The 70169-nt window shown below is 41.6% G+C and overlaps 6 protein-coding genes and 3 long non-coding RNA genes across 9 annotated transcripts in view; 2 read left to right on the top strand and 7 right to left on the bottom strand.

Moving 5' to 3' along the window:
* The window catches only part of LOC117761939, a 13983-nt gene extending 13361 nt beyond the window's left edge, over positions 1 to 622 (bottom strand). The window contains exons 1-2 of the mRNA XM_034586323.1: positions 387 to 622; positions 1 to 210 (exon numbers count right to left, since the gene is read on the bottom strand). The exon at positions 1 to 210 is cut by the window's left edge and continues 130 nt beyond it. Coding sequence (XP_034442214.1) covers positions 1 to 210; positions 387 to 567 — 391 coding nt within the window. The 5' untranslated portion in view covers positions 568 to 622. The remainder of the gene's footprint in view (positions 211 to 386) is intronic.
* A 3702-nt stretch (positions 623 to 4324) lies between these two features.
* Positions 4325 to 10930, top strand: LOC117761980 (85/88 kDa calcium-independent phospholipase A2-like). Its single transcript, XM_034586392.1, has 10 exons — positions 4325 to 4433; positions 5163 to 5349; positions 5676 to 5839; positions 5920 to 6070; positions 6947 to 7083; positions 7711 to 7865; positions 8028 to 8079; positions 8472 to 8587; positions 8754 to 8827; positions 10773 to 10930. The coding sequence occupies exons 1-10, from the start codon at positions 4325 to 4327 to the stop codon at positions 10915 to 10917; spliced, it is 1290 nt and encodes a 429-aa protein (XP_034442283.1). The 3' UTR covers positions 10918 to 10930.
* Positions 10931 to 14985: 4055 nt separating this feature from the next.
* On the bottom strand, positions 14986 to 15505 carry LOC117762007. Its single transcript, XR_004613913.1, has 3 exons — positions 15447 to 15505; positions 15128 to 15361; positions 14986 to 15032 (listed from the first exon to the last, which is right to left on the bottom strand). It is a non-coding gene; the product is annotated as an uncharacterized LOC117762007 (long non-coding RNA).
* A 3997-nt stretch (positions 15506 to 19502) lies between these two features.
* Positions 19503 to 20732, bottom strand: LOC117764710 (contactin-5-like). Its single transcript, XM_034590741.1, has 4 exons — positions 20581 to 20732; positions 20067 to 20406; positions 19920 to 19977; positions 19503 to 19568 (listed from the first exon to the last, which is right to left on the bottom strand). Exons 1-4 carry the CDS (start codon positions 20702 to 20704, stop codon positions 19503 to 19505), a joined length of 588 nt encoding a protein of 195 aa, XP_034446632.1. The 5' UTR covers positions 20705 to 20732.
* A 3058-nt stretch (positions 20733 to 23790) lies between these two features.
* LOC117761916 (85/88 kDa calcium-independent phospholipase A2-like) lies at positions 23791 to 31122 on the top strand. Its single transcript, XM_034586267.1, has 11 exons — positions 23791 to 23899; positions 24643 to 24759; positions 25470 to 25560; positions 25889 to 26052; positions 26133 to 26283; positions 27163 to 27299; positions 27901 to 28055; positions 28218 to 28269; positions 28667 to 28782; positions 28949 to 29022; positions 30965 to 31122. Exons 1-11 carry the CDS (start codon positions 23791 to 23793, stop codon positions 31107 to 31109), a joined length of 1311 nt encoding a protein of 436 aa, XP_034442158.1. The 3' UTR covers positions 31110 to 31122.
* Positions 31123 to 35412: 4290 nt separating this feature from the next.
* LOC117764637 lies at positions 35413 to 58957 on the bottom strand. Its single transcript, XM_034590618.1, has 7 exons — positions 58924 to 58957; positions 51952 to 52056; positions 51418 to 51708; positions 51096 to 51329; positions 43940 to 44044; positions 43344 to 43541; positions 35413 to 35762 (listed from the first exon to the last, which is right to left on the bottom strand). Exons 2-7 carry the CDS (start codon positions 52004 to 52006, stop codon positions 35413 to 35415), a joined length of 1233 nt encoding a protein of 410 aa, XP_034446509.1. The 5' UTR covers positions 52007 to 52056; positions 58924 to 58957.
* On the bottom strand, positions 48673 to 49236 carry LOC117762046. Its single transcript, XR_004613925.1, has 2 exons — positions 49189 to 49236; positions 48673 to 48845 (listed from the first exon to the last, which is right to left on the bottom strand). It is a non-coding gene; the product is annotated as an uncharacterized LOC117762046 (long non-coding RNA).
* Positions 50133 to 50934, bottom strand: LOC117762056. Its single transcript, XR_004613927.1, has 3 exons — positions 50896 to 50934; positions 50298 to 50495; positions 50133 to 50184 (listed from the first exon to the last, which is right to left on the bottom strand). It is a non-coding gene; the product is annotated as an uncharacterized LOC117762056 (long non-coding RNA).
* On the bottom strand, positions 55609 to 62772 carry LOC117764569. The gene is made up of 11 exons (XM_034590493.1): positions 62554 to 62772; positions 62108 to 62440; positions 61592 to 61931; positions 61448 to 61502; positions 60937 to 61095; positions 58051 to 58135; positions 57851 to 57883; positions 57253 to 57450; positions 56807 to 57139; positions 56425 to 56630; positions 55609 to 55800 (listed from the first exon to the last, which is right to left on the bottom strand). Exons 2-11 carry the CDS (start codon positions 62286 to 62288, stop codon positions 55609 to 55611), a joined length of 1782 nt encoding a protein of 593 aa, XP_034446384.1. The 5' UTR covers positions 62289 to 62440; positions 62554 to 62772.
* Positions 62773 to 70169: the final 7397 nt, after the last annotated feature.

Genomic DNA, 70169 nt, shown 5'->3' with positions numbered 1-70169 from the left:
TAACCTTGCAGGAGTAGTTTCCTGCATGTTCACTGCTGACGGGGTCTAGAACCAGGTACTTGCTTTGTGTTTTTGTGAGATTCAGAGGTTGATTGTTCAAGTACCAAATGTAGTTCATGTTGTCCGTCAGAGGACAACTGGTTCTGCAGGTCAGCGTGACTCTCTGCCCCTCGGTCACCTCCGCAGAAGGACTAAACTTCACTCTCAGATCTGAAAGATGAGATTGGTCAGTTGATAAAGACGTTCCTGAACAAGTGTCTTCTAAAACAACCCAAATAAGCAAGAAGGGTAAATGGAATTAGTTTGTTGAATTAGTTGCCTTATTATTATCGATAGTAACTCTCTATGGAAAGTATGCAGGTATTTAATCTAAATACTGTACCTACCTGTGACGACCAAAGTCACCCCAGGAACAGCCGACCATTTCCCTGCATTACTTCTTATTCTGAATATGTATTCTGCTGAGTCATTCTTGTTCAGTTCATTGATTGTCAGTATGTGGCTGTTCATCACTCCATGAAATTTAATACGATCTGTATTCGTTATCAGCTCTTCACCAGCCGCCATATCACTTCTCCTATTCTTATACCACGATTTAGACTTCCACTGCTGGTTGAAAGGATCCGAGTATTCACTGGAGATGTTCACTGAGGAACCTTTCAGAGCACAGATCCTCCTGTTGACATAATTCACTCTGGAGCAGTATTTATCCTGAATACCTGAAACAGAGATTTTAAACAAATCATCAAACAGTTTATCTTTCTCCCTTTTACAGGCTCTTGACTCAAATCTTTTATGACTTATAACAGACCACAAACAAGCTCATACTCACAAACTTCATCTGAGAGCAAGTGCTCTACAGCACAGGAGTAAGAGACAGGAGAGGAGCTGGAAACTCGTTGTGGTGCCGGCTCCAATCGTCTGTTTTTGTACCATGTGATGGTTTGAGCTTCCGTCTGTGGACAGCTGGTGTTACAGGCCAGTTTGAAATCCCAACAGTCTTCAGTCTTTTGAACATGTACTTGTACTTCTGTTGGGAGAGAATAAAAAAACAAACTGCTTCTCACCACTTCATCTCTGCAAACGTTAATCGAGATGGGCTAATAACTTGAGTGAGCAAACAGTTACTGGATAATCCCTGCCACATAATGATGAGTGAAAATCCATCCATGCTTTCTTTAGTTAATTTGTACACATACACACACATGTTTACATTCTTGACCAATTCATGCCGAACCTTAACCCAACCAGAATTCATATCTCATGGTCCCTAACCAGGACCTCAGTATGACCGGGCTTCAACATGTAAGGTAACTAACGATCTCTGGTGAAACACTGTAGATCTTTTAAATTGTGAAAACATTATTTAAAGGATTTAGACGTATGGGATTGGGAGTGTGTTTGCATGTAATTATTTGTGAAACTTCACCTCTGGGATATGTGATGGAGCACGGCTCATCTTCTGGTCTCTGCTGACTTGAGCACATTCTGCCTTTAGCATAGGTCACAGTGAAGCAGGCTGATGTGAGAGAAGCTGGACAAAAGAAAAACGACATTCTGTGGTGAACAGTGTTTCACAAGCTTTACAATTCAAGGCAGCAGGATACGGAGCCACATGTTGTCACTCACCCACTGAGACTTCAGGGGCTCTGAGATGCTCGTAGCCTTTGAGAGCACAGGAGTATGTGACTGATTCCTCGCTGCTGATTAGCTCCTGGTACCAAGGAGACGAGTCCTGATAGAGAAACTCTGTGTTCTTGTACCAGATATAGACCACAGGGCTTTCAGTCAGAGGACAACTGCTGCTGCACATCAGGGACACTGTCTTTTCTCCTGTGGCAGGAAACACCTTCACCTGCAGGTCTGAGAGGATGTTGAATAAAACAAGAATTAATGCACTGATGTAATTTTGCAGTAATAAATTAATAATAAATAACTGAACCACTGTACCTGCAACAAGGAGCTGAATGACTCCCCCCTGGCATTTATTTAGTTTGTCATTAACGTCACTACAACAGTAAGTGTTTTTATCACTCTCTCTCAGATCATTGATCGTAATAGTGAAGTTGTTCTCTTCAGATATGTTCACATGTTTTCCGTCTGCAAAGATCTGATCTTGAACCTTCTTGTTGTCCTCCCAGCGAACAGTGAACCATGTCATGCTTGATTTGGGAAGTTGAGCTGAGCAGTGTAGATCCACTGATGAACCTTTTAAGGCACAGATGCTTTTTGCTCGAACCCCTTTAACAGAAAAGCATTTTTATAGTTCTTAACTTCTAGTAGATAAATTGTACATTATTTGTTTTTGTAAATACCGATTTGCTGTAATATATGTGAAGAGCAGAATCTGAGAAAATATTTGAGCGTCATCTTTTTTTCTTCCAATCAATCTACAATTGACTAATATGCTGATAAACATTTAAATTTCTTACGGTTCAGTTCTGATTCACAGTTAGTATTGTAGAAATAAACGGTCATTCATACCTGAGATGTACAGGAACAAACCCATGAACACACATTCAGCTCCTGCCGACAACATGGCCAGTGTTGTCTTCAGCTTCTCAACAGAAAGTATGACTTTTTATGAAAGCTCATCAAAAATAAAAACTTTAAATGGTAAAAATCTATCACAGAGAAAACGAAAGACTGAAGTCAGAATGGTCTGTTTGTCTGTGTGAGACTGTTTGTCAGATCTCAACTTCAAGAGTTCTATGCATTTCCTGTGTTATGTGACTCGCCTACTAACGTGTTAGATTGTGTATCTGTGGCTTCTAGACACTGACAGTAACGTCAGTAAAGCTTTGCCTTGCAGCAATGTTCTCACAACTTAAACACCATGTACATGACGTCATAACCACAAACTCACAAGTTTCATTTGTGAGCAGCAATAGTCTCTTAATAATCATGGAAGTGTTTTGGATGTAACATAATAAACCAAGAGTTCCATCTCCCATTGCCATTTAACAAGTTTCTTAGCTGTTGCTAACATTGAACTAATTTGAAACTAGAATGTTGCTCTGACAGTCCATACCTCCACCAAGGCTAATAAGTATTATGTAATATGTCAAAGCAGCGTTTCCAGTTAATTATCCAGACGGTGGCGGCCACCAGATTGTAGTTTGTTCCACCACATTTTCATAATCAACCAAACCATTTTTACGCTTCTCTTATTATTATAACATGGAATCTCTAGATTGGTGTTTTGCCACATTGCTGCTTTGTATCGTTTTGTGTCGTGCCATTTGCAGCACTATTTGCCATGTGCCTGCACTATCATCCCTAAAGTTTTTACCATCCACGCAGTCAGTCAGACCTCAGTTTCAGTTGCAGTTGTGTGCTTGTTTGCTGTCACTTGGAATTAACCATATACGTATTGAGTTAAGTTTGTGGGAAACTTCCTGTGTGTATTCTTCCTTTGGCCACGTCCCACCCCTCCACAAAATGTCATGGTTGTCAGTTCAGTTGTTTTTGTGTAATCCTGCTAATTTACAAACTAAATCACTGATGATTTATGACGTTTATTCATTGACATTTTTATTGTTGTTTATATTTATATTTAGAAAATCAGAAGGTTTTAAGGTTCTTTGTTTTAGTTTTTTTGAAAAATGAACTTAATTTGAAATTAAAATGTTTTTTACACTTCCTATCTTTCGTTGCTGTAAGAATTATAACATAATATTGACGAACTCTGTTTGAGGGGCCAGCCGAGAATGTTGTCCATGCTAATGCTGATATTTTGCTCAAGGAAATGTTTCCTCTGTGTTTGGGCCTCTCATCTAAATGCAAACGGTATTTTAACTCACTAATATAGAGATTTATACAAACACCTTCCAATAGTGCAGATTTTTGAAGAACCTGGTTTCTGTTTATCCGTGTGTAAAAACAAAACAGAGCATTTTGGAAATGATGATGTCACAGTTTACTTTGCACGTGCCGACTGTTGCTTTGTGTAATGTGCAGACACCAGAAACAACAACAACAATGGCAGCTGTTTACCAGTTTCAGTAGTTGTGTTAGCAGTTCTGGGTCCAGTTACAAGTGTGCAGCTAAATGTAGCAGCACAGCTCCACATTTCAAACATTGACCGGAGCTTGACTTGCCCAATTTTACTTGGAACACATTATTCTTCTCTGGTGTTTGGTGGATTGTTGATCATAGACTTTTTCGCCACCTACTGGCCCAGCAAGCTCGTTTGAGTGTTTGTTGTCTGCAGTAGTTTAGACAAGGCCTTTGTCTCAAGGTTTGTACACAGGATACATCTCACCGGGTGAAAACCACAGACTGTTCTGAAAAGACGACGCATATCCACTTCCTCTGGTTGTAGATGGACCACATGGAGCTGATCAAAGCTCTGATGGTGTTCGGTGACGATGTGGAGATCCACAACGACCTGGGAGAAACCCCCGGACTGATCGCTGCACGCACCAGCAAAGGTAAACGAGGCCGGAGGGACGGGGACGAGGGCTTCGAACTGAGAGGGAGACGAATGAACGATTCTGTGAGAAAGAAGGAGAACAGAAAGGAAGTCTGAGTTTTGACAGTGAAATGCTGTGATGGAACTTACTGAGCCTCGTCTGACTGCCTGGGTTTGATTTCATGAGGTTTTATTTGAAAGCACATGTTCTGCTGTTGATAACACAATCTCTGCATGAACATGATTGTATGTAATGAATAACTTTAATCTTTACAGGTGCAATACAGACATTGTTCTGCCATGTAGTGTGATGAAGATTGTTGTTTCTCACGTGCAGAATTTATATTGCATGCTACAGGACAAGAAACAGTCGAAAGACTCTTAATTGTTTAATGTAATTACAATAATGAGGTAACTGTATATTCATAATTGACATTTTTTTTGTTTATTTTGAGATTATTGCAGGAGCATATTTGTTGTTTACACATTGATATGATTGTGTATGAAACTTTCACCTGATTCTCTGAAGCAGAAATGGTGATGAATAGAATTTGCTGTTATTGATTTTGAAAATGCATGATGATGATGATGTTTGCGAACAGCCTGCTCATGATCTCTCTCTCTCTCTCTCTCTCTCTCTCTCTCTCTCTCTCTCTCTGTCTCTCTTTTCTCTCTTTCTGCTTTTTGTGGGGTTTGCATGATTTAACATATTGACTTGCTTGCGTGTGTGTTTGTGTTAACATGATAGGTCCGAATAGAAAGATACTGCTGGACATGCTGTGTAGTGTAGGGGTCCAGCGTTGCCACCCTCCCTCCCCTGGCAGCCCTCCCCCCGTCACCTTCAAGGCCAAGTCTCAAACCATAGGTAAAACCACCTGTTCCTCACATTTACCTCACGGCTCCGCTGGTCAGGGAGGAGCTGTATCTACTGTGAAGCCTTTTTACATTGTCAATCATTCTTTTTATATTCATTGTATATTTTACAGTTGACATGATTGTTTTCAGCCAGATATTTGATCATTTGCAATCTGGGCGTAGACTGAGGGTGAATCCATATTTAACATTGTGAGATGTTGAGGATTGTAGTTTTTATTAAGATAAAGAGAAGTCCTTGTTTATTTTTTCAGATTTAGTTCTACTTACAATACCAAGTATTAAAAAACCTTAAAGTTTCTACCGATCTTTTTATATTAATGTTGCAGATTTGGAGACGACAAAGCTCTCGGGTGTAAAGAAGTCATTTTGTTCTCCTCTGCTGCAGGATGGACAGTCTGCTGTGTCTGGATGGTGGAGGTATCAAGGGTCTCGTGTTGATCCAGATGTTGATCGCTCTGGAGAAAGAGGCCGGTCGATCAACCAGAGAGCTCTTTGACTGGGTCGCTGGCACGAGCACCGGGGGCATCCTGGCCCTCGCTATAGTCCACGGTTTGTGTTTTTCCCTTTCCACTCCACATTGTTTGTATAAAACTGCATCAAAACAATAATGGCGGTTCTTTTACATGTAGGTAAGTCTATGGAGTACCTGCGCTGCTTGTACTTTAGGATGAAGGAGCAGGTATTTAAGGGATCACGACCTTATGAATCCGCACCGCTGGAGGACTTCCTGAAAAAAGAGTTTGGGGAGAACACCAAGATGACAGACGTCCAATACCCGAGGTAACTGTTCTTATGAATGGGCTCACTACACATTAGTCAAAAAAACTTACAGTGGCAGCGAAAAGGCTCTCACAGGCTAAGTAATAAAATGCTCCAGTGTTAGCTACATGATTGTGTAAAGTACTGCACCACAGGAAAATACGCAAAAATAAAACCAATACTCGTAAAAACTTTCCTCAAAGATTCAGTGTTCAGCCAATTAGTTCCATAAAGAAGGCTGCGTTTCTTTCTTGTGGGGATCTGTGTTTCTTCTTAGTTTCTGCTGCTTGGAGAAATTGAATCAACCATCTTGAAATGCAATTTTTTGTTTTACTGTGCCTTTGAAGGTTTGAGCTGATTTTGGGTGAAACCGACTCTGCTCTGAAACCACAGACTGTAAATAAAGATGCTTCCTGCCACTGTACAAAGATGAGGCCAAAATATCCCAGATAAATGTGCTGCCATCTTGTGATTTTGATGTGATTTGGAGCCAGAGCTTGAGCAGTAGTGATCTCTCGACCAATCGTGAGACCGTCTCAGCTGTCAATCATGATGATTCGCGCGGTTTTTCTGGCGTCAAATTACAAATTAAAACCAAACTGAAAAGAAAAATAATAAAATAGATCAGTGTACTTAGAGCTACATAAAACGACAGACACCATCTTCGGAGAAAAATGATGACTTTATAGTGTGGTCCATGTCCCATCCGCTAACATGGAGGAGGTGGGGTTTATGATCAATACTGCAGCCAAGCTTTACATAGAGTCTACATCTGAAACCACTGAGGAAAGTAAAAAAATGTATTGATGTAAATTGTCTTCTGCGGCTGGCGGCACTTTATCTGTCTCCTCTCTGACAGTTACTCTTTTCTCTTCCCTCTCACTTGTTTGTGTACAGGGTGATGGTGACCAGTGTCCTGGCAGACAGACATCCAGGCGAGCTGCACATCTTCAGGAACTACAACCCTCCCTCCGTCCGCAGAGAGCCCCCATACGCCACCACTGCCACATTCCAACCAATCACCATCCCACAAGGTAATCCAGAATTACCACTTGTGTGCGTTGGCTTTAGACCAGTGCAGAATAATGGAGTGCATTAAAACTACCACTGGATGGCGACAAATCTTACCTTTGGTGACTTTAAATCTCAATAGTAAAAACAAAGTCTCAGTTTGGTTCACTTTAGAAAAATAAAAGAAAAAGCTCTGTGTGAATGTGAGTTTGTGTGTCACTGTGTCCAAGAACAAGTGCACTTGTTGCCGTGTTGTTGTTGCAGGATGGGAGGATGAGGATGTGTTGATAGTAGGATACACAGAGGAGCCGCCCAGAAAGCGTAGGAAGGTGACAGATGAAGGTGTGTGGGTGTGAATGAGAGACGACGAGCATCTTCAAGGAACAGCTTCACAAACAGTCTAATTCTGTCAAAAAGTTTTATTAACTCGTAAATTTAAATACGTTAATGTGTAAACATACGTACTTATGAGGCACAGCAGCAAATAAATACGTTTCAGCGCTTTGTCCTTCTCACCATCGATCAATGTGTTTGTTTATTGTCGAGCAGTTTGAAAAATGAACCATTAAGTCGTTAAGCATCTTTCTCTGAAGTTTGGAGTCTAAAAACTGCCTTTTCGGCTCATTCTCATATTCTTGTCTTTACATCAGAACAACTCGTGTGGCGAGCTGCCCGCTCCAGCGGTGCTGCTCCCACCTACTTCCGACCAATGGGCCGCTTTCTGGATGGAGGGCTGCTGGCCAATAACCCGACACTGGACGCCATGTCAGAAATCCATCAGTACAACAAAGCTGTCAAAGCGGAGGTAGGCACATTGACAGCAGCTTCATATTTGTATTGCTCCCATCCATTAATTGCTCATTCAATCGCTAACCCACGTGGATTTGTTAAGTATATTTGTCTCATTATGTCATTCATCTATCTGTTCCCTCACTTTCTAACTCATCTTAACACTCCTGCCTCTCAGGGCCACAGGGAGGAAATCAAGAAGTTGGGTATAGTCGTCTCCCTTGGGACAGGTAGGCCACTTCATTGTGTCTCATCACAACTAATAATATATTTCATGCTCCGTCTGAACTAAATTCAAAAGTCAAGATCACTTTCTTAATCTGAAAGTGTCAACAACCACTTTGTGCTGGCAGGAGCATGAATGGCATGTCTATCTCATACTATAGCCCTTATTCCTCCTGACCAGTCTATATAAAAGGTACTAAGTTGGACTGGGGGGTGTAGGCATCGTTGTTGTCATGTTGTCTAAAATCCCTCACTGAGGCACAATATCTCAGCGTGTTTGGTTCAGTGTAAACATGCAACAGTTCTACCTAGTTGCACAGAAATCTTCATAGTACAGTGATAATAAATTTAGATCAGTGAATACTTGCATCATAAACGTGCTCCCGTGTGTCTGCAGGTAAACCCCCTCAGGTGGTGGTGAGCTCTGTGGATGTGTTCCGACCCTCCAATCCTCTGGAGCTGGCCAAGAGCTTTGTAGGAGCCAAGGAGCTGGGCAAGATGCTGGTGGACTGTGTGAGTTGAGCTACGGCCGCTGCTTCAGTCTCCAACTCTTTGTTTTGTAGTTAAATAAAAAGCCTGTTGGACTCTTAACCATTGATTTCTACTGTCCCATGAGTCAGAGTTGTGTTTTTCACATCTTTGTAGCCTTTTAATTGTCTCTCTCTCTCTGACTGAACAGTGCACGGACTCTGATGGTTGTGCCGTGGACAGAGCCAGAGCCTGGTGTGAGATGATCGACACCATCTATCACAGGTTTGCTGAAAATGAACTTGCTGTGCTTTGGTTCTTTTTCACCACTAACTCTGCTCTCTGCCCTCGTTCGTTTATTCCATCAAAACATCTTTATCACACCACCTTCTCTGTGGCGCACTTTTCATTCTCTCGTATACCCTGATGCTTCCTATACAGTGTTTTAAATAATAAAGACGTGTAACAGACCGCAGGTTTCTGGTTGACAAAGGGTAAACATTTAGCTGCTATAGCTGACCATGACCAATATTCTGATATTGATCTGATTAAGACAATAGGCTGAATAAGACACTGCCATGTAAACAGCATTTTCTGATTGTCTTAACCTTACTCATACTCGGAATAAGCAAAAATCAAGACATTTGAAGTATTGCGATCCTCATGTAGACATGTTTACCTCTTAATTGCTTGATAACATCCTATTGGAGTTTTCTACTAACTATTTATCTGTCAAAATAATATCTGATTAAACTCAGTAGTTGGAATATTGGTGTTCATGTAAGCGTAGTAATTGGCAGATAAAGTTGTTTGAACAGAAGAGCAGTCAAATGTGAGTGTGTCAGTCCTCTGGAAGCTTGTGTTGTGCAATAATGCATCAAACGTGATACCATGAAATGGTGTGTCTTTCGGCATTCAATAAATTTGGTTATCAAAATAAAATATAAAATAATAATATTTAATTATTAATATTAAATAATAACTTTAATTGATTAAAGTTACCTCGGGGCACCACCCTTCAAAGGAAGGGAAAAGATAGCCAATTTATTGATTAAGTCTCATAAAAGTACTAACTACAAATTTGGAACTCTGATTAACAATTAAATTAATAACTATAACCAAAATTACCATATAGATAGTTAGCTAAGTTGAAGGATATGGAGTTCTTGACAGTGTACAGTTTGGCAAAATTCACTTATGCAACATTAATGAAAAAACATTTGTGAAAGAAAAACATTTATTATGAATATAATAAAGTATAAAAACACAAATTACTAACGGTGTACTTACTAAAAAAAGATAGGTATGTGAGTATGCATGTGTATGTGTCTGTGTGAGTCAGCGTGCTTTCAAAATGGCGGCTGGACACTTTGAAGATAACCCCCCCCCCCCCCCCCCCCCCTATTGGAATGTTTGGGCTCAGAGCTAATTAGGTGAAGAGATATGCGTATATATCACAACCCCACAAATCAAACTTATAAACATCACTAGTAATCCCAGTTGTGTTACCTGTCCGTGGAAAGGGGAAAAAGAGTTGCTGTGCAGTTCGCAGTTTTGTGAAGTCGTCTTGCTGGTTTGTGGCTCCTGCCTTGGTGATTCTGTTGAGCTGTGTAGCTCAGTTGCTGGTTGAAGTTTTCCTGCAGGACATCGCATCGCTGCTAGGAGGTTGGTAGAGCTTGGGTTGCGAGGAGGTTTCCTTGGTGAGATGAGCTGGAAGCTGCACCTTTGAGCTCCTCTCGAAGACTTGGATGGAAAGAGGCTGGAAAGCCTTCTCCCCTTGGAAGGATTGTAGAAAAGAGACAGAAGAAAGTGGGGACAGGCCTTATATTGGCCCGGTGACCTCACAGGTCATGGGGTCCAGAGTGACCAATGGGAGTTGAAACCTGTGTCCCTGGGGGGGGTTTCGCACCTCTGTGTGACGTTGCCGCACCCTGGGAGGCCTTGCTCTGGTTTGCTCCAGACAAAGGGACATGCGGCTTCAGGCTTTTGACTACCATATAGGCCGAACTTTGGTCTCACAAAAACCAGGTCCCAACACTTGTTAATGCAATAATTTCAGAAAATCTATCTGGGATCAGAAATCCTCATATACTGTAAACCATTTATATGGACATTAGTATACAGAGCTATGCATAACTCCTATTATCCTCAGTGGCTCATTTGCAGTTTCATATCAATGTCTGTGAACCTGAAAGTAACTCTTGACAAACCCCTGTGTTAATTTGTGCAGATTGAGCCCCCAGCTGTCACAGGAGGTGATGCTGGATGAGGTGAGTGACGCGGTCCTGGTGGACATGCTGTGGGAAACTCAGATGTATCTATATGAGAAGAGAGATATCCTCCGATCCCTGGCCAATCTGCTCCTGGATAAATGACCGCATGAGAAAATCGCAGGGAGATGGAGGCTGAGAAGACGGGACCACGAGGGCAGAAGAGATGGTGCATATCAGGAGAGGATGAGAGTAACTGGTCAAGGCACGAAGCCATTGGTATGATACAAATACTGAAATCTAATGGAGGAAACAACTGACTTCACATTGCATAATAAACAGCAAGTTATGTAGCATCATGTGACCTTATCACTGACCTTATCATTATCGTGGTTTATCAAGTTTTCTGTTTGTGCACGAAGCAGTGAAGGGCAGAGTGTAGAGTTGGCCTTCCGGAAGTATGTGAATACAGGCTCAACGTATGAGGAAGTGGTATCAACCAAATCAGACAGGATGTACCACATGTCCGCTAACTGTGGTTTTATGATCTTCGCAGTGTTTGGCCTCAAAGAGTCTGAACAGGTTCTAATCCATTTCTGATTGGTTGTGTTTAAACTAAAACACTTGTCACATTCTTCCTTCACATTCTCCATGAGGTGATATGGTGTGTATAATGAAGCACTTCGATGATGTGGGCAATATTAAAAAGTGCTGCTTTATGTGTCTGGGACCCAAATTTAAACCATTTCATATGTCCACAATTCTTTTTCATGCCTTTATAATTTATTCAGACTGACTTTGAACAGGGTATCTAACTTCACAGCAACATATTTTAAATATTTAACTACTATAATGGGACCGGAGACGAGACTTGAATTATCAACTGAGTTGAAAGACAAAGAATGAGACGACTCAATGCAACCTGCAGAACTTTAACTTGAGGCAACAAATGAATTCCTATGTTTTTTGTATGTGGATTAATTACTGAAGTGTATACTGGTATGATAATAAAAATATATTAATATTTACAGATGATGTATCCATGACTGATTTGTTTCTTTAATCCATGTGGTTTGTAGTTTAATTCATTCTGCGTCTTTCTGCCCCTGTATGTTTGATTCATTAATCACTGTGGCCATTAAAGAAGTAAAAGAAGAAATCTGACTTGACTTTATTTAAAGGTACAATCCGTTGTCTATTAATCTGAAGTTTATTTTAATGCAAACAAGTTAAACAACAATATTAAACACTGGTGCTGTAAAAAACTATTCAACAGTTTGGTGCAGTATAAAAACATATTTATTAATTCTGGTGCTGTAAAAAATATTTGGTAAGAATGAAGCCAGAAGAGATGACATAACAAATATTTCATTAGAGATATATATATATATACATGCGTTATATAAATCAAAAATATAGTGTAAATGCAAATGAAATGTAGAAGTATAGACACATTTAGCTTGACATTAGTCACCACAAATAATTAAAAACACAAAAATGTTAGCCTATTAGCTTCAGTCAATAGCATAAGGCTTCACCACAGAAAAATCCTTTGGTGTCAGATTTTTTAGCCGTTAGCTTTCTGTAACTTAACGGCTGATACCCAAATGAGAATTGTTTTAAAACAGAAGCCGAAATTCCTTAAAACAAATTAATTGTTTTGGAAGCAAGTAGTTAAGCTTAGCTAGCTTTAGCCTACGGGGTTGCTAGCATGACTTCACAAAAGTCCCATCTTAGCAAGTAAAGATTTAGCTCTTTAGCTAGCGTAGCTGCATCCAGCTAGTAAATGTGTAAGAAGAACTACTCGACTTGCATCTTTTTTCTGTGCCTTTGACTTCAGTGACATTTAGAGACGACCATTAGCCAACATGGTTAAAGTTAGCAGTCGCTGAAAACAGGCATCAACAAGTCACTTCATGCTGGGTGAGTATTTTTCTCTTTTTCAAAGAACCGTACGTTAGCTTCCTGTAACGCGAGATCTGTTGTTACCCAAGTAAATATGAACATAAACAGTTTATTTTAAAAGTTCTTTATTTGAATCTAATGTTAGAGAAAGAAGTAATATAACTATTATTAGCTATCATCGGCCTAGAGATTAGTTAACATTTTTAGCTAGGAGATTTCTGATCTGGTAAACCAGCCTGTAATGTTAACCTTCACCAACCGTTTATAAGATTTTATTAATTTCTAAGATGGTGTGTAAAATATCTCGCTGGAGAAAGCACGACCGTGGTAAGTGAGGCAGATAATTAAGTTCAACAGTTTAACTGAATGCTGTCATTAGCATTGGCTAATGGGAGATACACTTAAATTTAAGCTAGCGTTACATTTACAGCGTTTATTCATTGATGTTTTTTAAGGTTGTTTATATTCATATTCAGAAAATTAGAAGGTTTGGAATGTTCTTGTTTTAGATTTTTGAAAAATGTACTGATGTAAGTGAAAACATTTGAAATGAAACAACTGTTTACACTTTGTACCTTTCGTTGATGTAAGATAATTTATAACATAATGTGACGAACGCTGTTTGAGGGGCCCCCTGGGAATCTTTGCTTGGGGCCCCAATAGACTTTAGAATCTCCACTGTGTCGGAAACGTGGGTATTTTGTATCATGCAGGATAATCAATAACGCTACAGAACATTTTGTTGTAACCTTGATTAAGTCATGATCCCAACATTTCACAGAAGTAGTAGTATTTCTTTAAGGGTTGTTGATGCACAGTGAAGAGTACCAGTCAGTAATGTAGTTTTAACAGACTGGTCACTGAAACTAAAACTTCCTGCTTCCTAAAACAGGCGGTGACTGTTTGTCAGGGCTCTCAAATGTGCTGTTGAGGCATCAAGAAGCTGGAGATGTGCATCACAGGAAGCTGCACAGCAAACTGATGCCCCTCAACGTACAGTAAGTGCAATGCAGAGATAATGACAGGAACAGTTATCATGTTCCATACATCACCTTGTCCATGCTAATGCTGATATTTTACAAAACGGAAAATGTCCTTGTTTGGTGGATTGTTGATCCTCGACTTTATCGCCACCTACTGGCCCAGCATGCTTGTTTGAGTGTTTGTAGTCTTGTTGCTCTCGTCGTGACAGAGATACCATCAGAGATATTAAGGAAAACAAAATTCGTGTGGAAGGATATTTCTTTTTTTAATGGAGGGGGAAATATCAGATCAAATAGCCCTTTGTTTATGGCGATGTACTAATTTTAGAGGTCCACTAACAGGCCAGTTTGCCTGAAAGTGGAAATAGAAATGCATTTATAGACTGTGTTTACTCAGGTGTTGTTTCAGGTATAAAGCTGACAACAGCATAGGGGCTTTGCTCTTCTTCTTGGGGCTGATGTGGCTGGATTTGTGAGTAGAGAGCATCTCTGTTGGGGAATTGGACGCTGCTATAGAGAATATCATCCTCCTGTATTGGTTGAGCCGAGATGTCGTCGTACACTTGACCAGGGCTTATCTGATGAAGAGACAAGAGAAACATTTTTATTTAATATTTCTCCCTTTTTACAGGCTCTTGACTCAAATCGTTTATGAATTATAACAGAGCACAAACGAGCTCATACTCACAAACTTCATCTGAGAACAAGTGCTCTACAGCACAGGAGTAAGAGTCAGGAAAGGAGCTGGGAACTGATTGTGGTTCCGGCTCCAATTTTCTCTTTTTGTACCATGTGATGGTTTGAGCTTCAGTCTGTGGACAGCTGGTGTTACAGGCCAGTTTGAAATGCCCCCTGACATCAGTCTTTTGAACATGTACTTGTATTTCTGTTGGGAGAGAATAAAAAAAACAAACTGCTTCTCACCACTTCATCTCTGCCACGTTAATCGAGATGGGCTAATAACTTGAGTGACCAAACAGTTACTGGATAATCCCTGCCACATAATGATGAGTGAAAATCCATCCATGCTTTCTTTAGTTAATTTGTACACAGACACACACACACGTTTCCATTCACGACCAATTCATGCCTAACCTTAACCCAACCAGAATTCATATCTCATGGTCCCTAACCAGGACCTCAGTATGACCGGGCTTCAACGTGTAAGGTAACTAACGATCTCTGGTGAAACACTGTAGATCTTTTAAATTGTGAAAACATTATTTAAAGGATTTAGACGTATGGGATTGGGAGTGTGTTTGCATGTAATTATTTGTGAAACTTCACCTCTGGGATATGTGATGGAGCACGGCTCATCTTCTGGTCTCTGCTGATTTGAGCACATTCTGCCTTTAGCATAGGTCACAGTGAAGCAGGCTGATGTGAGAGAAGCTGGACAAAAGAAGAACGACATTCTGTGGTGAACAGTGTTTCACAAGCTTTACAATTCAAGGCACCAGGATACGGAGCCACATGTTGTCACTCACCCACTGAGACTTCAGGGGCTCTGAGATGCTCGTAGCCTTTGAGAGCACAGGAGTATGTGACTGATTCCTCGCTGCTGATCAGCTCCTGGTACCAAGGAGACAAGTCCTTATAGAGAAACTCTGTGTTCTTGTACCAGATATAGACCACAGGGCTTTCAGTCAGAGGACAACTGCTGCTGCACATCAGGGACACTGTCTTTTCTCCTGTGGCAGGAAACACCTTCACCTGCAGGTCTGAGATGATGTTGAATAAATCAAGAATTAATGCACTGATGTTTTTGCAGTGATCAATTAATAATCAATAACTGAACCACTGTACCTGCAACAAGGAGCTGAATGACTCCCCCCTGGCAGTTATTTCGTTTGTCATTAACGTCACTACAACAGTAAGTGTTTTTATCACTCTCTCTCAGATCATTGATCGTAATGGTGAAGTTGCTCTCTTCAGATATGTTCACACGTTTTCCGTCTGCAAAGATCTGATCTTTAACCTTCTTGTTGTCCTCCCAGCGAACAGTGAACCATTTCATGCTTGATTTGGGACGTTGAGCTGAGCAGTGTAGATCCACTGATGAACCTTTTAAGGCACAGATGCTTTTTGCTCCAACCCCTTTAACAGAAAAGCATTTTTATAGTTCTTAACTTCTAGTAGATAAATTGTACATTAATTATTTTTGTAAATACCGATTTGCTGTAATATATGTGAAGAGCAGAATCTGAGAAAATATTTTGAACGTCATCTTTTTTTCTTCCAATCAATCTACAATTGACTAATATGCTGATAAACATTTTAAGTTCTTACGGTTCAGTTACGATTCACAGTTAGTATTGTAGAAATAAACGGTCATTCATACCTGAGATGTACAGGAACAAACCCATGAACACACATTCAGCTCCTGCCGACAACATGGCCAGTGTTGTCTTCAGCTTCTCAACAGGAAGTATGACTTTAAATGAATGGTACAAATCTATCACAGAGAAAAAGACTGAAGTCAGAATGGTCTGTTTGTCTGTGAGACGGTTTATCAGACCTCAACTTGGAAAAAATCGCTTACTCATTATTCTTAATAAAAAAAAAGAGTTCTATGCATTTCCTGTGTTATGTGACTCACCTGCTAACGTGTTAGATTATGTATCTGTGGCTTCTAGAAACTGACAGTAACGTCAGTAAAGCTTTGCCTTGCAGCAATGTTCTCACAACTTAAACACCATGTACATGACGTCATAACCACAAACTCACGAGTTTCATTTGTAAGCAGCAATAGTCTCTTAATAATCATGGAAGTGTTGTTGGGACCTGGTATTTGTGAACTACAGATCGGCCTACATGTTTCATCAAAGCCTGACCACGTGTTTCTTTGTTCGGGAGACAAAGCAGAGCCTCCAGAACTCAGTCTCCCAGGGTGCTTCAACGTCACACAGAGGTGTGAAAACTGACCTTTCAACGACTATTGGTCACTCTGGGCCCCATGACCCATGAGGTCACCAGGCCAATATAAGCCAAGTCCCCTCTCTCTCCGTCCTCTTTCGACTCAACTCCTTCTACTCAACTCTCTGAGAGGAGCTCACCTCTCTTTCTGCTCAACTTCAATGGAGGAGAGGTGCAGCTTTCCAGCTCACCCTGCCAGGGAAACTTCCTCCCTACCCAAGCTCTACCAACCTTCAAGCAGGCCTGCCTGGAGCAGACTGCTAAAACCTTCCAAAAGGCAGCGACGCGAGAGCCTGCTTAAGAACTTCAGCACAAGAGCTGCATCGCACAGCAGAACCACAAACACAGGAGCCACAAACCATCAAGACGACTTCACTGGACTTCGAACAGCATCAACCTTTTTTCCCTTTTCATGGATGGGTAACACAACTGGGCTAAATAATTATTCTAGGCTAAGCAAAGACTGTTTGTTCTATTCCGTGTGATGTTTATAATTTTGATTTGTGTTGCTGTGATATTTTGGTTATAAGTTATTTGAAAGTTAATGTTAGTTATGTTATGCTCTTCACAGTCTTTCTTTGCATGCAACTAGCTACTTTCTCTAACCTGGCACCAAAACACACACACACACACACACACACATCTCTCTGACCCCCGCCACATGTCGTAAACATACCAGAGGTGATGGTTTATTGCCTTCATAGTGGCCAGCCGCCATTTTGAAAGCACGCTCACTCACACAGACACACCTTTATTTAGTAAGTACACCTTTAGTAGTTTGTGTTTTTATACTTTTATTATCTTCATAATAAATGTTTTCTTCAACAAATGTTGTTTTCATTAATGTTGCATAAGTGTGAAATTTGCCAACCTCTACACTGTCAAGAACTCCATATCCTTCAACTTAGCTCACTATCTATATGGTAATTTTGGTTATAGTTATTAATTTAATTGTTAATCAGAGTTCCAAATTTGTAGTTAGTACTTTTATGAGACTTAATCAATAAATTGGCTATCTTTTCCCTTCCTTTGAAGGGTGGTGCCCTGAGGTAACTTTAATCAATTAAAGTTATTATTTAATGTTAATATTCTTAATATTAATACTCAATATTTGTTCTGATAACCACATTTCTTGAATGCCCAAAGGCACACATTGTAATGGTGTCATGTTTAATGAATCATTTGCACAACAGTGTATTGGATGTAACATAATAAACCTAGAGTTCCATCTCCCATTGCCTTTTAACACGTTTCTTAGCTGTTGCTAACATTGAACTAATTTGAAACTAGAATGTTGCTCTGACAGTCCATACCTCCACCAAGGCTAATAAGTATTATGTAATATGTCAAAGCAGCGTTTCCAGTTAATTATCCAGACGGTGGCGGCCACCAGATTGTAGTTTGTTCCACCACATTTTCATCATCAACCAAACCACTTTTACGCTTCTCTTATTATTATAACATGGAATCTCTAGATTGGTGATTTGCCACATTGCTGCATTGTATCGTTTTGTGTCGTGCAATTTGCAGCACTATTTGCCATGTGCTTGCACTATCATCCCTAAAGTTTTTACCATCCACGCAGTCAGTCAGACCTCAGTTTCAGCTGCAGTTGTGTGCTTGTTTGCTGTCACTTGGAATTAACCATATACGTATTGAGTTAAGTTTGTGGGAAACTTCCTGTGTGTATTCTTCCTTTGGCCACGTCCCACCCCTCCACAAAATGTCATGGTTGTCAGTTCAGTGGTTTTTGTGTAATCCTGCTAATTTACAAACTCAAACACTGATGATTTATGGCGTTTATTCATTGACATTTTTATTGTTGTTTCTATTTCTATTTTGAAAATCAGAAGGTTTTAAGGTTCTTTGTTTTATTTTTTTTGAAAAATGAACTTAATTTGAAATTAAAATGTTTTTTACACTTCCTATCTTTCGTTGCTGTAAGAATTATAACATAATGTTGACGAACTCTGTTTGAGGGGCCAGCCGAGAATGTTGTCCATGCTAATGCTGATATTTTGCTCAATGAAATGTTTCCTCTGTGTTTGGGCCTCTCATCTAAATGCAAACGGCATTTTAACTCACTAATATGGAGATTTATACAAACACCTTCCAATAGTGCCGATTTTTGAAGAACCTGGTTTCTGTTTATCAGTGTGTAAAAACAAAACAGCATTTTGGAAATGATGATGTCACAGTTTACTTCACACGTGCCGACTGTTGCTTTGTGTAATGAGCAGACACCAGAAACAACAACAACAGTGGCAGCTGTTTACCAGTTTCAGTAGTTGTGTTAGCAGTTCTTGGTCCAGTTACAAGTGTTCAGCTAAATGTAGCAGCACAGCTCCACATTTCAAACATTGACCGGAGCTTGACTTGCACAATTTTACTTGGAACACATTATTCTTCTCTGGTGTTTGGTGGATTGTTGATCATAGACTTTTTCGCCACCTACTGGCCCAACAAGCTCATTTGAGTGTTTGTTGTCTGCAGTAGTTTAGACAAGGCCTTTGTCTGCAGTGATGTGCTAATTTTAGAGGTCCACTAACAGGCCAGTTTGTCTGAAAGTGGAAATAGAAATGCATTTGTAGACTTGTGGTCAATCATGTTGCAACATAAAAAAACATATTAAATTTTTTTTTTCTCATTTTCGTCATAAGTCTCTTTAATTACATTCAGCATAGCAGGTAACATGTCAAGTAAATGCCATTACAATCAAAGTAGCCTATTAATACAAACATATAAAATAATGAATATGGTCTGAGGCAGCTTTTAATTTTGAGTAGTCACAAAGTCTGAATCACTTGTAATAACAGATGTTTGCTCAGGTGTTGTTTTGGGTGTAAAGCTGACAACAGCATAGGGGCTTTGCTCTTCTTCTTGGGGCTGATGTGGCTGGATTTGTGAGTAGAGAGCATCTCTGTTGTTGGGGAGTTGAACGCTGCTTTAGAGAATATCATCCCCCTCTATTGGTTGAGCTGAGATGTTCTCGTACACTTGACCAGGGCTTATCTGATGAAGAGACAAGAGAAACATTTTTATTTAATATTTCTGTGTATTTAAAATTCTCTGAATGAAATTAAAAGATTCCAAATGGAGGTCAACTGAATGGGAGGGTTCAATATAGCTGCATTTGCCTGGAATAACTTGATGTATATACAATTAAAAACTGAATTGTACTGAGAAAATAAAACATGATTTATGTACAGTATTGTAAAATATAACTTTCATGGAACATATGGGACAATGCATCTCTGTTTCATGAGAACAATGGTTGAAGCTGCTGTTTGGACTCAGTTGAACTCTCTGAATAGATGAGGACGTTTGTCTAATGGAAGAAACTGTTAAGATTCTCTGCTTTACCTCCTCCAAGTTGAAGGAGGTTTCAGTTCTAGGAGACTGGATGGAAGTCATCTTTCTTCTAGAGAGTGAAATGAAGAGGTGAAGCCAGGTTAGTGTGAAAGAGAATGTGAAAGTCATTGATTTGAAGCAGAGCACAGTGATGCTCACCTAATCCACAAGAAGATGGAGGTCGGTATTACAACCAGGAGAACAACAACGATTCTTATGGCTGCTTGAGTCCATTTTCTTCTTCTGTGGACAGTGAGCATCTTTTGAAGAGAGCTCTTTTGGAGCATTTTAACCTTGCAGGAGTAGTTTCCTGCATGTTCACTGCTGACAGGGTCTAGAACCAGGTACTTGCTTTGTGTTTTTGTCAGATTCAGAGGTTGATTGTTCAAGTACCAAATGTAGTTCATGTTGTCCGTCAGAGGACAACTGGTTCTGCAGGTCAGCGTGACTCTCTGCCCCTCGGTCACCTCCTCAGAAGGACTAAACTTCACTCTCAGATCTGAAAGATGAGATTGGTCAGTTGATAAAGACGTTCCTGAACAAGTGTCTTCTAAAACAACCCAAATAACCAAGACGGGTAAATGGAATGAGTTTGTTGAATCAGTTTCCTTATTATTATCGATAGTAACTCTATCGAAAGTATGCAGGTATTTAATCTAAATACTGTACCTACCTGTGACGACCAAAGTCACCCCAGGAACAGCCGGCCATCTCCCTGCATCACTTCCTATTCTGAATATGTATTCTGCTGAGTCATTCTTGTTCAGTTTATTGATAGTCAGGATGTGGCGGTTCATCACTCCATGAAACTTAATACGATCTGTATTCGTTATCAGCTCTTCACCCGCCGCCACATCACTTCTCCTATTCTTATACCACGATTTAGACTTCGACTGCTGGTTGAAAGGATCCGAGTATTCACTGGAGATGTTCACTGAGGAACCTTGCAGAGCACAGATCCTCCTGTTGACATAATTCACTCTGGAGCAGTATTTATCCTGAATACCTGAAACAGAGATTTTAAACAAATCATCAAACAGTTTATCTTTCTCCCTTTTACAGGCTCTTGACTCAAATCTTTTATGAATTACAACAGACCACAAACGGGCTCATACTCACAAACTTCATCTGAGAACAAGTGCTCTACAGCACAGGAGTAAGAGTGAGGAGAGGAGCTGAGAACTGATTGTGGTTCCTGCTCCAATCGTCTGTTTTTGTACCATGTGATGGTTTGAGCTTCCGTCTGTGGACAGCTGGTTTTACAGGCCAGTTTGAAATCCCGCCTGACTTTAGTCTTTTGAACATGTACTTGTACTTCTGTTGGGAGAGAATAAAAAAACAAACTGCTTCTCACCACTTCATCTCTGCCACGTTAATCGAGATGATCTAATAACTTGAGTGAGCAAATAGTTACTGGATAATCCCTGCCACATAATGATGAGTGAAAATCCATCCATGCTTTCTTTAGTTAATTTGTACACATACACACACACATGTTTACATTCTTGACCAATTCATGACGAACCTTAACCCAACCAGAACTCATATCTCATGGTCCCTAACCAGGACCTCAGTATGACCGGGCTTCAACATGTAAGGTAACTAACGATCTCTGGTGAAACACTGTAGATCTTTTAAATTGTGAAAACATTATTTAAAGGATTTAGACGTATGGGATTGGGAGTGTGTTTGCATGTAATTATTTGTGAAACTTCACCTCTGGGATATGTGATGGAGCACGGCTCATCTTCTGGTCTCTGCTGATATGAGCACATTCTGCCTTTAGCATAGGTCACAGTGAAGCAGGCTGATGTGAGAGAAGCTGGACAAAAGAAAAACGACTTTCTGTGGTGAACAGTGTTTCACAAGCTTTACAATTCAAGGCACCAGGATATGGAGCCACATGTTGTCACTCACCCACTGAGACTTCAGGGGCTCTGAGATGCTCGTAGCCTTTGAGAGCACAGGAGTATGTGACTGATTCCTCGCTGCTGATTAGCTCCTGGTACCAAGGAGACGAGTCCTGATAGAGAAACTCTGTGTTCTTGTACCAGATATAGACCACAGGGCTTTCAGTCAGAGGACAACTGCTGCTGCACATCAGGGACACCGTCTTTTCTCCTGTGGTAGGAAACACCTTCACCTGCAGGTCTGAGAGGATGTTGAATAAAACAAGAATTAATGCACTGATGTTATTTTTGCAGTAATAAATTAATAATAAATAACTGAACCACTGTACCTGCAACAAGGAGCTGAATTTCTCCCCCCTGGCAGTTATTTCGTTTGTCATTAACGTCACTACAACAGTAAGTATTTTTATCACTCTCTCTCAGATCATTGATCGTAATAGTGAAGTCGCTCTCTTCAGATATGTTCACATGTTTTCCGTCTGCAAAGATCTGATCTTGAACGTTCTTGTTGCCCTCCCAGCGAACAGTGAACCATGTCATGCTTGATTTGGGAAGTTGAGCTGAGCAGTGTAGATCCACTGATGAACCTTTTAAGGTACAGATGCTGTTTGCTCCAACCCCTTTAACAGAAAAGCATTTTTATAGTTCTTCAATCTACAATTAAGTAATATGCTGATAAACATTAAAATTTCTTATGGTTCAGTTCTGATTCACAGTTAGTATTGTAGAAATAAACGGTCATTCATACCTGAGATGTACAGGAACAAACCCATGAACACACATTCAGCTCCTGCCGACAACATGGCCAGTGTTGTCTTCAGCTTCTCAACAGAAAGTATGACTTTTTGTGAAAGCTCATCAAAAATCTAAACTTTAAATGGTAAAAATCTATCACAGAGAAAATAAAAGACTGAAGTCAGAATCGTCTGTTTGTCTGTGTGAGACGGTTTATCAGATCTCAACTTGTAAGAAATCGCTTCCTCTTAAAAAGAGTTCTACGCATTTCCTGTTTTATGTGACTCGCCTGCTAACGTTCTAGATTGTGTAACTGTGGCTTCTAGACACTGACAGTAACGTCAGTAAAGCTTTGCCTTGCAGCAACGTTCTCACAACTTAAACACCATGTACATGATGTCATAACCACAAACTCACAAGTTTCATTTGAGAGCAGCAATAGTCTCTTAATAATCATGGAAGTGTTTTGGATGTAACATAATAAACCAAGAGTTCCATCTCCCTTTGCCTTTTAACAAGTTTCTTAGGTGTTGCTAACATTAAACTAATTTGAAACTAGAATGTTGCTCTGACAGTCCATACCTCCACCAAGGCTAATAAGTATTATGTAATATGTCAAAGCAGCGTTTCCAGTTAATTATCCAGACGGTGGCGGCCACCAGATTGTAGTTTGTTCCACCACATTTTCATCATCAACCAAACCACTTTTACACTTCTCTTATTATTATAACATGGAATCTCTAGATTGGTGTTTTGCCACATTGCTGAACCTGGTTTCTGTTTATCCGTGTGTGAAAACAAAACAAAGCATTTTGGAAACGATGATGTCACAGTTTACTTCACACGTGCCGACTGTTGCTTTGTGTAATGAGCATACACCAGAAACAACAACAACAATGGCAGCTGTTTACCAGTTTCAGTAGTTGTGTTAGCAGTTCTTGGTCCAGTTACAAGTGTTCAGCTAAATGTAGCAGCACAGCTCCACATTTCAAACATTGACCGGAGCTTGACTTGCCCAATTTTACTTGGAACACATTATTCTTCTCTGGTGTTGGTGGATTGTTGATCATAGACTTTTTCTCCACCTACTGGCCCATCAAGCGCGTTTGAGTGTTTGTTGTCTGCAGTAGTTTAGACAAGGCCTTTGTCTCAAGGTTTGTACACAGGATACATCTCACCGGGTGAAAACCACAGACTGTTCTGAAAAGACAACGCATATCCACTTCCTCTGGTTGTAGATGGACCACATGGAGCTGATCAAAGCTCTGATGGTGTTCGGTGACGATGTGGAGATCCACAACGACCTGGGAGAAACCCCCGGACTGATCGCTGCACGCACCAGCAAAGGTAAACGAGGCCGGAGGGACGGGGACGAGGGCTTCGAACTGAGAGGGAGACGAATGAACGATTCTGTGAGAAAGAAGGAGAACAGAAAGGAAGTCTGAGTTTTGACAGTGAAATGCTGTGATGAAACTTACTGAGCCTCGTCTGACTGCCTGGGTTTGATTTCATGAGGTTTTATTTGAAAGCACATGTTCTGCTGTTGATAACACAATCTCTGCATGGAAATGATTGTATGTAATGTATAACTTTAATCTTTACAGGTGCAATACAGACATTGTTCTGCCATGTAGTGTGATGAAGATTGTTGATTCTCACGTGCAGAATTTATATCTCATGCTACAGGACAAGAAACAGGTCTAAAGACATAAAAGCACAAAGGTTGAACTTAATTGTTTAATGTAATTACAATAATGAGTTAACTGTATAATCATAATTGACATTGACTGTTTATTTTGAGATTATTGCAGGAGCACATTTGTTGTTTACACATTGATATGATTCTGTATGAAACCTCCACCTGATGTTATTGATTTTGAAAATGCATGATGATGATGAAGTTTGCTAACAGCCTGCTCATGCTCTCTCTCTCTCTCTCTCTCTCTCTCTCTCTCTCTCTCTCTCTCTCTCTCTCTCTTCTCTCTCTCTCTTTTCTCTCTTTTCTCTCTTTCTGCTTTTTGTGGGGTTTGCCTGATTTAACATATTGACTTGCTTGCGTGTGTGTCTGTGTGTTTGTGTTAACATGATAGGTCCTAATAGAAAGATACTGCTGGACATGCTGTGTAGTGTAGGGGTCCAGCGTTGCCACCCTCCCTCCCCTGGCAGCCCTCCCCCCGTCACCTTCAAGGCCAAGTCTCAAACCATAGGTAAAACCACCTGTTCCTCACATTTAGCTCACGGCTCCGCTGGTCAGGGAGGAGCTGTATCTACTGTGAAGCCTTTTTACATTATTTTTATATTCATTGTATATTTTACAGTTCAGCTGATTGTTCTCATCCAGTTTAACTTAGTGTAGAATCTTCATCAATCTATAAAATACAATTTGATGGTACAGAACGGATAACCCAACAGTCCCCTCAAAAAGATCCATGAGTTATGATTGAGTTGAGTCATCCTGATAAACAAATCAAAAGGACCGGGACAAAAGATCACCTCCTTGGCGGAGTTAATAAATTACAACTTTAGCCAGATTAAAACATTAGTCACAAGATGTGATATTATTTAGATTTTTTACTTTTATTTATCAGCACGCACCCGCTGCCCAACTCCCAAATGTTTTTATGTGGATCATACTCTGAGAGGAAGTTACGCTGATATTAAAATGATAAGAATTCTAGTATAGTTCAACTATTTCTTACATTCTTTCTAACTTAACCCAATTTGCATAACTCACAAATAAAGCAACATTTATTATACGAAATCTTAAATAGTATTTAACTAAATAGATATTCGTAGTAAAACTCCCATGTGGCTTGTAGAAAACCCAGTTCCCCCTTTAGTCTTCCATGATTTACCAATTAATTACTGGCCCATTGTATTGTCATCACCACCAATAGCTGTTGTGATTGGCTGACAGGGTTTGAGGACATCATGCATGTGGGGGCAACAATCAGTGCGATGAGCAGAGGCCCGTCTGAAGTGGACGGTCGCAGAATGGTGAAAAAGAAGTGAGTATTGTCCACATTTTATCCAAAGGTGATGGGAAGTAATTTTCTGAAATGAGGGTAGACTTATCTCTGATTTATATTTGATCATTTGGAATCTGGGCGTAGACTGAGGGTGAATCCATATTTAACATTGTGAGATGTTGAGAATTGTAGTTTTTATTAAGATAAAGAGAAGTCCTTGTTTATTTTTTCTGATTTACTTCTACTTCCAATACCAAGTATTAAAAAACCTTAAAGTTTCTACCGATCTTTTTATATTAATGTTGCAGATTTGGAGACGACAAAGCTCTCGGGTGTAAAGAAGTCATTTTGTTCTCCTCTGCTGCAGGATGGACAGTCTGCTGTGTCTGGATGGTGGAGGTATCAAGGGTCTCGTGTTGATCCAGATGTTGATCGCTCTGGAGAAAGAGGCCGGTCGATCAACCAGAGAGCTCTTTGACTGGGTCGCTGGCACGAGCACCGGGGGCATCCTGGCCCTCGCTATAGTCCACGGTTTGTGTTTTTCCCTTTCCACTCCACATTGTTTGTATAAAACTGCATCAAAACAATAATGGCGGTTCTTTTACATGTAGGTAAGTCTATGGAGTACCTGCGCTGCTTGTACTTTCGGATGAAGGAGCAGGTATTCAAGGGGTCACGACCTTATGAATCTGCACCGCTGGAGGACTTCCTGAAAAAAGAGTTTGGGGAGAACACCAAGATGACAGACGTCCAATACCCGAGGTAACTGTTCTTATGAATGGGCTCACTACACATTAGTCAAAAAAACTTAAAGTGGCAGCGAAAAGGCTCTCACAGGCTAAGTAATAAAATGCTCCAGTGTTAGCTACATGATTGTGTAAAGTACCACTACTGCACCACAGGAAAATACGCAAAAATGAAACCAATACTCGTAAAAACTTTCCTTAAAGATTCAGTGTTCAGCCAATTAGTTCCATGAAGAAGGCTGCGTTTCTTTCTTGTGGGGATCTGTGTTTCTTCTTAGTTTCTGCTGCTTGGAGAAATTTAATCAACCATCTTGAAATGCAATTTTTTGTTTTACTGTGCCTTTGAATGTTTGAGCTGATTTTGGGTGAAACCGACTCTGTTCTGAAACCACAGACTGTAAATAAAGATGCTTCCTGCCACTGTACAAAGATGAGGCCAAAATATCCCGGATAAATGTGCTGCCATCTTGTGATTTTGATGTGATCTGGAGCCAGAGCTTGAGCACTAGTGATCTCTCGACCAATCGTGAGACCGTCTCAGCTGTCAATCATGATGATTCGCACGTTTTTTCTGGCGTCAAATAACAAATTAAAACCAAACTGAAAAGAAAAATAATAAAATACATCAGTGTACTTAGAGCTACATAAAACGACAGACACCATCTTCAGAGAAAAATTATGACTTTATAGTGTGGTCCATGTCCCATCCGCTAACATGGAGGAGGTGGGGTTTATGATCAATACTGCAGCCAAGCTTTACAGAGTCTACATCTGAAACCACTGAGGAAAGTAAAAAATGTATTGATGTAAATTGTCTTCTGCGACTGGCGGCACTTTATCTGTCTCCTCTCTGACAGTTACTCTTTTCTCTTCCCTCTCACTTGTTTGTGTACAGGGTGATGGTGACCAGTGTCCTGGCAGACAGACATCCAGGCGAGCTGCACATCTTCAGGAACTACAACCCTCCCTCCGTCCGCAGAGAGCCCCCATACGCCACCACTGCCACATTCCAACCAATCACCATCCCACAAGGTAATCCAGAATTACCACTTGTGTGCGTTGGCCTTAGACCAGTGCAGAATAATGGAGTGCATTAAAACTACCACTGGATGGCGACAAATCTTACCTTTAGTGACTTTAAATCTCAATAGTAAAAGCAAAGAAAAAGCTCTGTGTGAATGTGAGTTTGTGTGTCACTGTGTCCAAGAACAAGTGCACTTGTTGCCGTGTTGTTGTTGCAGGATGGGAGGATGAGGATGTGTTGATAGTAGGATACACAGAGGAGCCGCCCAGAAAGCGTAGGAAGGTGACAGATGAAGGTGTGTGGGTGTGAATGAGAGACGACGAGCATCTGCAAGGAACAGCTTCACAAACAGTTTAATTCTGTCTTTAAATTTAAGTTTTATTAACTCCTAAATTGAAATATGTTAATGTTTAAACATACGTACTTATGAGGCACAGCAGCAAAAAAATACGTTTCAGCTCTTTGTCCTTCTCACCATCGATCAATGTGTTTGTTTATTGTCGAGCAGTTTGAAAATTTAACCATTAAGTCGTTAAGCATCTTTCTCTGAAGTTTGGAGTCTAAAAACTGCCTTTTCGGCTCATTCTCATATTCTTGTCTTTACATCAGAACAACTCGTGTGGCGAGCTGCCCGCTCCAGCGGTGCTGCTCCCACCTACTTCCGACCAATGGGCCGCTTTCTGGATGGAGGGCTGCTGGCCAATAACCCGACACTGGACGCCATGTCAGAAATCCATCAGTACAACAAAGCCGTCAAAGCGGAGGTAGGCACATTGACAGCAGCTTCATATTTGTATTGCTCCCATCCATTAATTGCTCATTCAATCGCCAACCCACGTGGATTTCTTAAGTATATTTGTCTCATTATGTCATTCATCTATCTGTTCCCTCACTTTCTAACTCATCTTAACACTCCTGCCTCTCAGGGCCACAGGGAGGAAATCAAGAAGTTGGGTATAGTCGTCTCCCTTGGGACAGGTAGGCCACTTCATTGTGTCTCATCACAACTAATAATATATTTCATGCTCCGTCTGAACTAAATTCAAAAGTCAAGATCACTTTCTTAATCTGAAAGTGTCAACAACCACTTTGTGCTGGCAGGAGCATGAATGGCATGTCTATCTCATACTATAGCCCTTATTCCTCCTGACCAGTCTATATAAAAGGTACTAAGTTGGACTGGGGGGTGTAGGCATCGTTGTTGTCATGTTGTCTAAAATCCCTCACTGAGGCACAATATCTCAGCGTGTTTGGTTCAGTGTAAACATGCAACAGCTCTGTTCTACCTAGTTGCACAGAAATCTTCAAAGTACAGTGATAATAAATTTAGATCAGTGAATACTTGCATCATAAACGTGCTCCCGTGTGTCTGCAGGTAAACCCCCTCAGGTGGTGGTGAGCTCTGTGGATGTGTTCCGACCCTCCAATCCTCTGGAGCTGGCCAAGAGCTTTGTAGGAGCCAAGGAGCTGGGCAAGATGCTGGTGGACTGTGTGAGTTGAGCTACGGCCGCTGCTTCAGTCTCCAACTCTTTGTTTTGAAGTCAAATAAAAAGCCTGTTGGACTCTTAACCATTGATTTCTACTGTCCCATGAGTCAGAGTTGTGTTTTTCACATCTTTGTAGCCTTTTCATTGTCTCTCTCTCTCTGACTGAACAGTGCACAGACTCTGATGGTTGTGCCGTGGACAGAGCCAGAGCCTGGTGTGAGATGATCGACACCATCTATCACAGGTTTGCTGAGAATGAACTTGCTGTGCTTTGGTTCTTTTTCACCAGTAACTCTGCTCTCTGCCCTCGTTCGTTTATTCCATCAAAACATCTTTATCACACCACCTTCTCTGTGGCGCACTTTTCATTCTCTCGTATACTCTGATGCTTCCTATACAGTGTTTTAAATAATAAAGACGTGTAACAGACCGCAGGTTTCTGGTTGACAAAGGGTAAACATTTAGCTGCTATAGCTGACCATGACCAATATTCTGATATTGATCTGATTAAGACAATAGGCTGAATAAGACACTGCCATGTAAACAGCATTTTCTGATTATCTTAACCTTACTCATACTCTGAATAAGCAAAAATCAAGACATTTGAAGTATTGCGATCCTCATGTAGACATGTTTACTTCTTAATTGCTTTATAACATCCTATTGGAGTTTTCTACTAACTATTTATCTGTCAAAATAATATCTGATTAAACTCAGTAGTTGGAATATTGGTGTTCATGTAAGCGTAGTAATTGGCAGATAAAGTTGTTTGAACAGAAGAGCAGTCAAATGTGAGTGTGTCAGTCCTCTGGAAGCTTGTGTTGTGCAATAATGCATCAAACGTGATACCATAAAATGGTGTGCCTTTCGGCATTCAATAAATTTGGTTATCAAAATTAAATATTAAATATTAATATTTAATTATTAATATTAAATAATAACTTTAATTGATTAAAGTTACCTCGGGGCACCACCCTTCAAAGGAAGGGAAAAGATAGCCAATTTATTGATTAAGTCTCGTAAAAGTACTAACTACAAATTTGGAACTCTGATTAACAATTAAATTAATAACTATAACCAAAATTACCATATAGATAGTTAGCTAAGTTGAAGGATATGGAGTTCTTGACAGTGTACAGGTTGGCAAAATTCACTTATGCAACATTAATGAAAAAACATTTGTGAAAGAAAAACATTTATTATGAATATAATAAAGTATAAAAACACAAATTACTAACGGTGTACTTACTAAAAAAAGATAGGTATGTGAGTATGCATGTGTATGTGTCTGTGTGAGTCAGCGTGCTTTCAAAATGGCGGCTGGACACTTTGAAGATAACACCCCCCCCCCCCCTATTGGAATGTTTGGGCTCAGAGCTAATTAGGTGAAGAGATATGCGTATATATCACAACCCCACAAATCAAACTTATAAACATCACTAGTAATCCCAGTTGTGTTACCCGTCCGTGGAAAGGGGAAAAAGAGTTGCTGTGCAGTTCGCAGTTTTGTGAAGTCGTCTTGCTGGTTTGTGGCTCCTGCCTTGGTGATTCTGTTGAGCTGTGTAGCTCAGTTGCTGGTTGAAGTTTTCCTGCAGGACATCGCATCGCTACTAGGAGGTTGGTAGAGCTTGGGTTGCGAGGAGGTTTCCTTGGTGAGATGAGCTGGAAGCTGCACCTTTGAGCTCCTCTCGAAGAGTTGGATGGAAAGAGGCTGGAAAGCCTTCTCCCCTCGGAAGGATTGTAGAAAAGAGACAGAAGAAAGTGGGGACAGGCCTTATATTGGCCCGGTGACCTCACAGGTCATGGGGTCCAGAGTGACCAATGGGAGTTGAAACCTGTGTCCCTGGGGGGGGTTTCGCACCTCTGTGTGACGTTGCCGCACCCTGGGAGGCCTTGCTCTGGTTTGCTCCAGACAAAGGGACATGCGGCTTCAGGCTTTTGACTACCATATAGGCCGAACTTTGGTCTCACAAAAACCAGGTCCCAACACTTGTTAATGCAATAATTTCAGAAAATCTATCTGGGATCAGAAATCCTCATATACTGTAAACCATTTATATGGACATTAGTATACAGAGCTATGCATAACTCCTATTATCCTCAGTGTTTGGCTCATTTGCAGTTTCATATTAATGTCTGTGAACCCGAAAGTAACTCTTTACAAACCCCTGTGTTAATTTGTGCAGATTGAGCCCCCAGCTGTCACAGGAGGTGATGCTGGATGAGGTGAGTGGCGCGATCCTGGTGGACATGCTGTGGGAAACTCAGATGTATCTATATGAGAAGAGAGATATCCTCCGATCCCTGGCCAATCTGCTCCTGGATAAATGACCGCATGAGAAAATCGCAGGGAGATGGAGGCTGAGAAGACGGGACCACGAGGGCAGAAGAGATGGTGCATATCAGGAGAGGATGAGAGTAACTGGTCAAGGCACGAAGCCATTGGTATGATACAAATACTGAAATCTAATGGAGGAAACAACTGACTTCACATTGCATAATAAACAGCAAGTTATGTAGCATCATGTGACCTTATCACTGACCTTATCATTATCGTGGTTTATCAAGTTTTCTGTTTGTGCACGAAGCAGTGAAGGGCAGAGTGTAGAGTTGGCCTTCCGGAAGTATGTGAATACAGGCTCAACGTATGAGGAAGTGGTATCAACCAAATCAGACAGGATGTACCACATGTCCGCTAACTGTGGTTTTATGATCTTCACAGTGTTTGGCCTCAAATAGAGTCTGAACAGGTTCTAATCCATTTCTGATTGGTTGTGTTTAAACTAAAACACTTGTCACATTCTTCCTTCACATTCTCCATGAGGTGATATGGTGTGTATAATAAAGCACTTAGATGATGTGGGCAATATTAAAAAGTGCTGCTTTATGTGTCTGGGACCCAAATTTAAACCATTTCATATGTCCACAATTCTTTTTCATGCCTTTATAATTTATTCATACTGACTGTGAACAGAGTATCTAACTTCACAGCAACATATTTTAAATATTTAACTACTATGATGGGACCGGAGACTAGACTTGAATTATCAACTGAGTTGAAAGACAAAGAATGAGACGACTCAATGCAACCTGCAGAACTTTAACTTGAGGCAACAAATGAATTCCTATGTTTTTTGTATGTGGATTAATTACTGAAGTGTATACTGGTATGATAATAAAAATATATTAATATTTACAGATGATGTATCCATGACTGATTTGTTTCTTTAATCCATGTGGTTTGTAGTTTAATTCATTCTGTGTCTTTCTGCCCCTGTATGTTTGATTCATTAATCACTGTGGCCATTAAAAAAGTAAAAGAAGAAAACTGACTTGACTTTATTTAAAGGTACAATCCGTTGTCTATTAATCTGAAGTTTATTTTAATGCAAACAAGTTAAACAACAATATTAAACACTGGTGCTGTAAAAAACTATTCAACAGTTTGGTGCAGTATAAAAACATATTTATTAATTCTGGTGCTGTAAAAAATATTTGGTAAGAAAGAAGCAAGAAGAGATGACATAACAAATATTTCATTAGAGATATATATATATATATATACATGTGTTATATAAATAAAAAATATAGTGTAAATGCAAATAATGTAGAAGTATAGACACATTTAGCTTGACAGTCACCACAAATAATTAAAAACACAAAAATGTTAGCCTATTAGCTTCAGTCAATAGCATAAGGCTTCACCACAGAAAAATCCTTTGATGTCAGATTTTTTAGCCGTCAGCTTTCTGTAACTTAACGGCTGATACCCAAATGAGAATTGTTTTAAAACAGAAGCCGAAATTCCTTAAAACAAATTAATTATTTAGGAAGCAAGTAGTTAAGCTTAGCTAGCTTTAGCCTACGGGGTTGCTAGCATGACTTCACAAAAGTCCCATCTTAGCAAGAAAAGATTTAGCTCTTTAGCTAGCATAGCTGCATCCAGCTAGTAAATGTGTAAGAAGAACTACTCGACTTGCATCTTTTTTCTGTGCCTTTGACTTCAGTGACATTTAGAGACGACCATTAGCCAACATGGTTAAAGTTAGCAGTCGCTGAAAACAGGCATCAACAAGTCACTTCATGCTGGGTGAGTATTTTTCTCTTTTTCAAAGAACCGTACGTTAGCTTCCTGTAACGCGAGATCTGTTGTTACCCAAGTAAATATGAACATAAACAGTTTATTTTAAAAGTTCTTTATTTGAATCTAATGTTAGAGAAAGAAGTAATATAACTATTATTAGCTATCATCGGCCTAGAGATTAGTTAACATTTTAGCTAGGAGATTTCTGATCAGGTAAACCAGCCTGTAATGTTAACCTTCACCAACCGTTTATAAGATTTTATTAATTTCTAAGATGGTGTGTAAAATATCTCGCTGGAGAAAGCACGACCGTGGTAAGTGAGGCAGATAATTAAGTATAACAGTTTAACTGAATGCTGTCATTAGCATTGGCTAATGGGAGATACACTTAAATTTAAGCTAGCGTTACATTTACAGCGTTTATTCATTGATGTTTTTTAAGGTTGTTTATATTTATATTCAGAAAATTAGAAGGTTTGGAATGTTCTTGTTTTAGTTTTTTAGAAAATGTACTGATGTAAGTGAAAACATTTGAAATGAAACAACTGTTTACACTTTGTACCTTTCGTTGATGTAAGATAATTTATAACATAATGTGACGAACGCTGTTTGAGGGGCCCCCTGGGAATCTTTGCTTGGGGCCCCAATAGACTTTAGAATCTCCACTGTGTGTCGGAAACGTGGGTATTTTGTATCATGCAGGATAATCAATAGCGCTACAGAACATTTTGTTGTAACCTCGATTAAGTCATGATCCCAACATTTCACAGAAGTAGTAGTATTTCTTTAAGGGTTGTTGATGCACAGTGAAGAGTACCAGTCAGTAATGTAGTTTTAACAGACTGGTCACTGAAACTAAAACTTCCTGCTTCCTAAAACAGGCGGTGACTGTTTGTCAGGGCTCTCAAATGTGCTGTTGAGGCATCAAGAAGCTGGAGATGTGCATCACAGGAAGCTGCACAGCAAACTGATGCCCCTCAACGTACAGTAAGTGCAATGCAGAGATAATGACAGGAACAGTTATCATGTTCCATACATCACCTTGTCCATGCTAATGCTGATATTTTACAAAACGGAAAATGTCCTTGTTTGGTGGATTGTTGATCCTCGACTTTATCGCCACCTACTGGCCCAGCATGCTTGTTTGAGTGTTTGTAGTCTTGTTGCTCTCGTCGTGACAGAGATACCATCAGAGATATTAAGGAAAACAAAATTCGTGTGGAAGGAGATTTCTTTTTTTAATGGAGGGGGAAATATCAGATCAAATAGCCCTTTGTTTATGGCGATGTACTAATTTTAGAGGTCCACTAACAGGCCAGTTTGCCTGAAAGTGGAAATAGAAATGCATTTATAGACTGTGTTTACTCAGGTGTTGTTTCAGGTATAAAGCTGACAACAGCATAGGGGCTTTGCTCTTCTTCTTGGGGCTGATGTGACTGGATTTGTGAGTAGAGAGCATCTCTGTTGTTGGGGAGTTGGACGCTGCTATAGAGAATATCATCCTCCTCTATTGGTTGAGCCGAGATGTCGTCGTACACTTGACCAGGGCTTATCTGATGAAGAGACAAGAGAAACATTTTTATTTAATATTTCTGTGTGTTTAAAATTCTCTTAATGAAATTAAAAGATTCCAAATGGAGGTCAAATGAATGGGAGGGTTCAATATAGCTGCATTTGCCTGGAATAACTCTTGATGTATATAAAATTAAAAACTGAATTGTACTGAGAAAATAAAACGTGATTTATGTACAGTATTGTAAAATATAACTTTCATGGAACATATGGGACAATGCATCTCTGTTTCATTAGAACAATGGTTGAAGCTGCTGTTTGGACTCGGTTGAACTCTCTGAATAGATGAGGACGTTTGTCTAATGGAAGAAACTGTTAAAATTCTCTGCTTTACCTCCTCCAAGTTGAAGGAGGTTTCAGTTCTAGGAGACTGGATGGAAGTCATCTTTCTTCTAGAGAGTGAAATGAAGAGGTGAAGCCAGGTTAGTGTGAAAGAGAATGTGAAAGTCATTGCTTTGAAGCAGAGCACAGTGATGCTCACCTAATCCACAAGAAGATGGAGGTGGGTATTATAACCAGGAGAAGAGCAACAATTCCTGTGGCTGCTTGAGTCCCTTTTCTTCTTCTGTGGACAGTGAGCATCTTTTGACGAGAGCTCTTTTGGAGCATTTTAACCTTGCAGGAGTAGTTTCCTGCATGTTCACTGCTGACGGGGTCTAGAACCAGGTACTTGCTTTGTGTTTTGGTCAGATTCAGAGGTTGATTGTTCAAGTACCAAATGTAGTTCATGTTGTCCGTCAGAGGACAACTGGTTCTGCAGGTCAGCGTGACTCTCTGCCCCTCGGTCACCTCCTCAGAAGAACTAAACCTCACTCTCAGATCTGAAAGATGAGATTGGTCAGTTGATAAAGACGTTCCTGAACAAGTGTCTTCTAAAACAACCCAAATAACCAAGACGGGTAAATGGAATTAGTTTGTTGAATTAGTTGTCGTTATTATCGATAGTAACTCTTTATAGAAAGTATGCAGGTATTTAATCTAAATACTGTACCTACCTGTGACGACCAAAGTCACCCCAGGAACAGCCGGCCATCTCCCTGCATCTCTTCCTATTCTGAATATGTATTCTGCTGAGTCATTCTTGTTCAGTTCATTGATTGTCAGGATGTGGCGATTCATCACTCCATGAAACTTAATACGATCTGTACTCTTTATCAGCTCTTCACCAGCCGCCACATCACTTCTCCTATTCTTATACCACAATTTAGACTTCCACTGCTGGTTGTAAGGATCCGAGTATTCACTGGAGATGTTCACTGAGGAACCTTGCAGAGCACAGATCCTCCTGTTGACATAATTCATTCTGAAGCAGTTTAGATCCTGAACACCTGAAACAGAGATTTTAAACAAATCATCAAACAGTTTATCTTTCTCCCTTTTACAGGCTCTTGACTCAAATCTTTTATGAATTATAACAGACCACGAACGGGCTCATACTCACAAACTTCATCTGAGAGCAAGTGCTCTACAGCACAGGAGTAAGAGACAGGAGAGGAGCTGAGAACTGATTGTAGTTCCTGCTCCAATCGTCTGTTTTTGTACCATGTGATTTTTTGAGCTTCCGTCTGTGGACAGCTGGTGTTACAGGCCAGTTTGAAATACCACCTGACTTCAGTCTTTTGAACATGTACTTGTACTTCTGTTGGGAGAGAATAAAAAAACAAACTGCTTCTCACCACTTCATCTCTGCCACGTTAATCGAGATGGGCGAATAACTTGAGTGAGCAAATAGTTACTGGATAATCCCTGCCACATAATGATGAGTGAAAATCCATCCATGCTTTCTTTAGTTAATTTGTACACATACACACACACACTTTTCCATTCTTGACCAATTTATGCCGAACCTTAACCCAACCAGAACTCATATCTCATGGTCCCTAACCAGGACCTCAGTATGACCGGGCTTCAACGTGGAAGGTAACTAACGATCTCTGGTGAAACACTGTAGATCTTTTAAATTGTGAGAACATTATTTAAAGGATTTAGACGTATGGGGTTGGGAGTGTGTTTGCATGTAATTATTTGTGAAACTTCACCTCTGGGATATGTGATGGAGCACGGCTCATCTTCTGGTCTCTGCTGATATGAGCACATTCTGCCTTTAGCATAGGTCACAGTGAAGCAGGCTGATGTGAGAGAAGCTGGACAAAAGAAGAACGACATTCTGTGGTGAACAGTGTTTCACAAGCTTTATAATTCAAGGCACCAGGATACGGAGCCACATGTTGTCACTCACCCACTGAGACTTCAGGGGCTCTGAGATGCTCGTAGCCTTTGAGAGCACAGGAGTATGTGACTGATTCCTCACTGCTGATTAGCTCCTGGTACCAAGGAGACGAGTCCTTATAGAGAAACTCTGTGTTCTTGTACCAGATATAGACCACAGGGCTTTCAGTCAGAGGACAACTGCTGCTGCACATCAGGGACACTGTCTTTTCTCCTGTGGCAGGAAACACCTTCACCTGCAGGTCTGAGAGGATGTTGAATAAAACAAGAATTAATGCACTGATGCTATTTTTGCAGTAATAAATTAATAATAAATAACTGAACCACTGTACCTGCAACAAGGAGCTGAATTTCTCCCCCCTGGCATTTATTTCGTTTGTCATTAACGTCACTACAACAGTAAGTGTTTTTATCACTCTCTCTCAGATCATTGATCGTAATAGTGAAGTTGCTCTCTTCAGATATGTTCACACGTTTTCCATCTGCAAAGATCTGATCTTGAACCTTCTTGTTGCCCTCCCAGCGAACAGTGAACCATTTCATGCTTGATTTGGGACGTTGAGCTGAGCAGTGTAGATCCACTGATGAACCTTTTAAGGCACAGATGCTTTTTGCTCCAACCCCTTTAACAGAAAAGCATTTTTATAGTTCTTAACTTCTAGAAGGTAAATTGTACATTATTTGTTTTTGTAAATACCGATTTGCTGTAATATATGTGAAGAGCAGAATCTGAGAAAATATTTGAGCTTCATCTTTTTTTCTTCAAATCAATCTACAATTGACTAATATGCTGACAAACATTTAAATTTCTCACGGTTCAGTTCTGATTCACAGTTAGTATTGTAGAAATAAACGGTCATTCATACCTGAGATGTACAGGAACAAACCCATGAACACACATTCAGCTCCTGCCGACAACATGGCCAGTGTTGTCTTCAGCTTCTCAACAGAAAGTATGACTTTAAATTAAAGCTCATAAAAAATTGAAACTTTAAATGGTAAAAATCTATCACAGAGAAAATGAAAGACTGAAGTCAGAATGGTCTGTTTGTCTGTGGGAGACTGTTTGTCAGATCTCAACTCGTAAGAAATCGCTTCCTCATTATTCTTAGTTTAAAAAAAGAGTTCTATACATTTCCTGTGTTATGTGACCCGCCTGCTAACGTGTTAGATTGTGTAACTGTCGCTTCTAGGTACTGACAGTAACCTCAGTAAAACTTTGCCTTGCAGCAATGTTCTCACAACATAACCCTTGTGTTGTCCCTGCTTCCCCCGGCTGTTGGCCCCCTCACATAGCCCACCCCATATTAGGACGCACACGTAGGGCAATAGCCAAGTGAGCAGCCCTTGCAGATGTATTTGTTACACCCGCGGCACACGGTATGAGTTTTACAGTCCTTTTTCCTGGGGCATATCTGACACCTCTTCCTCTTACTCGCCCTGAGTGGGGCTGCTGCTAGGGCTATGGAGGAGGCCGGACGCTCGGGTCGAGCGTCGTAGTCAAGAGCTCCCTGTGTGGCGGCAGCGGCTTTTACAGCCTTCACAACCGCGGCGGACGCTTCCGTGCGGGGGATGCACTCCCTTCGTGCGATGAACGGAGTCACGAGAGCCTTTCCCAGCTGCTCTAGGAACACCCTCCGCTTGTTCCGCTTGCCCGGCATCCAGTCTGGGTTGATCTCTCTCCATATCACGAAGGCGTTGTAGGAAGAGACGTCGAGAATGTTGTGGAAGACGACCAGGGGCCAGGGCGCGGTCATCCTCCTGCAGCTGTACGTTCTGATCACCTTGTCTAGGTTGTCCACGCCACCTTTGTTGCGTTTGTAGTCCAGGACGATGACCGGTTTCCCGTCCTCGCGGTCGCTGATGTCGGCCTCAGGGTGCCGTGTTCTCAGGAGCACCACATTCCTGTTTTTCTTTGGGATGTAGGACACCAGAGTGGCGGTGGGCGTGAATGCGAACTTGGATGAGAACACCTCTCTTCCCTTGACCGCGAGCAGCCCGGTCGGGAGCTCGGGCTTGTTCTTCCGAACAGTGCCGACCACGGTGAGCTTCCTCTCCAGGAGCTGCCGCGCGAGTTCGTAGGAGGTGAAGTAATTGTCGCACGTGACATTACGACCGTGCAGTCCCTCCGTTACATCGAGCACTACCTGCAACGCCTGGTTCCGTTCTGGGCGTCCGCCGCTCGGCTTTCCGGTGTACACTTGCATCTTCCAAGCGTAGCTTGATTTCGCATCGCAGGCCACCCACGACTTGATCCCGTATTTCGCCGGCTTGCTGGGCATGTACTGAAGGAATGGACACCGGCCTAGGGAGAAAAACAGGAGGAGAAGAGATGAGAGGAGATGAGATGAGGACGAGGACTAGCAGCCGCTATCTACATAACATAATAACATAACATAACATAACATAACCTAATAATAATATATATTTTTTAAAATGACCCTCCTGATTCGTCATCTCCAGGATGATGTTCTCTACCGTCAGCGTGATGAACAGGCGGAACGTCGAGGCTAGGTCACCGGTGCGGGACGTCGCGTGGATCGTGGGGCCCCGGGGGACCCCGCTTTGAGCCGCAGCAGAGGAGGAGGAGGAGCAGTGGCCCTCCTCTCGGCCGTACGCCCTCAAGGACCATGTTATTTCCCCGTTTCTTGATGGGAAGGTCGCTCTTTCCACGAGTCTGGTGGTGGTGGTGGTGTCGCCGTGGTCTTGTCCTTCTTCTTCTTCTTCTTCCAAGGATGACGAATCTGCAGAAGCATCACCCACTGGGTCGTAGTCTTCGTCGCCGTCGTCGTCTTCGTAGTCACCGTCGTCGTCTTCGTCTCCGTCCTCTCTGTCTTCTTCTCGGTCTGCTTTTCTGTCTGCTTCTCGGTCTGCTTCTCCATCTCCTTGTCCGTCCGCTTCTCGGTCTGGCTCTTTCGCGTCCTCTTCGGGTTCAGAGGATGGTTGCTGGGAGAATAGCTGTTGGAGAACCTGTTCTCTGGTGAAACGCTCCTGACGTGACATCGTGCCATGGTCCGGGAGAGTGGCACACGGAGAATTCTATGTGGGTCTAATGTACCCCCCTAGATTTCAATTGGAATCAGGTGTGGGTCTAAATGACACCACAGAGCACCACAGCGCCCTCTCTGGGGGTCTAAATGACCCCCCAGGAGAATCGAGAATGACAATCCATTGGTCTCAATTACCCCAGGAGAATTGGATAATGACAATCCTTGGGTCACCCTAACCCTAACCCTGACCGGCCAGGGCTTGCGTATGATCACACGCACTCACACACACACACACTCTGGGTCAATTCGACCCAGGAACAACACGAGGGATAAACACCATGTTCATGACGTCATAACCACAAACTCACGAGTTTCATTTGTAAGCAGCAATAGTCTCTTAATAATCATGGAAGTGTTTTGGATGTAACATAATAAACCTAGAGTTCCATCTCCCATTGCCTTTTTAACACGTTTCTTAGCTGTTGCTAACATTAAACTAATTTGAAAGTAGAATGTTGCTCTGACAGTCCATACCTCCACCAAGGCTAATAAGTATTATGTAATATGTCAAAGCAGCGTTTCCAGTTAATTATCCAGACGGTGGCGGCCACCAGATTGTAGTTTGTTCCACCACATTTTCATAATCAACCAAACCACTTTTACGCTTCTCTTATTATTATAACATGGAATCTCTAGATTGGTGTTTTGCCACATTGCTGCTTTCTATCGTTTTGTGTCGTGCAATTTGCAGCACTATTTGCCAAGTGCTTGCATTATCATCCCTAAAGTTTTTACCATCCACGCAGTCAGTCAGACCTCAGTTTCAGCTGCAGTTGTGTGCTTGTTTGCTGTCACTTGGAATTAACTATATACGTATTGAGTTAAGTTTGTGTGAAACTTCCTGTGTGTATTCTTCCTTTGGCCACGTCCCACCCCTCCACAAAATGTTGTGGTTGTCAGTTCAGTGGTTTTTGTGTAATCCTGCTAATTTACAAACTCAAACACTGATGATTTAAAGCGTTTATTCGTTGACAGTTTTATTGTTGTTTATATTTATATTTAGAAAATCAGAAGGTTTTAAGGTTCTTTGTTTTAGTTTTTTTGAAAAATGAACTTAATTTGAAATTAAAATGTTTTTTACACTTCCTATCTTTCGTTGCTGTAAGAATTATAACATAATGTTGACGAACGCTGTTTGAGGGGCCAGCCGAGAATGTTGTCCATGCTAATGCTGATATTTTGCTCAATGAAATGTTTCCTCTGTGTTTGGGCCTCTCATCTAAATGCAAACGGCATTTTAACTCACTAATATGGAGATTTATACAAACACCTTCCAATAGTGCAGATTTTTGCAGAACCTGGTTTCTGTTTATCAGTGTGTAAAAACAAAACAGAGCATTTTGGAAATGATGATGTCACAGTTTACTTCACACGTGCCGACTGTTGCTTTGTGTAATGAGCAGACACCAGAAACAACAACAACAATGGCAGCTGTTTACCAGTTTCAGTAGTTTTGTTAGCAGTTCTTGGTCCAGTTACAAGTGTGCAGCTAAATGTAGCAGCACAGCTCCACATTTCAAACATTGACCGGAGCTTGACTTGCCCAATTTTACTTGGAACACATTATTCTTCTCTGGTGTTTGGTGGATTGTTGATCATAGACTTTTTCGCCACCTACTGGCCCAGCAAGCGCGTTTGAGTGTTTGTTGTCTGCAGTAGTTTAGACAAGGCCTTTGTCTGTAGTGATGTGCTAATTTTAGAGGTCCACTAACAGGCCAGTTTGTCTGAAAGTGGAAATAGAAATGCATTTGTAGACCTGTGGTCAATCATGTTGCAACATAAAAAAACATATTCAAATTTTTTTTTTCTCATTTTCGTCATAAGACTCTTTAATTACATTCAGCATAGCAGGTAACATGTCAAGTAAATGCCATTACAATCAAAGTAGCCTATTAATACAAACATATAAAATAATGAATATGGTCTGAGGCAGCTTTTAATTTTGAGTTGTCACGAAGTCTGAATCACTTGTAATAACAGATGTTTACTCAGGTGTTGTTTCAGGTATAAAGCTGACAACAGCATAGGGGCTTTGCTCTTCTTCTTGGGGCTGATGTGACTGGATTTGTGAGTAGAGAGCATCTCTGTTGTTGGGGAGTTGAACGCTGCTTTAGAGAATATCATCCTCCTCTTTTGGTTGAGCCGAGATGTTCTCGTACACTTGACCAGGGCTTATCTGATGAAGAGACAAGAGAAACATTTTTATTTAATATTTCTGTGAATTTAAAATTCTCTTAATGAAATTAACAGATTCCAAATGGAGGTCAAATGAATGGGAGGGTTCAATATAGCTGCATTTGCCTGGAATAACTTGATGTATATAAAAACTGAATTGTACTGAGAAAATAAAACATGATTTATGTACAGTATTGTAAAATATAACATTCATGGAACATATGGGACAATGCATCTCTGTTTCATTAGAACAATGGTTGAAGCTGCTGTTTGGACTCGGTTGAACTCTCTGAATAGATGAGGACGTTTGTCTAATGGAAGAAACTGTTAAGATTCTCTGCTTTACCTCCTCCAAGTTGACAGAGGTTTCAGTTCTAGGAGACTGGATGGAAGTCATCTTTCTTCTAGAGAGTGAAATGAAGAGGTGAAGCAAGGTTAGTGTGAAAGAGAATGTGAAAGTCATTGATTTGAAGCAGAGCACAGTGATGCTCACCTAATCCACAAGAAGATGGAGGTGGGTATTATGACCAGGAGAAGAACAACGATTCTTATGGCTGCTTGAGTCCATTTTCTTCTTGTGTGGACAGTGAGCATCTTTTGAAGAGAGCTCTTTTGGAGCATTTTAACCTTGCAGGAGTAGTTTCCTGCATGTTCACTGCTGACGGGGTCTAGAACCAGGTACTTGCTTTGTGTTTTTGTCAGATTCAGAGGTTGATTGTTCAAGTACCACATGTAGTTCATGTTGTCCGTCAGAGGACAACTGGTTCTGCAGGTCAGCGTGACTCTCTGCCCCCCGGTCACCTCCGCAGAAGGACTAAACTTCACTCTCAGATCTGAAAGATGAGATTGGTCAGTTGATAAAGACGTTCCTGAACAAGTGTCTTCTAAAACAACCCAAATAACCAAGAAGGGTAAATGGAATTAGTTTTTTGAATTAGTTGCCTTATTATTATCGATAGTAACTCTCTATAGAAAGTATGCAGGTATTTAATCTAAATACTGTACCTACCTGTGACGACCAAAGTTACCCCAGGAGCAGCCGGCCATCTCCCTGCATCACTTCTTATTCTGAATATGTATTCTGCTGAGTCATTCTTGTTCAGTTCATTGATTGTCAGGATGTGGCGGTTCATCACTTCATGAAACTTAATACGATCTGTATTCGTTATCAGCTCTTCACCAGCCGCCATATCACTTCTCCTATTCTTATACCACGATTTAGATTTCGACTGCTGGTAGTAAGGATCCGAGTATTCACTGGAGATGTTCACTGAGGAACCTTGCAGAGCACAGATCCTCCTGTTGACATAATTCACTCTGAAGCAATATTTATCCTGAATACCTGAAACAGAGATTTTAAACAAATCATCAAACAGTTTATCTTTCTCCCTTTTACAGGCTCTTGACTCAAATCTTTTATGAATTATAACAGACCACAAACAAGCTCATACTCACAAACTTCATCTGAGAACAAGTGCTCTACAGCACAGGAGTAAGAGACAGGAGAGGAGCTGAGAACTGATTGTGGTTCCTGCTCCAATCGTCTGTTTCTGTACCATGTGATGGTTTGAGCTTCCGTCTGTGGACAGCTGGTGTTACAGGCCAGTTTGAAATCCCACCAGACTTTAGTCTTTTGAACATGTACTTGTACTTCTGTTGGGAGAGAATAAAAAAACAAACTGCTTCTCACCACTTCATCTCTGCCACGTTAATCGAGATGGGCTAATAACTTGGGTGACCAAACAGTTACTGGATAATCCCTGCCACATAATGATGAGTGAAAATCCATCCATGCTTTCTTTAGTTAATTTGTACACATACACACACATGTTTACATTCTTGACCAATTCATGCCGAACCTTAACCCAACCAGAATTCATATCTCATGGTCCCTAACCAGGACCTCAGTATGACCGGGCTTCAACATGTAAGGTAACTAACGATCTCTGGTGAAACACTGTAGATCTTTTAAATTGTGAAAACATTATTTAAAGGATTTAGACGTATGGAATTGGGAGTGTGTTTGCATGTAATTATTTTTTAAACTTCACCTCTGGGATATGTGATGGAGCACGGCTCATCTACTGGTCTCTGCTGATTTGAGCACATTCTGCCTTTAGCATAGGTCACAGTGAAGCAGGCTGATGTGAGAGAAGCTGGACAAAAGAAAAACGACATTCTGTGGTGAACAGTGTTTCACAAGCTTTACAATTCAAGGCACCAGGATATGGAGCCACATGTTGTCACTCACCCACTGAGACTTCAGGGGCTCTGAGATGCTCGTAGCCTTTGAGAGCACAGGAGTATGTGACTGATTCCTCGCTGCTGATTAGCTCCTGGTACCAAGGAGACGAGTCCTGATAGAGAAACTCTGTGTTCTTGTACCAGATATAGACCACAGGGCTTTCAGTCAGAGGACAACTGCAGCTGCACATCAGGGACACCGTCTTTTCTCCTGTGGTAGGAAACACCTTCACCTGCAGGTCTGAGATGATGTTGAATAAAACAAGAATTAATGCACTGATGTTATTTTTGCAGTAATAAATTAATAATAAATAACTGAACCACTGTACCTGCAACAAGGAGCTGAATTTCTCCCCCCTGGCATTTATCTCGTTTGTCATTAACGTCACTACAACAGTAAGTGTTTTTATCACTCTCTCTCAGATCATTGATCGTAATAGTGAAGTCGCTCTCTTCAGATATGTTCACACGTTTTCCATCTGCAAAGATCTGATCTTGAACCTTCTTGTTGCCCTCCCAGCGAACAGTGAACCATTTCATGCTTGATTTGGGACGTTGAGCTGAGCAGTGTAGATCCACTGATGAACCTTTTAAGGCACAGATGCTGTTTGCTCCAACCCCTTTAACAGAAAAGCATTTTTATAGTTCTTAACTTCTAGTAGATAAATTGTACATTAATTGTTTTTGTAAATACCGATTTGCTGTAATATATGTGAGGACCAGAATCTGAGAAAATATTTGAGCTTCATCTTTTTTTCATCAAATCAATCTACAATTGACTAATATGCTGACAAACATTTAAATTTCTCACGGTTCAGTTCTGATTCACAGTTAGTATTGTAGAAATAAACGGTCATTCATACCTGAGATGTACAGGAACAAACCCATGAACACACATTCAGCTCCTGCCGACAACATGGCCAGTGTTGTCTTCAGCTTCTCAACAGAAAGTATGACTTTTTATGAAAGCTCATCAAAAATTGAAACTTTAAATGGTAAAAATCTATCACAGAGAAAATGAAAGACTGAAGTCAGAATGGTCTGTTTGTCTGTGTGAGATGGTTTATCAGATCTCAACTTGTAAGAAATCGCTTCCTCATTATTCTTAGTTTAAAAAAAGAGTTCTATACATTTCTTGTGTTATGTGACCCGCCTGCTAACGTGTTAGATTGTGTAACTGTCGCTTCTAGGTACTGACAGTAACGTCAGTAAAACTTTGCCTTGCAGCAATGTTCTCACAACATAACCCTTGTGTTGTCCCTGCTTCCCCCGGCTGTTGGCCCTCTCACATAGCCCACCCCATATTAGGACGCACACGTAGGGCAATAGACAAGTGAGCAGCCCTTGCAGATGTATTTGTTACACCCGCGGCACACGGTATGAGTTTTACAGTCCTTTTTCCTGGGGCATATCTGACACCTCTTCCTCTTACTCGCCCCGAGCGGGGCTGCTGCTAGGGCTATGGAGGAGGCCGGACGCTCGGGTCGAGCGTCGTAGTCAAGAGCTCTCTGTGTGGGGGCAGCGGCTTTTACAGCCTTCACAACCGCGGCGGACGCTTCCATGCGGGGGATGCGCTCCCTTCGTGCGATGAACGGAGTCACGAGAGCCTTTCCCAGCTGCTCTAGGAACACCCTCCGCTTGTTCCGCTTGCCCGGCATCCAGTCTGGGTTGATCTCTCTCCATATCACGAAGGCGTTGTAGGAAGAGACGTCGAGAATGTTGTGGAAGACGACCAGGGGCCAGCGCGCGGTCATCCTCCTGCAGCTGTATGTTCCGATCACCTTGTCTAGGTTGTCCACGCCACCTTTGTTGCGGTTGTAGTCCAGGACGATGACCGGTTTCCCGTCCCCGCGGTCGCTGATGTCGGTCTCAGGGTGCCGTGTGTTCAGGAGCACCACATTCCTGTTTTTCTTTGGGATGTAGGACACCAGAGTGGCGGTGGGCGTGAATGCGAACTTGGATGAGAACACCTCTCTTCCCTTGACCGCGAGCAGCCCGGTCGGGAGCTCGGGCTTGTTCTTCCGAACAGTGCCGACCACGGTGAGCTTCCTCTCCAGGAGCTGCCGCGCGAGTTCGTAGGAGGTGAAGTAATTGTCGCACGTGACGTTACGACCGTGCAGTCCCTCCGTTACATCGAGCACTACCTGCAACGCCTGGTTCCGTTCTGGGCGTCCGGCACTCGGCTTTCCGGTGTACACTTGCATCTTCCAAGCGTAGCTTGATTTCGCATCGCAGGCCACCCACGACTTGATCCCGTATTTCGCCGGCTTGCTGGGCATGTACTGAAGGAAAGGACACCGGCCTAGGGAGAAAAACAGGAGGAGAAGAGATGAGAGGAGATGAGATGAGGACGAGGACTAGCAGCCGCTATCTACATAACATAATAACATAACATAACATAACATAACATAATAATAATTTTTTTTTTTTAAAACGACCCTCCTGATTCGTCATCTCCAGGATGATGTTCTCTACCGTCGGCGTGATGAACAGGCGGAACGTCGAGGCTAGGTCACCGGTGCGGGACGTCGCGTGGATCGTGGGGCCCTGGGGGACCCCGCTTTGAGCCGCAGCAGAGGAGGAGGAAGAGGAGGAGGAGGAGGAGGAGGAGGAGCAGTGGCCCTCCTCTCGGCCGTACGCCCTCGAGGACCATGTTATTTCCCCGTTTCTTGACGGGAAGGTCTCTCTTTCCACGAGTCCGGTGGTGGTGGTGTCGCCGTGGTCTTGTCTTTCTTCTTCTTCTTCTTCTTCCAAGGATGACGAATCTGCAGAAGCATCACCCACTGGGTCGTAGTCTTCGTCGTCTTCGTCGTCGTCGTCGCCGTCATCGCCGTCCTCTCTGTCTTCTTCTCGGTCTGCTTCTCCATCTCCTTGTCCGTCCGCTTCTCAGTCTGGCTCTTTCGCGTCCTCTTCGGGTTCAGAGGATGGTTGCTGGGAGAATACCTGCTGGAGAACCTGTTCCCTGGTGAAACGCTCCTGACGTGACATCGTGCCATGGTCCGGGAGAGTGGCACACGGAGAATTCTATGTGGGTCTAATGTACCCCCCTAGATTTCAATTGGAATCAGGTGTGGGTCTAAATGACCCCACAGAGCACCACAGCGCCCTCTCTGGGGGTCTAAATGACCCCCCAGGAGAATCAAGAATGACAATCCATTGGTCTCAATTACCCCAGGAGAATTGGATAATGACAATCCTTGGGTCACCCTAACCCTAACCCTGACCGGCCAGGGCTTGCGTATGATCACACGCACTTACGCACGCACACGCACGCACACACACACACACACACACACACACACACACACACACACACACACACACACACACACACACTCTGGGTCAATCCGACCCAGGAACAACACGAGGGATAAACACCATGTTCACTTTACTTTGTAAAATCTCTTAATCTATACAGTAAAAATGTTTGATATTCAGTATGTGGGTAGTCTGAGAGGTCCTGAACACTATTAAGCAAAGTCTTTTCATAGTACTTTAAAATATCCAGAAATTAGCTACTTGAAGCTAAAAATGTGTGACTTTTATCTTGTAAAATCTCTTAATTGATAGTCAAAATGCTATTCATAAAAATTACACAGGTAAGACGATATATACTTCTTGTGAATATAATCCAATAAATGTATTTTTCAATTATGCATTTTGTATAGGTTCCATGTCAACAGTTTATTTTGAAAACCGGACGTAGGCCCACATGTGTTCTTCCTCTAACTTTGAGTACTCCGTTGCCATTCCCGTTCTGGGCGGTTTGGATGCGTCTACCATAAATGTCAGTATATGAGTGCAGTCGAATTTCCGTGTCGGCTGATTTGACCACAGAGACGCGAGTGTAGGCTGGCTTGACCGCAGTCAATAACTGCACAGAACATTTTGTTGTAACCTTGATTAAGTCATGATCCCAACATTTCACAGAAGTAGTAGTATTTCTTTAAGGGTTGTTGATGCACAGTGAAGAGTACCAGTCAGTAATGTAGTTTTAACAGACTGGTCACTGAAACTAAAACTTCCTGCTTCCTAAAACAGGCGGTGACTGTTTGTCAGGGCTCTCAAATGTGCTGTTGAGGCATCAAGAAGCTGGAGATGTGCATCACAGGAAGCTGCACAGCAAACTGATGCCCCTCAACGCACAGTAAGTGCAATGCAGAGATAATGACAGGAACAGTTATCATGTTCCATACATCACCTTGTCCATGCTAATGCTGATATTTTACAAAATGGAAAATGTCCTTGTTTGGTGGATTGTTGATCCTCGACTTTATCGCCACCTACTGGCCCAGCATGCTTGTTTGAGTGTTTGTAGTCTTGTTGCTCTCGTCGTGACAGAGATACCATCAGAGATATTAAGGAAAACAAAATTTGTGTCGAAGGAGATTTCTTTTTTTAATGGAGGGGGAAATATCAGATCAAATAGCCCTTCGTTTATGGCGATGTACTAATTTTAGAGGTCCACTAACAGGCCAGTTTGCCTAAAAGTGGAAATAGAAATGCATTTATAGACTGTGTTTACTCGGGTGTTGTTTCAGGTATAAAGCTGACAACAGCATAGGGGCTTTGCTCTTCTTCTTGGGGCTGATGTGACTGGATTTGTGAGTAGAGAGCATCTCTGTTGTTGGGGAATTGGACGCTGCTATAGAGAATATCATCCTCCTCTATTGGTTGAGCCGAGATATCGTCGTACACATGACCAGGGCTTATCTGATGAAGAGACAAGAGAAACATTTTTATTTAATATTTCTGTGTGTTTAAAATTCTCTTAATGAAATTAAAAGATTCCAAATGGAGGTCAAATGAATGGGAGGGTTCAATAAAGCTGCCATTGCCTGGAATAACACTTAATTAAAAACTGAGTTGTACTGAGAAAATAAAACATGATTCATGTACAAGTATTGTAAAAAATAACATTCATGGAACATATGGGACAATGCATCTCTGTTTCATTAGAACAATGGTTGAAGCTGCTGTTTGGACTCGGTTGAACTCTCTGAATAGATGAGGACGTTTGTCTAATGGAAGAAACTGTTAAAATTCTCTGCTTTACCTCCTCCAAGTTGAAGGAGGTTTCAGTTCTAGGAGACTGGATGGAAGTCAACTTTCTTCTAGAGAGTGAAATGAATAGGTGAAGCCAGGTTAGTGTGAAAGAGAATGTGAAAGTCATTGCTTTGAAGCAGAGCACAGTGATGCTCACCTAATCCACAAGAAGACGATGATGGGTATTATAACCAGGAGAAGAACAACGATTCCTATGGCTGCTTGAGTCCATTTTCTTCTTCTGTGGACAGTGAGCATCTTTTGACGAGAGCTCTTTTGGAGCATTTTAACCTTGCAGGAGTAGTTTCCTGCATGTTCACTGCTGACGGGGTCTAGAACCAGGTACTTGCTTTGTGTTTTGGTAAGATTCAGAGGTTGATTGTTCAAGTACCAAATGTAGTTCATGTTGTCCGTCAGAGGACAACTGGTTCTGCAGGTCAGCGTGACTCTCTGCCCCTCTGTCACCTCCTCAGAAGGACTAAACTTCACTCTCAGATCTGAAAGATGAGATTGGTCAGTTGATAAAGACGTGTCTGAACAAGTGTCTTCTAAAACAACCCGAATAAGCAAGAAGGGTAAATGGAATTAGTTTGTTGAATTAGTTTCCTTATTATTATGGATAGTAACTCTCTATAGAAAGTATGCAGGTATTTAATCTAAATACTGTACCTACCTGTGACGAGCAAAGTTACCCCAGGAACAGCCGGCCATTTCCCTGCATCACTTCCTATTCTGAATATGTATTCTGCTGAGTCATTCTTGTTCAGTTCCTTGATTGTCAGGATGTGGCTTTTCATCACTCCATGAAACTTAATACGATCTGTACTCTTTATCAGCTCTTCACCAGCCGCCATATCACTTCTCCTATTCTTATACCACAATTTAGACTTCGACTGCTGGTTGAAAGGATCCGAGTATTCACTGGAGATGTTCACTGAGGAACCTTTCAGAGCACAGATCCTCCTGTTGACATAATTCACTCTGGAGCAGTATTTATCCTGAATACCTGAAACAGAGATTTTAAACAAATCATCAAACAGTTTATCTTTCTCCCTTTTACAGGCTCTTCACTCAAATCTTTTATGAATTATAACAGACCATGAACGGGCTCATACTCACAAACTTCATCTGAGAACAAGTGCTCTACAGCACAGGAGTAAGAGACAGGAGAGGAGCTGGGAACTGATCGTGGTTCCTGCTCCAATCGTCTGTTTTTGTACCATGTGATGGTTTGAGCTTCCGTCTGTGGACAGCTGGTGTTACAGGCCAGTTTGAAATGATCATCTGCTTCAGTCTTTTGAACATGTACTTGTACTTCTGTTGGGAGAGAATAAAAAAACAAACTGCTTCTCACCACTTCATCTCTGCCACGTTAATCGAAATGGGCTAATAACTTGAGTGACCAAATAGTTACTGGATAATCCCTGCTACGTAATGATGAGTGAAAATCCATCCATGCTTTCTTTAGTTAATTTGTACACATACACACACACATGTTTACATTCTTGACCAATTCATGCCGAACCTTAACACAACCAGAATTCATATCTCATGGTCCCTAACCAGGACCTCAGTATGACCGGGCTTCAACGTGTAAGGTAACTAACGATCTCTGGTGAAACGCTGTAGATCTTTTAAATTGTGAGAACATTATTTAAAGGATTTAGACGTATGGGATTGGGAGTGTGTTTGCATGTAATTATTTGTGAAACTTCACCTCTGGGATATGTGATGGAGCACGGCTCATCTTCTGGTCTCTGCTGATTTGAGCACATTCTGCCTTTAGCATAGGTCACAGTGAAGCAGGCTGATGTGAGAGAAGCTGGACAAAAGAAGAACGACATTCTGTGGTGAACAGTGTTTCACAAGCTTTACAATTCAAGGCAGCAGGATACGGAGCCACATGTTGTCACTCACCCACTGAGACTTCAGGGGCTCTGAGATGCTTGTAGCCTTTGAGAGCACAGGAGTATGTGACTGATTCCTCGCTGCTGATTAGCTCCTGGTACCAAGGAGACAAGTCCTTATAGAGGAACTCTGTGTTCTTGTACCAGATATAGACCACAGGGCTTTCAGTCAGAGGACAACTGCTGCTGCACATCAGTGACACTGTCTTTTCTCCTGTGGCAGGAAACACCTTCACCTGCAGGTCTGAGAGGATGTTGAATAAAACAAGAATTAATGCACTGATGTTATTTTTGCAGTAATAAATTAATAATAAATAACTGAACCACTGTACCTGCAACAAGGAGCTGAATTTCTCCCCCCTGGCATTTATCTCGTTTGTCATTAACGTCACTACAACAGTAAGTGTTTTTATCACTCTCTCTCAGATCATTGATCGTAATAGTGAAGTCGCTCTCTTCAGATATGTTCACACGTTTTCCATCTGCAAAGATCTGATCTTGAACCTTCTTGTTGCCCTCCCAGCGAACAGTGAACCATTTCATGCTTGATTTGGGACGTTGAGCTGAGCAGTGTAGATCCACTGATGAACCTTTTAAGGCACAGATGCTGTTTGCTCCAACCCCTTTAACAGAAAAGCATTTTTATAGTTCTTAACTTCTAGTAGATAAATTGTACATTAATTGTTTTTGTAAATACCGATTTGCTGTAATATATGTGAGGACCAGAATCTGAGAAAATATTTGAGCTTCATCTTTTTTTCATCAAATCAATCTACAATTGACTAATATGCTGACAAACATTTAAATTTCTCACGGTTCAGTTCTGATTCACAGTTAGTATTGTAGAAATAAACGGTCATTCATACCTGAGATGTACAGGAACAAACCCATGAACACACATTCAGCTCCTGCCGACAACATGGCCAGTGTTGTCTTCAGCTTCTCAACAGAAAGTATGACTTTTTATGAAAACTCATCAAAAATTGAAACTTTAAATGGTAAAAATCTATCACAGAGAAAATGAAAGACTGAAGTCAGAATGGTCTGTTTGTCTGTGTGAGATGGTTTATCAGATCTCAACTTGTAAGAAATCGCTTCCTCATTATTCTTAGTTTAAAAAAAGAGTTCTATACATTTCTTGTGTTATGTGACCCGCCTGCTAACGTGTTAGATTGTGTAACTGTCGCTTCTAGGTACTGACAGTAACGTCAGTAAAACTTTGCCTTGCAGCAATGTTCTCACAACATAACCCTTGTGTTGTCCCTGCTTCCCCCGGCTGTTGGCCCTCTCACATAGCCCACCCCATATTAGGACGCACACGTAGGGCAATAGACAAGTGAGCAGCCCTTGCAGATGTATTTGTTACACCCGCGGCACACGGTATGAGTTTTACAGTCCTTTTTCCTGGGGCATATCTGACACCTCTTCCTCTTACTCGCCCCGAGCGGGGCTGCTGCTAGGGCTATGGAGGAGGCCGGACGCTCGGGTCGAGCGTCGTAGTCAAGAGCTCTCTGTGTGGGGGCAGCGGCTTTTACAGCCTTCACAACCGCGGCGGACGCTTCCATGCGGGGGATGCGCTCCCTTCGTGCGATGAACGGAGTCACGAGAGCCTTTCCCAGCTGCTCTAGGAACACCCTCCGCTTGTTCCGCTTGCCCGGCATCCAGTCTGGGTTGATCTCTCTCCATATCACGAAGGCGTTGTAGGAAGAGACGTCGAGAATGTTGTGGAAGACGACCAGGGGCCAGCGCGCGGTCATCCTCCTGCAGCTGTATGTTCCGATCACCTTGTCTAGGTTGTCCACGCCACCTTTGTTGCGGTTGTAGTCCAGGACGATGACCGGTTTCCCGTCCCCGCGGTCGCTGATGTCGGTCTCAGGGTGCCGTGTGTTCAGGAGCACCACATTCCTGTTTTTCTTTGGGATGTAGGACACCAGAGTGGCGGTGGGCGTGAATGCGAACTTGGATGAGAACACCTCTCTTCCCTTGACCGCGAGCAGCCCGGTCGGGAGCTCGGGCTTGTTCTTCCGAACAGTGCCGACCACGGTGAGCTTCCTCTCCAGGAGCTGCCGCGCGAGTTCGTAGGAGGTGAAGTAATTGTCGCACGTGACGTTACGACCGTGCAGTCCCTCCGTTACATCGAGCACTACCTGCAACGCCTGGTTCCGTTCTGGGCGTCCGGCACTCGGCTTTCCGGTGTACACTTGCATCTTCCAAGCGTAGCTTGATTTCGCATCGCAGGCCACCCACGACTTGATCCCGTATTTCGCCGGCTTGCTGGGCATGTACTGAAGGAAAGGACACCGGCCTAGGGAGAAAAACAGGAGGAGAAGAGATGAGAGGAGATGAGATGAGGACGAGGACTAGCAGCCGCTATCTACATAACATAATAACATAACATAACATAACATAACATAATAATAATTTATTTTTTTTAAAACGACCCTCCTGATTCGTCATCTCCAGGATGATGTTCTCTACCGTCGGCGTGATGAACAGGCGGAACGTCGAGGCTAGGTCACCGGTGCGGGACGTCGCGTGGATCGTGGGGCCCTGGGGGACCCCGCTTTGAGCCGCAGCAGAGGAGGAGGAAGAGGAGGAGGAGGAGGAGGAGGAGGAGCAGTGGCCCTCCTCTCGGCCGTACGCCCTCGAGGACCATGTTATTTCCCCGTTTCTTGACGGGAAGGTCTCTCTTTCCACGAGTCCGGTGGTGGTGGTGTCGCCGTGGTCTTGTCTTTCTTCTTCTTCTTCTTCTTCCAAGGATGACGAATCTGCAGAAGCATCACCCACTGGGTCGTAGTCTTCGTCGTCTTCGTCGTCGTCGTCGCCGTCATCGCCGTCCTCTCTGTCTTCTTCTCGGTCTGCTTCTCCATCTCCTTGTCCGTCCGCTTCTCGGTCTGGCTCTTTCGCGTCCTCTTCGGATTCAGAGGATAGCTGTTGGAGAACCTGTTCCCTGGTGAAACGCTCCTGACGTGACATCGTGCCATGGTCCGGGAGAGTGGCACACGGAGAATTCTATGTGGGTCTAATGTACCCCCCTAGATTTCAATTGGAATCAGGTGTGGGTCTAAATGACCCCACAGAGCACCACAGCGCCCTCTCTGGGGGTCTAAATGACCCCCCAGGAGAATCAAGAATGACAATCCATTGGTCTCAATTACCCCAGGAGAATTGGATAATGACAATCCTTGGGTCACCCTAACCCTAACCCTGACCGGCCAGGGCTTGCGTATGATCACACGCACTTACGCACGCACACGCACGCACACACACACACACACACACACACACACACACACACACACACACACACACACACACACACACACACACACACACACTCTGGGTCAATCCGACCCAGGAACAACACGAGGGATAAACACCATGTTCACTTTACTTTGTAAAATCTCTTAATCTATACAGTAAAAATGTTTGATATTCAGTATGTGGGTAGTCTGAGAGGTCCTGAACACTATTAAGCAAAGTCTTTTCATAGTACTTTAAAATATCCAGAAATTAGCTACTTGAAGCTAAAAATGTGTGACTTTTATCTTGTAAAATCTCTTAATTGATAGTCAAAATGCTATTCATAAAAATTACACAGGTAAGACGATATATACTTCTTGTGAATATAATCCAATAAATGTATTTTTCAATTATGCATTTTGTATAGGTTCCATGTCAACAGTTTATTTTGAAAACCGGACGTAGGCCCACATGTGTTCTTCCTCTAACTTTGAGTACTCCGTTGCCATTCCCGTTCTGGGCGGTTTGGATGCGTCTACCATAAATGTCAGTATATGAGTGCAGTCGAATTTCCGTGTCGGCTGATTTGACCACAGAGACGCGAGTGTAGGCTGGCTTGACCGCAGTCAATAACTGCACAGAACATTTTGTTGTAACCTTGATTAAGTCATGATCCCAACATTTCACAGAAGTAGTAGTATTTCTTTAAGGGTTGTTGATGCACAGTGAAGAGTACCAGTCAGTAATGTAGTTTTAACAGACTGGTCACTGAAACTAAAACTTCCTGCTTCCTAAAACAGGCGGTGACTGTTTGTCAGGGCTCTCAAATGTGCTGTTGAGGCATCAAGAAGCTGGAGATGTGCATCACAGGAAGCTGCACAGCAAACTGATGCCCCTCAACGCACAGTAAGTGCAATGCAGAGATAATGACAGGAACAGTTATCATGTTCCATACATCACCTTGTCCATGCTAATGCTGATATTTTACAAAATGGAAAATGTCCTTGTTTGGTGGATTGTTGATCCTCGACTTTATCGCCACCTACTGGCCCAGCATGCTTGTTTGAGTGTTTGTAGTCTTGTTGCTCTCGTCGTGACAGAGATACCATCAGAGATATTAAGGAAAACAAAATTTGTGTCGAAGGAGATTTCTTTTTTTAATGGAGGGGGAAATATCAGATCAAATAGCCCTTCGTTTATGGCGATGTACTAATTTTAGAGGTCCACTAACAGGCCAGTTTGCCTAAAAGTGGAAATAGAAATGCATTTATAGACTGTGTTTACTCGGGTGTTGTTTCAGGTATAAAGCTGACAACAGCATAGGGGCTTTGCTCTTCTTCTTGGGGCTGATGTGACTGGATTTGTGAGTAGAGAGCATCTCTGTTGTTGGGGAATTGGACGCTGCTATAGAGAATATCATCCTCCTCTATTGGTTGAGCCGAGATATCGTCGTACACATGACCAGGGCTTATCTGATGAAGAGACAAGAGAAACATTTTTATTTAATATTTCTGTGTGTTTAAAATTCTCTTAATGAAATTAAAAGATTCCAAATGGAGGTCAAATGAATGGGAGGGTTCAATAAAGCTGCCATTGCCTGGAATAACACTTAATTAAAAACTGAGTTGTACTGAGAAAATAAAACATGATTCATGTACAAGTATTGTAAAAAATAACATTCATGGAACATATGGGACAATGCATCTCTGTTTCATTAGAACAATGGTTGAAGCTGCTGTTTGGACTCGGTTGAACTCTCTGAATAGATGAGGACGTTTGTCTAATGGAAGAAACTGTTAAAATTCTCTGCTTTACCTCCTCCAAGTTGAAGGAGGTTTCAGTTCTAGGAGACTGGATGGAAGTCAACTTTCTTCTAGAGAGTGAAATGAATAGGTGAAGCCAGGTTAGTGTGAAAGAGAATGTGAAAGTCATTGCTTTGAAGCAGAGCACAGTGATGCTCACCTAATCCACAAGAAGACGATGATGGGTATTATAACCAGGAGAAGAACAACGATTCCTATGGCTGCTTGAGTCCATTTTCTTCTTCTGTGGACAGTGAGCATCTTTTGACGAGAGCTCTTTTGGAGCATTTTAACCTTGCAGGAGTAGTTTCCTGCATGTTCACTGCTGACGGGGTCTAGAACCAGGTACTTGCTTTGTGTTTTGGTAAGATTCAGAGGTTGATTGTTCAAGTACCAAATGTAGTTCATGTTGTCCGTCAGAGGACAACTGGTTCTGCAGGTCAGCGTGACTCTCTGTCCCTCGGTCACCTCCTCAGAAGGACTAAACCTCACTCTCAGATCTGAAAGATGAGATTGGTCAGTTGATAAAGACGTGTCTGAACAAGTGTCTTCTAAAACAACCCGAATAAGCAAGAAGGGTAAATGGAATTAGTTTGTTGAATTAGTTTCCTTATTATTATGGATAGTAACTCTCTATAGAAAGTATGCAGGTATTTAATCTAAATACTGTACCTACCTGTGACGAGCAAAGTTACCCCAGGAACAGCCGGCCATTTCCCTGCATCACTTCCTATTCTGAATATGTATTCTGCTGAGTCATTCTTGTTCAGTTCCTTGATTGTCAGGATGTGGCTTTTCATCACTCCATGAAACTTAATACGATCTGTACTCTTTATCAGCTCTTCACCAGCCGCCATATCACTTCTCCTATTCTTATACCACAATTTAGACTTCGACTGCTGGTTGAAAGGATCCGAGTATTCACTGGAGATGTTCACTGAGGAACCTTTCAGAGCACAGATCCTCCTGTTGACATAATTCACTCTGGAGCAGTATTTATCCTGAATACCTGAAACAGAGATTTTAAACAAATCATCAAACAGTTTATCTTTCTCCCTTTTACAGGCTCTTCACTCAAATCTTTTATGAATTATAACAGACCATGAACGGGCTCATACTCACAAACTTCATCTGAGAACAAGTGCTCTACAGCACAGGAGTAAGAGACAGGAGAGGAGCTGGGAACTGATCGTGGTTCCTGCTCCAATCGTCTGTTTTTGTACCATGTGATGGTTTGAGCTTCCGTCTGTGGACAGCTGGTGTTACAGGCCAGTTTGAAATGATCATCTGCTTCAGTCTTTTGAACATGTACTTGTACTTCTGTTGGGAGAGAATAAAAAAACAAACTGCTTCTCACCACTTCATCTCTGCCACGTTAATCGAAATGGGCTAATAACTTGAGTGACCAAATAGTTACTGGATAATCCCTGCTACGTAATGATGAGTGAAAATCCATCCATGCTTTCTTTAGTTAATTTGTACACATACACACACACATGTTTACATTCTTGACCAATTCATGCCGAACCTTAACACAACCAGAATTCATATCTCATGGTCCCTAACCAGGACCTCAGTATGACCGGGCTTCAACGTGTAAGGTAACTAACGATCTCTGGTGAAACACTGTAGATTTTTTAAATTGTGAAAACATTATTTAAAGGATTTAGACGTATGGGATTGGGAGTGTGTTTGCATGTAATTATTTGTGAAACTTCACCTCTGGGATATGTGATGGAGCACGGCTCATCTTCTGGTCTCTGCTGATTTGAGCACATTCTGCCTTTAGCATAGGTCACAGTGAAGCAGGCTGATGTGAGAGAAGCTGGACAAAAGAAGAACGACATTCTGTGGTGAACAGTGTTTCACAAGCTTTACAATTCAAGGCAGCAGGATACGGAGCCACATGTTGTCACTCACCCACTGAGACTTCAGGGGCTCTGAGATGCTTGTAGCCTTTGAGAGCACAGGAGTATGTGACTGATTCCTCGCTGCTGATTAGCTCCTGGTACCAAGGAGACAAGTCCTTATAGAGGAACTCTGTGTTCTTGTACCAGATATAGACCACAGGGCTTTCAGTCAGAGGACAACTGCTGCTGCACATCAGTGACACTGTCTTTTCTCCTGTGGCAGGAAACACCTTCACCTGCAGGTCTGAGAGGATGTTGAATAAAACAAGAATTAATGCACTGATGTTATTTTTGCAGTAATAAATTAATAATAAATAACTGAACCACTGTACCTGCAACAAGGAGCTGAATTTCTCCCCCCTGGCATTTATTTTGTTTGTCATTAACGTCACTACAACAGTAAGTGTTTTTATCACTCTCTCTCAGATCATTGATTGTAATAGTGAAGTCGCTCTCTTCAGATATGTTCACACGTTTTCCATCTGCAAAGATCTGATCTTGAACCTTCTTGTTGTCCTCCCAGCGAACAGTGAACCATGTCATGCTTGATTTGGGAAGTTGAGCTGAGCAGTGTAGATCCACTGATGAACCTTTTAAGGCACAGATGCTGTTTGCTCCAACCCCTTTAACAGAAAAGCATTTTTATAGTTCTTCAATCTACAATTGACTAATATGCTGATAAACATTTTAATTTCTTACGGTTCAGTTATGATTCACAGTTAGTATTGCAGAAATAAACGGTCATTCATACCTGAGATGTACAGGAACAAACCCATGAACACACATTCAGCTCCTGCCGACAACATGGCCAGTGTTGTCTTCAGCTTCTCAACAGAAAGTATGACTTTAAATGAAAGCTCATCAAAAATAAAAACTTTAAATGGTAAAAATCTATCACAGAGAAAATGAAAGACTGAAGTCAGAATGGTCTGATTGTCTGTGGGAGATGGTTTGTCAGACCTCAACTTGTAAAAAATCGCTTCCTCCTTATTCTTAGTTTAAAAAAAGAGTTCTATGCATTTCCTGTGTTATGTGACTCGCCTACTAACGTGTTAGATTGTGTATCTGTCGCTTGTAGATACTGACAGTAACGTCAGTAAAACTTTACCTTGCAGCAATGTTCTCACAACTTAAACACCATGTACATGATGTCATAACAACAAACTCACAAGTTTCATTTGTGAGCAGCAATAGTCTCTTAATATTCATGGAAGTGTTTTGGATGTAACATAATAAACCTAGAGTTCCATCTCCCATTGCCTTTTAACAAGTTTCTTAGCTGTTGCTAACATTAAACTAATTTGAAACTAGAATGTTGCTCTGACAGTCCATACCTCCACCAAGGCTAATAAGTATTATGTAATATGTCAAAGCAGCGTTTCCAGTTAATTATCCAGACGGTGGCGGCCACCAGATTGTAGTTTGTTCCACCACATTTTCATAATCAACCAAACCACTTTTACGCTTCTCTTATTATTATAACATGGAATCTCTAGATTGGTGTTTTGCCACATTGCTGCATTGTATCGTTGTGTCGTGCAATTTGCAGCACTATTTGCCATGTGCTTGCACTATCATCCCTAAAGTTTTTACCATCCACGCAGTCAGTCAGACCTCAGTTTCAGCTGCAGTTGTGTGCTTGTTTGCTGTCACTTGGAATTAACCATATACGTATTGAGTTAGGTTTGTGTGAAACTTCCTGTGTGTATTCTTCCTTTGGCCACGTCCCACCCCTCCACAAAATGTCATGGTTGTCAGTTCAGTTGTTTTTGTGTAATCCTGCTAATTTACAAACTAAAACACTGATGATTTATGACGTTTATTCATTGACATTTTTATTGTTGTTTATATTTATATTTAGAAAATCAGAAGGTTTTAAGGTTCTTTGTTTTAGTTTTTTTGAAAAATGAACTTAATTTGAAATTAAAATGTTTTTTACACTTCCTATCTTTCGTTGCTGTAAGAATTATAACATAATATTGACGAACTCTGTTTGAGGGGCCAGCCGAGAATGTTGTCCATGCTAATGCTGATATTTTGCTCAATGAAATGTTTCCTCTGTGTTTGGGCCTCTCATCTAAATGCAAACGGTATTTTAACTCACTAATATAGAGATTTATACAAACACCTTCCAATAGTGCAGATTTTTGAAGAACCTGGTTTCTGTTTATCCGTGTGTGAAAACAAAACAGAGCATTTTGGAAATGATGATGTCACAGTTTACTTCACACGTGCCGACTGTTGCTTTGTGTAATGTGCAGACACCAGAAACAACAACAACAATGGCAGCTGTTTACCAGTTTCAGTAGTTTTGTTAGCAGTTCTTGGTCCAGTTACAAGTGTGCAGCTAAATGTAGCAGCACAGCTCCACATTTCAAACATTGACCGGAGCTTGACTTGCCCAATTTTACTTGGAACACATTATTCTTCTCTGGTGTTTGGTGGATTGTTGATCATAGACTTTTTCTCCACCTACTGGCCCAGCAAGCTCGTTTGAGTGTTTGTTGTCTGCAGTAGTTTAGACAAGGCCTTTGTCTGCAGTGATGTGCTAATTTTAGAGGTCCACTAACAGGCCAGTTTGTCTGAAAGTGGAAATAGAAATGCATTTGTAGACTTGTGGTCAATCATGTTGCAACATAAAGAAACAAATATAAAAAAAACATTTATTAGAAATATATTTATTTTTCTCATTTTCGTCATAAGACTCTTTAATTACATTCAGCATAGCAGGTAACATGTCAAGTAAATGCCATTACAATCAAAGTAGCCTATTAATACAAACATATAAAATAATGAATATGGTCTGAGGCAGCTTTTAATTTTGAGTAGTCACAAAGTCTGAATCACTTATAATAACAGATGTTTGCTCAGGTGTTGTTTCAGGTGTAAACCTGACAACAGCATAGGGGCTTTGCTCTTCTTCTTGGGGCTGATGTGACTGGATTTGTGAGTAGAGAGCATCTCTGTTGTTGGGGAATTGGACGCTGCTATAGAGAATATCATCCTCCTCTATTGGTTGAGCCGAGATGTCGTCGTACACTTGACCAGGGCTTATCTGATGAAGAGAGAAGAGAAACATTTTTATTTAATATTTCTGTGTATTTAAAATTCTCTGAATGAAATTAAAAGATTCCAAATGGAGGTCAAATGAATGGGAGGGTTCAATAAAGCTGCATTTGCCTGGAATAACTCTTGATGTACATAAATATAAAAAGCGAATTGTACTGACAAATAAAACATGATTTATGTACATTATTGTTAAATAAAACATTCATGGAACATATGGGACAATGCATCTCTGTTTCATTAGAACAATGGTTGAAGCTGCTGTTTGGACTCGGTTGAACTCTCTGAATAGATGAGGACGTTTGTCTAATGGAAGAAACTGTTAAAATTCTCTGCTTTACCTCCAAGTTGAAGGAGGTTTCAGTTCTAGGAGACTGGATGGAAGTCATCTTTCTTCTAGAGAGTGAAATGAATAGGTGAAGCCAGGTTAGTGTGAAAGAGAATGTGAAAGTCATTGCTTTGAAGCAGAGCACAGTGATGCTCACCTAATCCACAAGAAGATGGAGGTGGGTATTACAACCAGGAGAAGAGCAACGATTCCTATGACTGCTTGAGTCCCTTTTCTTCTTCTGTGGACAGTGAGCATCTTTTGACGAGAGCTCTTTTGGAGCATTTTAACCTTGCAGGAGTAGTTTCCTGCATGTTCACTGCTGACGGGGTCTAGCACCAGGTACTTGCTTTGTGTTTTTGTCAGATTCAGAGGTTGATTGTTCAAGTACCAAATGTAGTTCATGTTGTCCGTCAGAGGACAACTGGTTCTGCAGGTCAGCGTGACTCTCTGCCCCTCGGTCACCTCCTCAGAAGGACTAAACTTCACTCTCAGATCTGAAAGATGAGATTGGTCAGTTGATAAAGACGTTCCTGAACAAGTGTCTTCTAAAACAACCCAAATAACCAAGAAGGGTAAATGGAATTAGTTTGTTGAATCAGTTTCCTTATTATTATCGATAGTAACTCTCTATAGAAAGTATGCAGGTATTTAATCTAAATACTGTACCTACCTGTGACGACCAAAGTCACCCCAGGAACAGTCGGCCATCTCCCTGCATCACTTCCTATTCTGAATATGTATTCTGCTGAGTCATTCTTGTTCAGTTCCTTGATTGTCAGGATGTGGCTTTTCATCACTCCATGAAACTTAATACGATTTGTATTCGTTATCAGCTCTTCACCAGCCGCCATATCACTTCTCCTATTCTTATACCACGATTTAGACTTCCACTGCTGGTTGAAAGGATCCGAGTATTCACTGGAGATGTTCACTGAGGAACCTTGCAGAGCACAGATCCTCCTGTTGACATAATTCACTGTGAAGCAGTATTTATCCTGAACACCTGAAACAGAGATTTTAAACAAATCATCAAACAGTTTATCTTTCTCCCTTTTACAGGCTCTTGACTCAAATCTTTTATGAATTATAACAGACCACAAACGGGCTCATACTCACAAACTTCATCTGAGAACAAGTGCTCTACAGCACAGGAGTAAGAGTCAGGAGAGGAGCTGAGAACTGGTTGTGGTTCCTGCTCCAATCGTCTGTTTTTGTACCATGTGATGGTTTGAGCTTCCGTCTGTGGACAGCTGGTGTTACAGGCCAGTTTGAAATCCCACCAGACTTTAGTCTTTTGAACATGTACTTGTACTTCTGTTGGGAGAGAATGAAAAAACAAACTGCTTCTCACCACTTCATCTCTGCCACGTTAATCGAGATGGGCTAATAACTTGAGTGACCAAACAGTTACTGGATAATCCCTGCCACGTAATGATGAGTGAAAATCCATCCATGCTTTCTTTAGTTAATTTGTACACATACACACACACATGTTTCCATTCGTGACCAATTCATGCCGAACCTTAACCCAACCAGAATTCATATCTCATGGTCCCTAACCAGGACCTCAGTATGACCGGGCTTCAACATGTACGGTTACTAACGATCTCTGGTGAAACACTGTCGATCTTTTAAATTGTGAGAACATTATTTAAAGGATTTAGACGTATGGGATTGGGAGTGTGTTTGCATGTAATTATTTGTGAAACTTCACCTCTGGGATATGTGATGGAGCACGGCTCATCTTCTGGTCTCTGCTGATTTGAGCACATTCTGCCTTTAGCATAGGTCACAGTGAAGCAGGCTGATGTGAGAGAAGCTGGACAAAAGAAAAACGACATTCTGTGGTGAACAGTGTTTCACAAGCTTTACAATTCAAGGCACCAGGATATGGAGCCACATGTTGTCACTCACCCACTGAGACTTCAGGGGCTCTGAGATGCTCGTAGCCTTTGAGAGCACAGGAGTATGTGACTGATTCCTCGCTGCTGATTAGCTCCTGGTACCAAGGAGACGAGTCCTGATAGAGAAAGTCTGTGTTCTTGTACCAGATATAGACCACAGGGCTTTCAGTCAGAGGACAACTGCTGCTGCACATCAGGGACACTGTCTTTTCTCCTGTGGCAGGAAACACCTTCACCTGCAGGTCTGAGAGGATGTTGAATAAAACAAGAATTAATGCACTGATGTTATTTTTGCAGTAATAAATTAATAATAAATAACTGAACCACTGTACCTGCAACAAGGAGCTGAATGACTCCCCCCTGGCATTTATTTTGTTTGTCATCAACGTCACTACAACAGTAAGTGTTTTTATCACTCTCTCTCAGATCATTGATCGTAATAGTGAAGTCGCTCTCTTCAGATATGTTCACACGTTTTCCATCTGCAAAGATCTGATCTTTAACCTTCTTGTTGTCCTCCCAGCGAACAGTGAACCATGTCATGCTTGATTTGGGACGTTGAGCTGAGCAGTGTAGATCCACTGATGAACCTTTTAAGGCACAGATGCTCTTTGCTCCAACCCCTTTAACAGAAAAGCATTTTTACAGTTCTTAACTTCTAGTAGATAAATTGTACATTAATTGTTTTTGTAAATACCGATTTGCTGTAATATATGTGAAGAGCAGAATCTGAGAAAATATTTTGAGCGTTGTCTTTTTTTCTTCCAATCAATCTACAATTGACTAATATGCTGATAAACATTTAAATTTCTCATGGTTCAGTTCTGATTCACAGTTAGTATTGTAGAAATAAACGGTCATTCATACCTGAGATGTACAGGAACAAACCCATGAACACACATTCAGCTCCTGCCGACAACATGGCCAGTGTTGTCTTCAGCTTCTCAACAGAAAGTATGACTTTAAATGAATGGTACAAATCTATCACAGAGAAAATGAAAGACTGAAGTCAGAATGGTCTGTTTGTCTGTGGGAGACTGTTTGTCAGACCTCAACTTGGAAAAAATCGCTTCCTCATAAAAAGAGCTCATTGCATTTCCTCTTTTATGTTACTTGCCTGCTAACGTGTTAGATTGTGTATCTGTCGCTTGTAGATACTGACAGTAACGTCAGTAAAGCTTTGCCTTGCAGCAATGTTCTCACAACTTAAACACCATGTTCATGATGTCATAACCACAAACTCACAAGTTTCATTTGTGAGCAGCAATAGTCTCTTAATAATCATGGGAGTGTTTTGGATGTAACATAATAAACCTAGAGTTCCATCTCCCATTGCCTTTTAACAAGTTTCTTAGCTGTTTCTAACATTAAACTAATTTGAAACTAGAATGTTGCTCTGACAGTCCATACCTCCACCAAGGCTAATAAGTATTATGTAATATGTCAAAGCAGCGTTTCCAGTTAATTATCCAGACGGTGGCGGCCACCAGATTGTAGTTTGTTCCACCACATTTTCATAATCAACCAAACCATTTTTACGCTTCTCTTATTGTTATAACATGGAATCTCTAGATTGGTGTTTTGCCACATTGCTGCATTGTATCGTTTTGTGTCGTGCAATTTGCAGCACTATTTGCCATGTGCTTGCACTATCATCCCTAAAGTTTTTACCATCCACGCAGTCAGTCAGACCTCAGTTTCAGCTGCAGTTGTGTGCTTGTTTGCTGTCACTTGGAATTAACCATATACGTATTGAGTTAAGTTTGTGGGAAACTTCCTGTGTGTATTCTTCCTTTGGCCACGTCCCACCCCTCCACAAAATGTCATGGCTATCAGTTCATTTGTTTTATCTGTAATCCTGCTAATTTAAAAACTCAAACACTGATGAATACATAATCTGCTTTGCGGAGGAAATTAACTTTAGGCTTCCTTTGCTGTACGAACAGTGCTAGGACCCAGGTGTTGTGCAGGCTGGCACATATCTGCATCTGTTTATACAGTTTATCAGGTTCACATGTCAAATCTATATTTCAAGGTGAACTCTAATCTAATCAAGAGGCCAAACAATAACATCTCGATTTAAATTGAAGTTTGATAACGTCACAGTGATTTCCCAGAATCCGTTTCAAAAAGACCTTTATGTAAACAGACATATTGTACTTTGAACTTTTAGGGCTATTTGTTTTATGACCATAACAGCTTTCAAATATAGACACAGATAATTTTATTTGTTGAACCTGTGTTAATGGGATAAACGCAACATTCACACTGTATAACACTTCATAAAAATGACATGATGAACTTATTATGCATTGAGCAGACACAGAGGAAAGCTCCACCATCAGCTCTTTAGCTGCTAAATGCAAAGCTACGTTCATGAGCGTTTGGGGCCGAGCAGATAAAACAAAATGGCGATGTTTACATAGACAGCAATAATCTCACTATTGACCCTATTCTGAACAAGACATTTCAATTATGATGCTTACGCTAAAAGATTATTCCATTCCAGCAAAGTGTGATTGTGTTTTAAAGTAAATGCTGTAGGTTTTCAGGGAGGGGGGGGGGGGGGGGGGGGGGGGGGTTACCTTCACAGTAACTGAGGTGCAGTCACACAGGAACAACCTCCCTCTCTGTTCCACTCTCTCTTTCCTGCTACAATCACACAAAGAGTCCGTCAACGTCCTGATTTGGAGTTAACTCAACGCTTCCTCCTCCATCTGGAAGCCAGCGTGGCCTTCAGAGCACTGCCATGATGTCACCTCACTGTGAGTGTGTGTGTCACATGTTAACACACACAAACACAGGGTAAACACTATCTCCGTTACTTCCCTCCATTACCCCTCTTTCGACAGCATAGCATTGTTTACGAGCCAAAATTACCACATCAGCAGCCCTCAGAATACACCCCACATCCTTCGCTCTCAACCCGGCGACAATGAGGGAGAAATCCTTCTTTTGGAAGAGGAGAGAGGGGGATTTCTTCTCTCTCCAGTTCCCAGCGTGGTAATAACGCCCGTGAGAGCTTTACTAATTGGCCTCTCAGTCTTTTGAAAGAGCAGCGAAAGAGCGCAGCAAGCGAGGGTGAGAGAGGTTGAAAATGAGAATGATTGAGAGAGAGAGAGAGAGAGAGAGAGAGAGAGAGAGAGAGAGAGAGAGAGAGAGAGAGAGAGAGAGTGTCTGGTGGACATGTTTGTGCATATGTGGTTTCCCCTAGTGTGTATGTGTGGTCAGGTACATTTGTGAATATAAGGCATTTCCTGTTCAACTGTGCAACTGTGTTGTATTAGGTGTGTGTGTGTGTGTGTGTGTTACTATGTAGGATATGCATGTTTTCCTGTGTGTACTTATGTGTGTGTTTGTGTGTGTTTGTGTGTTACTATGTTGGCTATGCATGAATTTTGCCAGTGTGTACTTCTGTGTGTGTGTGTGTGAGCGTTACTATGTAGGCTATGCATGAAGTTTGCCAGTGTGTACTTCTGTGTGTGTGTGTGTTACTATGTAGGCTATGCATGAAGTTTGCCTGTGTGTGTGTGTGTGTGTGTGTGTGTGTGTGTGTGTGTGTGTGTGTGTGTGTGTGTGTGTGTGTGTGTTACTATGTAGACTATGCATGACGTTTTCCTGTGTGTGTGTGTGTGTGTGTGTGTGTGTGTGTGTGTGTGTGTGTGTGTGTGTGTGTGTGTGTGTGTGTGTGTGGTCAGCGGGGTTCACCAACTCTTCCTGATGACTCATCAGCGGAAAACACAATTAACTCCCTCACTGGCTCCCAATTATTTCCGCAGAGGAGATTAAAATCTTCCAACTGAAACGATGAACAATTGGGGACGAACAAACATTTGATTCAACTGTTCCGTTGGTCAGATGATCCGGCGGCGCCTGTTTTCACACAGTCACAGTTCCCTAACAGCTGTCAGCTGGACAGCCCGTGTCCATCCAAACTAGAGTGGTTTGTGTTTTCTTCTTCTCCTCTTCCCTAATGCTTACCTTATCACATGAATCAATTGGCAAACATTAGAGGGAGAGGTGATAGAATTGGAGGAAGAGGAAAGGGGAAGTGGTGTTAACCTTCTGTTGCACCTGGCTGGAAATGGCCAAGTGTCAAACTCACGATCACATGCATTTCATTCCTCCCACAGACCTGCAAGCTTCATTGGAGACTGCAGATTGCTCATTGATATGTCTGGACATTTTCTTGAAATCTTGTGGAGGGGCTGGATGTGAGAACGCAAACGTCAGCGTCAGTTGCTCTGGACATTAGCTGGACCTTTTCCTTCCAGCTACCTCGTAAAATCCGAGGATAATGTCCGAGTGAGCCCATGTTAGAATACAGCAGGAAACGGGACGGATGAAAAAAGTGAAAAATAAAAGTATCTCAGGATGAGAAAGAGGAGCCATACACGAAGTTGAAGAAGGTGATAAAAATGTCAACCTGGAAAGAAATTGAGATATGAGAGCTTTTGTCGATAAACAAAATGGCTTGTTGGCATTGAATCAGAATTCACTAAGCTACTATAGTGGCCATTGTATTTCTGCCTTTTCCACAACAGTGATCAACATAAACACCGGTCATCATCTCTGTGACGTCTCTCTCCATGTGTTTCCTGTGGTTGATTTTTAAGTCTCTGCTGTTGCAGCTCTTTTCCTCCATCATTACAGTAGTTTTTCTTCAGTTTATTCCAAACAGGGCTGTTTAGCTCAACAAACATAAGATCCATTTGGCAACGATGACAAACGCAATTAGTCTCATTAATCTATTGAACTCAAGATGAGCTTAACCTTCACCATTGGCACCGGCTGTTATGAGTCTTTTGCTTTTGTTGTGTTCCTCACCTCGGTTTGAATCCTGGAGAAGTTTCCACTGTTGATATGTCTTAATGGAGCATTTTAAGTGGAGATTGTGGGGTGGAGTTTTCTTGTTATTAAGTTGAACTGAACTGACGTTGAACTGTGTTTTATTCGTCAGAGATCAGCAAAGCTTTGTTATGTGATGAATGAGTTCTTTAATATTTCTTGTCTGAATCATGCAGTGGACACAGTGGTAGTGTTAATCTGTTGTGCTAGTTTCACTTCCCTATCAGTGGTTGCAGATATGAGAACTTTTTATTTTACAGAATAAACAATGTACTTACTAATCAACCTACCTACCTACTTACTAATCAACCTACCTACCTACCTACCTATTTACCAATCTACCTACCTACCTACATACCTACCTACCTACTTACTAATCTACCTACCTACCTACATACCTACCTACCTACTTACTAATCTACCTACCTACCTACATACCTACCTACCTACTTACTAATCAACCTACCTACCTACCTACCTATTTACCAACCTACCTACCTACCTACCTACCTATTTACCAATCTACCTACCTACCTACCTACATACCTACCTACCTACTTACTAATCTACCTACCTACTTACGTACCGACCTACTTACCAATCTACCTACCTACCTACCTACCTACCTACCTACCTACCTACTTACCAATCTACCTACCGACCTACCTACTTACAATCTACCTACGTACACCGACATACCTACATACATTCCTTCATACCTAACTACCTACCCACCTACCTACCTATCTATTCCTACTGTTACTCATGTAATCTATTTCCTTCAAATATGGTTTAATTTTTAAAATGTTCAATATTTTCCTACAACTGCACAAAAACAAAACGCATGCCATGTGGTTGTATCCAGTGAATCTCGCTTTATTCAAAACTAGACATTTGTGCAGCAATTCGTTCAGTATATGAATTTGTCTCAGTGCTTCCCAGTATAGTCTTTAGTGCAGAGTAAATCTGAACCAGATTGGTGGGAGGTCCGGTACTTAACTGTATACCCCCTCCAGTTAAGCTAACTCTCTGTCTTCATGACTATGACTTAACACAGCACAAGGGCCCAGTGTTTTCTCCTTCCCTGACAGAAGTTAAATAAAGCATTCTCTCTGGGCCTTTATGAACAGACGGGCGGGGCGGGCGGTGGGAGTGGTGGTGGTTGGGGGCGGCATCACATATAGGTAAATGCTGGCATATTTGAGATGGTAATCCTGGATAAATCTGCAGTTGGCCGATGACCAAACATTCATGCGTGGCACAATAGGATTTGGCAGCTGTCCAGTCAAGGACTTACTCTGGGTTTTTAGGGTGAAATCCATTCTGACTTTTTTGGAAAAGGCTTTAATAATTAATGTTGGCTGGACTGAAAAGAGAAGGGGAGGGTAAAGTGTATAGAAGGTTTTTTTCCACCATGTGCTTGTGTGGTGGTTTCATGAATTAATTCGGGGATAGCCCTCAACCACCACCCTGCTGGTAAAAGTTTTTATCCCTCACTGGAGTAACTTTTACTGCCTCTCTGTCTTTTAAACCCTTTCTATTGCTGCTGGTATCTCTGGCAGCCTATTAGACTATTATATTTTCATCTGATTCTATTCCCACTGCTGGCATTCCCCTCTCCCACAGGACAGCATGTTTGGTGGGAAAGCCGCTGACTGTACCAGACTCTGCTGAAGTGCTCCCGAGCAAGGTCACCAAAACCCAGTACGGTGCATTCCGTCTGCTGCCAGGAAAAGAACTGGAAGAGATGTGATACAACAAACTTTTCCCTGGCTTGTTATAAATAAACTCTATAAAATATCTACCCCAGTTAGAAAGTTATGGGAGAAAAAGGGGGAGATGGTAGAACGATTTTTTGGGGTTGAAAAGAGTTTCAAAGTGGTGTTTTTTTTTAGTACAACAGAAAATCCACAGAATATAGAAAATATAGAAATAAAATCAAAAATGCAAAATCAAGTTAATTCGGAAGTTTCATCTGAT

Source organism: Hippoglossus hippoglossus, chromosome 1 (assembly GCF_009819705.1).
Source record: "Hippoglossus hippoglossus isolate fHipHip1 chromosome 1, fHipHip1.pri, whole genome shotgun sequence".
NCBI classification, from domain to species: domain Eukaryota; kingdom Metazoa; phylum Chordata; class Actinopteri; order Pleuronectiformes; family Pleuronectidae; genus Hippoglossus; species Hippoglossus hippoglossus.
The sequence above is the reverse complement of the archived record's forward strand: the minus strand, read 5'-3'. Positions and strand labels throughout refer to the sequence as shown.

Bases quoted from the DNA above. Each gene is read 5' to 3' on its own strand.
- LOC117761980 (XM_034586392.1), top strand. From the start codon at position 4,325: ATGGACCACATGGAGCTGATCAAAGCTCTGATGGTGTTCGGTGACGAT. The intron at 4,434-5,162 runs GTAAACGAGGCC...TTAACATGATAG, and splicing joins CGCTGCACGCACCAGCAAAG to GTCCGAATAGAAAGATACTG. The intron at 8,588-8,753 runs GTGAGTTGAGCT...CTGACTGAACAG, and splicing joins GCAAGATGCTGGTGGACTGT to TGCACGGACTCTGATGGTTG.
- LOC117764710 (XM_034590741.1), bottom strand. From the start codon at position 20,704: ATGAACCGCCACATCCTGACTATCAATAAACTGAACAAGAATGACTCA. The intron at 19,978-20,066 runs GTGAGCATCACT...TTCACTCTCTAG, and splicing joins TCCATCTTCTTGTGGATTAG to AAGAAAGATGACTTCCATCC. The intron at 19,569-19,919 runs GTAAAGCAGAGA...TCTCTTCATCAG, and splicing joins CCTCCTTCAACTTGGAGGAG to ATAAGCCCTGGTCAAGTGTA.
- LOC117761916 (XM_034586267.1), top strand. From the start codon at position 23,791: ATGGACCACATGGAGCTGATCAAAGCTCTGATGGTGTTCGGTGACGAT. The intron at 24,760-25,469 runs GTAAAACCACCT...ATTGGCTGACAG, and splicing joins GGCCAAGTCTCAAACCATAG to GGTTTGAGGACATCATGCAT. The intron at 25,561-25,888 runs GTGAGTATTGTC...CCTCTGCTGCAG, and splicing joins CGCAGAATGGTGAAAAAGAA to GATGGACAGTCTGCTGTGTC.
- LOC117764637 (XM_034590618.1), bottom strand. From the start codon at position 52,006: ATGTTGTCGGCAGGAGCTGAATGTGTGTTCATGGGTTTGTTCCTGTAC. The intron at 51,709-51,951 runs GTATGAATGACC...TTTCTGTTAAAG, and splicing joins TTTGTTCCTGTACATCTCAG to GGGTTGGAGCAAACAGCATC. The intron at 35,763-43,343 runs GTGAGTATGAGC...TCTCTGTTTCAG, and splicing joins CTTGTTCTCAGATGAAGTTT to GTGTTCAGGATCTAAACTGC.
- LOC117764569 (XM_034590493.1), bottom strand. From the start codon at position 62,288: ATGGCGGCTGGTGAAGAGCTGATAACGAATACAAATCGTATTAAGTTT. The intron at 61,932-62,107 runs GTAGGTACAGTA...CTCATCTTTCAG, and splicing joins GGTGACTTTGGTCGTCACAG to ATCTGAGAGTGAAGTTTAGT. The intron at 57,884-58,050 runs GTGAGTGACAAC...AGCAGAGACCAG, and splicing joins AGCCCCTGAAGTCTCAGTGG to AAGATGAGCCGTGCTCCATC.